Consider the following 70,319-nt stretch of genomic DNA (forward strand, 5'->3'; position numbering starts at 1 on the left):
TGGAGGTCTGCATTTGCATGGGCTCCTGGATGGGGTGACAAAGCTCACATACTCACAGGTCCTATCATAAACAGCAAAGAGTGTGACCTTTTGCCTACTTACTGCCAAGGGACTGGGTTTGGAATTTAAGGTTTAAACTTCTAGCTTCCTGCGGTCATTGGAGAGTTAGGCTGTATTTTTCCATCCTTACAGTAGCTAAACCTTCAATTATGAACATCCAAAATCTGAACAAATCCCAATATATGTCACTTTTTTTAATGAGACCTTAAAACACTTTCTGACAGGCTGCATTAATTTTTCCATACTCTTGGCTGGGGTTAGCCACGGCAGCAGCTCCTAAAGCAGCAGGCATCTAGGTCCCTTCTTCCCGCCTTTGCTCTTTAGGCCTGGGCTGGCCCACTGCAGCTCATCTGTGACTGCAGCTGTTTGAAAAGCAAGCAATCACCATTGTAGCAACTCTTGAGTTCTTGGCACCCACAGGTCCTGCTGACCTAGTGCATAAGTGGGGCCGCACCTTTGCTTCCCCAAGCCCTGGTGCAGCTCTGAGACAGCTATGGTGGCGACTTTTGGGAGGGCGCCTCTCCTTGGGCCATGCTCCAGGGTCCTTACAGAGGCCCTGTATTTCCCTGAAGATACAGTCTTTCTCTGATCTGCACAGGCACCTAGCAGCTTCTTGGATACCCTCTTGGGCTCATCTTCCTCATTTTCCAACTCAGAACATTTTAAAAAGCCTTTGAGAGTTTTTGTCTTTACTGCAGTTTCCTGTTCCTCTAGAAGTTCCTTTAATTGAAATTCTAATTCAACCTTTCCGGGTGAATTCTCCATCTCTCTTTTTTCTATTTATTTACCCCAATACATCTGGGCCAGCACAAGGGACGACCCCGTCCACTTACCTCACTTTCAGAATCTCTGCGGGAACCTCTAATTGCCGCACCTGCACGACAAGGGTGCCAAGCTTCTGTGGAGGGTGTTGGGATTAACAATACAGTACTCTTCCTTGATGTTAAGAAGGCTTTTTCTTTTTATTTTACTCCAGGGGCTGGCTTGTATACCCCAGCACCAGATGGAGGAGGGGGAAGCAGAGGGGGACAGTTAGTCATCTCAGGTTCCAAGGAGCGTTTTGCCTTAGAAAACATGTTTTTTGTTTTTCTGCGGTTACAGCTGCCTGCCCTGAGGGCAGCAGGGGGAAGTGAATTCTTAGCCAAGGTCTTAATTCCTACACTTATCTAAGCTCAGACTCTGTCTCAGCAATCTAACACTTGATGCTTCACTTCCTTGCTACAGGATAGAATTTGTAACAAGATTTAAAGATTATTAAGCAAATGGGCTGCTCTTGGGAGGACTCAGTTTCAGTTCCCAGCATGCACAAGAAGGCTCACATCAGATCTAGTTCCAGGGATCTGATATCCTATTCTGACCTCCATAGGCACCAAGTACACACATGGTGTACAGATGTACATACAGGCAAAACACTCATACACATTAAATCTTAGGGGGAAAAAATGATTGTGCTGAGTGTGGTGGCACACACTTTTGGTCTCAGCACTCAGGAGACGGAGGCAGGTGGATCTCTGAGTTTGAGGCCAGCCTGGTCTACAAAGTGAGTTCCAGGACATCCAGGGCTGTTGCACAGATAAACCCTGTTTCAAAAAAAAAAAAAAAAAAAAAAAAAAAAGGTTAACGGAAAGGAAGGGAAGGGAAAGGAAAAGAAGGATCTTCCTGGTGCTGAAAAGATCCTCAGCAGTTAATAGCAATGGCTGCTCTTCCAGAGGACCTGAGTTCAGTTCCCAGCAACCACATGATGGTTCTCAACCATCTGTAATGGGATCCGCTGCCCTCTTCTGGCATACAGGCATACATGCAAATAGAGCACTCATGCATAAAATAAATCTTTAAAAAAAAAAAAGATAAAAAACTTCTTTCTTTGGGAGTTTCATATCCTTCAACCCAATTCTGTTTACCTCCCGATACCCCATATTGTCCTCTCCCTTCATTCCCTGTTGCATGCTCCCCCATGAAAGAAAACAAAGCAATAACAACAAAAACCCAATAAACCCAAACAGAAGGAAAAAAAAAAGAAACAAAAATCGCCGCATCCCGTCCTCTCCTGCCTCCATCACCTCTTCATCCATCCTGCTGGCATTGGTGGCTTCGGTGTGTCATATAATACACCCCTTTGTCCCATCAGCTTGACTTACTACTGTATGGGCCCTAGTGATAACCTGTGACACAGAGTTCAATGCAGACCCCAGATGCAACTGGGCCATAGACCCAGACATGGTCTCAGGCAGCAGTTCAGCCTGTTGATGTCCTTGTTCTGAGTGGTAGCTCCAGGCACTCACATCAGGATGGCTCTGATGGCAGCATGGCCCCTGGACACCAACAAGGCCACGGGATGCAGCTCAGACTCCAGGTTTCATGTGGCTTTTGATGACATCATTGGGATATGGGCATCAACATAGACCTTAGCTGCAGTAGGAACATAGGCACAGACATGGTCCTCAACAACAGCTTAGACCTGGACATCACCATTGCCTCAGGAGATGGCAAAAAACACCCAGATCAGTCTGGCCCCAAGGCCGCACCACTCGTGAATGGGATCTCTGCCCCTGGAGGAGGCCCAACCCACTGGAATTGGCATGGCACTCAGCAATAGGAGGCATGGATGTAAATACAGACCCTGGCTACTGTAGGACCAGAGACTCACATGTAGCTCTTGGCAGCTGCCTGACCTGGACATCACCATGGACCCGGGTGTCAAGCTGGCCTCCCAACATTTGTCCAATCCTCTACGTCGTCTTTCTCCCTTTATGTGTCTTTCCAATGAACAATTCAGCTTCTCTAACTCTCCCAATTTTCTGCCCCTTATTTACTTAAAATGAGGTAGGCACTAGGCGGGGCTCTGGCTGTCTTCCCACCAGCCTGGTCCCGGGCAGACTTTCTTCTGCCTGCTGGGAAAGGCCTGGCTAGGTCCCATCTGCCTGGATCTGCATCAGGCTGGTGTTCAATAAATCTTTTTTAAAATGTGGGTTCTTTTGGTTTTTTTTGTTTGTTTGTTTGTTTTTTTTTTTTTTTTTTTTGAGACAGGGTTCTTTATGTAACAACTCTGGCTGTTCAGGAACTCGCTTTCTAGATCAGACTGGCCTTGAACTCACAGAGATCCATCTGCCACCACCACTCGGCTACTTAACTTTCTTTCAGATTTTCCTTTGTAAAACGTTGAAAGGTGGCCAGGCAGTGGTGTGGCATACCTTTGATCCCAGAACTTTGGAGGCAGAGGCAAGAAGATCTCTGAGTTTGAAGCTAGCCTAGTCTACAGAGTGAGTTCCAGGATAGTCAAGGCTACACAAAAAAAAAAGCCTGTCTTGAAAAGTTGTGAGGTGGTTTCTTAAGGTCTAACAGTTAGACTTAGGAATGAGGAGTGTTGATGTGGTAAACCTCAGGGTTACAAACACCCTTGTCCTAAGTAAACATGGACCATTTTGTTTTTCACATCCTTGTTTGGGATGTCTTTAGGAAAATACATTGTTGCCAGTTTTCACTTCATCAATCTGTTAATGTTTATTAATAAAGTAAGGGGCCAATAGGATGGTTCAGTGGGTAAAGAAGTTGCCATGCAATCCTGATAACCTGAGGGCTGGAGGCTGGAAAGGAAGTAGTTAAGAGCGTTCTCACCCTCTTGGAGACTTACAACCATCTGTAACTACAGAGCCAGGGAGTTTTTCACCCTCTTCTGGCCTCTATAGGCACCAGACATAAGCCTGGGTCTCTGACCACCCGGGGCGGGAGGTAGAGGACACTATCTCACTCCCGTGGGTGCTCCAGCCTTTGTGGTTGGACTTGTGTCCTCTCCTCCAATCCCCACTTCCTGGAGACACCCTGCTGCCAGCTCTTAGAAGGAGATAGCTGTACGTGCCTCTCCCCCTTCTCAGCACCCCAGTTACCAGACCAGACTTCTGGCAGACCCTACAGGCCTCACAGGAACAGTGCCCAGTCGTGCGCCTCACCTGGAATGCTGTTTGCTGTCGGTGGAAGCCAGCCCATTAGAGCTCAGATCTCTATATGCTTAGTTGCCCCTGGGTTGGACCATGGGCAGCTCAGTCACAGGGGATGTGAACGTTTGGGTGGCTTCTCCAGGGAAGATATTATCAAACAATTGTTCAGCCCTAAAAAGCCACAAAGGACAGCATAAAGAAGCCTCGTGAGCTGGGGGACTACCTGGAGTGACTTACGGGAGCTTAGGTGACAAGAGGACTGAGTCCTGGAGCTGCTCACCGGTGCACCTTGCTGCCTCCAGCTGCTGGCCTCTTTCCCCCAGCAGTTGGTGCTGTGCCTATAGCCTCATGGAGGCCTTGTGCCATGTAGGGTTTGAGTGTCCTGCACCTGTCAAGCTTCAAGAATGTCCTGAGTCTTATGATCTCCAACCTTCTTTGCAGAAGGGAATTTTAAGACATGGTCCTCATTAAGCCCAGACTGGCCTCAAAGTTGCTCTGAAGTTGAGGGTGACTATGAACTGTGGATCCTCCTGTCCTGCTATTTATTCCAAGTGCTATGATTACAGGAATGAACTCCCATGCACAGCTTCATTGTTTTGATGTTAGTATACAAGTTATAATTTTGTTTTTGTTTTTTTGAGACAGGGTTTCTCTGTGTAACAATCCTGACTGTCCTAGAACTTGCTTTGTAGACCACCAACACCCAGTTGCTTTTCCTTTTATTTAAACAGTTTTATTATTTTTAATTATGTGTAGGCAAATATGTCTGCATTGCACATGAGAACAGGAGTCTGTGGAGGCCACATATATCTGACCCCTGGAGCTGAAGTCATAGACCGCTGTGAGCCACCTGATGTGCGTGCTAGGAACTGAACTCGAGTCTTTTAGAAGAACAGCAAGTGCTCTAGATAACTGAATTGTCTCCCTAGCCCTTCTTTTTCTTTTAAAAAACTGTATTTTTGCCAGGCATTGATGGCACACACCTTTAATCCCAGCATTTGGGAGGCAGAGGCAGGGAATCTCTGAGTTGGAGGCCAGCCTGGTCTACAAAGCAAGTTCCAGGACAGCCAGGTCTGTTTCACAGAGAAACTCTGTCTCAAAAAAATTGTATTTTTATTATTTTTATCTTCCCTCCTCCCCTCTCCCATGCCCCCCCCCATGCTCCCATTTTACTGAGGAGATCTTGTATTTTTTCCCCTTTCTAGGCGGATCCAAGTATGTCTTTCTCAGGGTCCTCTTTGCTGCCTAGGTTTTCTGGGGTTGTGGGCTGTATGGTGGTAATCCTTTGCTCTATGTCTAATATCCACTTACGAGTGAGTACATATTATATTTGTCTTTCTGGGTCTGGGTTACCTCACCCAGGATTTTTTTTTCTAATTCTGTCCATTTGCCTACAAATTTCAAGATATCATTGTTTTTTACTGCTGCGTAGTACTCCAGTGTGCAAATGTATCACATTTTCTGTATTTGTATTATTATTTTATTATTTTTAAGAATTTTATTTACTTATGTATTTGATTGTTCTGCCTGCATGTATGCCTGCATGCCAGAAGAGGGCACCAGATCTCATTGTAGATGGTTGTGAGCCACCATGTGGACCATGTGGTTGCTGGGCATTGAACTCAGACCTCTGGAAAGAGCAGCCAGTGCTCTTAATCCCCATGACATTTTTATTATTGTTAATTATGTGTGTGTGTGGTGAGGTATGTTCCTGAGTTCACGTGGCTGTGAAGGCCAGAAGCATCTGTTCCCTGGAGCCACTGTCATAGACTGTTGTGAGATGCTCAGCATGGATACTGAACAGAAATCAGGCCCTTGATTGGAGCAGGAAGTACTCCTAATTGCTAATGCATCTCTCCAACCTACTGGGCTTGGGATTTAGTTGGGTTTAGAGTTTACTATCTGGTGAATCCTCTCTCTACTTTTGGGGGTTTGTTTGGTTTGGGTTTTTTTTTTTTTTTTTTTTTTTTTTTGAGACAGGGTTTCTTGGTGTAGCCCCAGCTGTCCTAGAACTGACTTTGTAGACCAGGCTGGCTCAGAGATCCATCTACCTCTGCCTCCTGAGTGCTAGAATTAAGAGTGTGTGCTAGCACCATCCAGCCCTCCCTCTGTTTTTTTTTTATAATTGTCTAAAGCAGCAGTTATCAACCTGTGGGTTGTGAGTCCCTTGGGGGTGGAATGGCCACATATCAGATAGCCTGCATATCAGATATTTATATTATGATTCATACCAGTCACGAAATTATAGTTATGAAAGCAACAAAATAATTTTATGTTTGGGGGTCACCACAACATGAAGAACTGTATTAAAGGGTTGCAGCATTAGGAAGTTGAAAGCCACTGGGAAGCTTCTATGAGCTCTTCTGTAGCAGGGATTGGGTCTCTGACTCTATATTTGTTGATTGACTGGAGTAAGAATGGGCACCCCAATCTCCTCCACCTGTGGTATGACAGGTACAGAGAGACCCATCACATCTGGGTTTCAGAGAGAGGGACAGAGTCATAAAGCAATGGACACCTGTTGCGTGGTGATAAGGGAGAAACCCAACAAAAGCACAAATGGATATTAGGTTCCCCTTCACCCATCCTAGGGGCCCACAACCTCATGGAGCCCAGAAAAGGGAAAGGTGGCTGGCAGGCCTTTGTCAGCCGCCAGTGGTGTCCTCTTGGGAGGCAAGTGTGTCTTGAGGGGCAGTAGGACTGGGGTTTTCCAGAGCTTCAAGACCTAAGCATGGTAGGGAGGAGCTGGTGATCAGGGCCCTGGTCCTCTTCCCTCAGCCTCATTTCCCCAGGGTCCCCTTACATCCCCTTACAGGGATTTGGAATTCTTGGAAGGGACCTGGATAGAGATGGGGCCCTGGTGACATTCCTCCAGATTAACATCCTCATAGATCATGTCAAGTATCTCACTGACTCTGGTGCTACCTGGAAAGGAAGGACTGGAAAGTGAGCTGGGCTGAGGACTCAGCTCTGCCAGTTGAGGTGGCAGCCGCAGGCCTGGTTATGGGACTCTACTGGCTTACTGGACTTTGGGTACATGCCGATGAGCAGTTCATCGGGAAAGGCTTGAAAATGTTGCATTTCCGCAGTCCCCTGTGCAGAGTGTTTGAGCATCAGGGATGCCCTTGGATACACTAGCTACACTGGCGGTGTGTGTGTGTGTGGGAGATCCTCCACCAGCTCCATGTTGCTGAAACAGCCAGCCCACTTCTGTTAGTAGCATATCACTACTACTTGAGGCATCTTTGCCTTGAGATAAAGAACAGGGGGTTTGGGGAGCCGAGAACTCTGCTGGAGCTCACAGAGCCAGCAAGAGGTAGGAAGGCAGGTCTGACTTCAAGGTAGCGATCACCACTCTGGCTGTATAGCTGCTCACCTGCAGAACATTCTCTGAGCTCAGTACCCCACTGGTAGCCAGATCATTAAAGAATTTTTGTGAGTAGAGCTCAGATGTAAAGTTTGGCAGCTTCCCAGGAGATGCCACACTGTACTGGAGAAGGTCTCCTGGCCCCTGCCCATGCTCACTGCTTGCAGCTGGCTTCGTTTCTCCAACTACCTCCTACTGCAGCTGTCAGTCTATAACCATGGCCTCTGTGGCCCCCACTATGGCCTGTCTTGAGCTTCTCAGGCCATCCACTTACGGCAGCCATTCAGAGTGCGCACTTCTTAAATCTCAGTCCATTTTCAACTCGGCACTAGGACAAATACCGTTAGTTGAGGCTCTGAGCTTGTTTGGGGGCCAGAGGCTTCTGTGTGCATGAGCAGACCTGCTGCTCAGCTGGAGTTGCCCCACTATGATGGGGTAAATATGGAGAAAGAGCACAGAAGAGGAAAGCCCAGGCAGGGGCCAGATAGGAGCTGCCCACACAACCAGAGCAAGCCTCCTGTAGAGCACGTTGGAGGGCAAAGGCCTTCTGGTCCCACCACCTCATGCAGGCACTCACCTGACTTAGGAGGATCTGGCCTGTGGCCTCCTGGGTACACAGCTGACTGTGTATGCAGCCTGGGGAGTGCAGGGCTCCTTGGACTGGGTGTTTTCGTAGGTTCCAGGTGGAGGGGCTTAGAGCCAGCCCTAAAACTACCTGCTTCCTCCAAAGGGTGGAGTAGGGGAAGCTTTATTTATATGCTAAGACTTCATGAAGGAAGTAGGGGTTGAAGATGGATGGGGTGCTCTGTTACCCTCTATAGAACCCCAGCTAGAATTAAGCTAATTGTATCTGCAAACCAAAACCTGGCTGGTCCTGAGCTACAAAATGAAGACAGCCAGAGGAGAATGCACCCATGGGTGGACTGTTTTGTTTTCCCAACAGTGATCTACTTTACACCTGGGTTGGCTCTGGAAATCCCACCCCTGCAAGATGACGGGTCTTTTTCTAATACACAGTGCAGCATGGGTGGGGCTAGTTTCCTTTCAGTTGCCCTCGGACCAGCAGTGGAGAAAACAAGAACAAAGAGATAGGGTGGACCCTGTGATAGGGTGTGTCCCACGGGGTGGGCAGGACAGGGGAGCTGTGCAAAGGGCAGGCACCTAAGGGTCCTAGAAGAAGCCTTGTTAGAATGGTGGTTAGTGGGGCAGCCTATGAAGGCTCTAAGAGGGACCCCACCTAATTCCTGGGGAAAGACCCAGAGAACAACGCGTGGGTGAACTCCAGGGCCCTGTGGAGAGCAGGCAGCCCTCTCCCACCATCTTAGTCTCACGGTTCATATGACTGGCCTGGCAGAAATGAAAACCTAAATAGATTCTTGTGTCTCTCAAACTGACTATCAGACTACTGAAAGAATGGACCCTAAAGAAATGGGAATTTCCTCCAGGAATATCATGCTGGGGATAAAAGCTAGAGGGGCAAGTTGCCTCCTTGAAAGAGATCTCACATAGTTCAACAACTTGACCAGCCACCTTGCGGAATGAGACGGAAGCCCAGATGGTGTCCGGTGGTGAGTGTGACCAAGCCTTGACAGGGACTGCTTAGAAGTGCACCTCCTTGGTGTAAGGAGTACGTTTTTTCTGCCCGCCACCTGGTCTTGTCCTGCCACCACGCCGTCAGCCCCAAATAATGCACTGAGACTCTGTATTTGATATTATACTGTTGGCCAGTTACTACTTTCTTATCGGCTAGCTCTGCCTTAATTATTAACCCATTTCTGCTGATCTATGTATTTCCACGTGGTCTCCTTACTGGGGAGTGAGGCAGGCATCTGGTCTCCCCGGTCTCTCCATGCTGACTCCTCCTTATTACTTCCTCTTTCCTCCTTGTTTCCTAGTCCCGCCTATCTTGTTTTCCTATTGGTCAACAGTGCTTTATTTATTAACCAGTATGAGAAACATTTATACATAATGGCACCTCCCATCATCTCCTCTTTTCTGTTTAAATAAAAAGAAGGGTTTTAACCTTAACATAGCAAAATATATAACACAACAGTTATCAAGAATCACAGTTAACAATATTTAGTCCATTAACATTTAGCAAGATTTGAAGAAAATATTTCATCATCTATTTTATCTTTGTGAGTTAAAGTCCTATATGTAATTTATCATTAAATCCTAACAAAGGAAAACTATAACCATAACTATCTGTCTTCAACTCCTTCAAAGACCACAGAAGGATAATATATAAGCTCTAGAAATGACAGAGATAACTCACTGCCTGGTCACCCGAAGTTTTTTTGTAATCTTGCATCTTCAGCCCATAGGCCATAGTGTGTCTGGCAGACTCTTCAGCAAAGCAGGAAACTTTAAACTGTCTTCTTGTATTGGCAGTTTGTCAGTCACTTTTCTCTGGGTCCTGCAGACTGTCTGGCAGACTCTTTCATGAAGCAAGAACTCTGTAGCAATGTCCATCTTGAATCAGCAATCACTTTTCTGTGGGTCCTGCATGTTCAGTTTATACAGCATAAAGTCAAACAGTCCAGACAAGAGCAGTATCTTGTCCAAATGGCTAGTCTTGCCATATTGGAAGCAAACTCCATAACGAGTTTCTTCAATGTCCATCTTCCTTTTTGACGCAGGTGGTGTTGCCAGGAACAATTATGTCTCACTGTCAAGAAAAACCCTAAGCCATTTTAAATGCCATATTCTGTAGGTCTTTGAAAGGTTTGAAGAATGCCTATCTATCTCAAATACATCTCTGTGTATGTGGCTAGCTCAGTGGGTAGAGCATGAGACTCTTAATCTCAGGGTCGTGGGTTCGTGCCCCACATTGAGCGCCATCTGTAAGGAGTACGGTTTTTCTGCCCGCCACCTGGTCTTGTCCTGCCACCACATCGTCAGCCCCAAATAATGCACTGAGACTCTGTATTTGATATTATACTGTTGGCCAGTTACTACTTTCTTATCGGCTAGCTCTGCCTTAATTATTAACCCATTTCTGCTGATCTATGTATTTCCACGTGGTCTCCTTACTGGGGAGTGAGGCAGGCATCTGGTCTCCCCGGTCTCTCCATGCTGACTCCTCCTTACTACTTCCTCTTTCCTCCTTGTTTCCTAGTCCCGCCTATCTTGTTTTCCTATTGGCCAACAGTGCTTTATTTATTAACCAGTATGAGAAACATTTATACATAATGGCATCTCCCATCTCCTTGGCCCTCTAGTTAAACTATGATCCCAGTGAAAGGGGTTTGCTGAACCTCTTTATCCCTATTCCCACATATGGCCACACAAAACAAGTTTCCTTTTTCTGCTTTCAACTTTTAATTTGGCTCTTTTAATTGGCTTATTGAAGATGGGTAGTCAGACTGACTGTGACAAGTTCAGAAATATCTAGATTGAGATCGAGCAGCAAGCTTGGTCCTGGAGGCCTGTGGGGCTCTGCAAACAGAGTGGGGTTGGCAGAGGAAGCTGAGTGAGGCAAGAAGGAAGTACGGTTCAGCATGACTCAGTAACCAGTGTTGGTTCAAACTTCTAGAGTCGGGCACCGCTTATTTTACACATATTTAAGAACAGTACAGTTTTGGAGAGAGTTTCCTAATGTAACATGATCCCATGTGCACAAGGAGACGTGATTACCTCGAAACTCTTCTTCCATGAAGGTGGGTTCTATGGATAGGCTACATGTGTTATCTTAAGGGCCTAGGGGAGGATCCGCGGTGGTCTTGTCATACAGATAGTATGGAGGTATTCTGGTCTATTAGCCACCTTTAGTCCTGGTTGTGGGAGCTTCAGGGGAGCCAGGTATGGAGTGGGCCTACAGATAGCACAGGGGTTAGTCACCTCCATTCATGCATCTTTTCCCGTGAAAAGACAACTTGGGTGTTTAACATTCCTGGTGTCTCTGGTGCTTATTTGTGAGCACAAGGACCTTTGTGCTCCCAACAGAGACACACAGACTCCAAGTTACAGGTGCTGGTCCCTGCGCTTTTAATTATTCTGTTTAGCTTCAGCTCTAGGCTTTACACAGCCAAGCCTCACCTGAGGGATTCTCACTGGGGGACTTCCACAGCCAGACTAGCCCATGGGCAAGTCTGTGGGGGCATTTCCTTGATGGTTGATTGATGTGAGAAGGCCCAGGTCACTGTGGACAGTGCCACCCTGGGCAGGTGGTCCTGGGTGCTGTAAGAGTGTCACTAAAGCACCACCAGAGAGACTGACCCAGCAAGCAGTCTCCTCCCCTGGTCTGTTGCAGGTGCCCACCCTGACATCCCTCACTGATGGGCCGTTACCTGGAAGTATAAGTTGAAAAAGCCCTTTCCTCCCTAGCGGCTGGTCCAGTGTTTCTCACAGCCACAGGAGAGCGAATGGAAGACAGTAACTCTTACCTCTGAAAAAGGCAAGGGGGTTGCAAGGCCACATGGTCAGGCCCAAGACCTCAGCTTCACTTCACTTTCTCTGGGAGAACACCAGAAGGTACCTGTAACTCAGCTATTTTGTTTGTTTGTTTTAAAGATTTATTTATTTACTGTGTATACAGTGTTCTGCCTGCATGCCAGAAGAGGGCACTAGACCTCATTACCATGTGGTTGCTGAGAATTGAACTCAGGTCCTCTGGAAGAGCAGCCAGTGCTCTTAACCGTTGAGCCATCTCTCCAGCCCTTAACTCAGTTTTTTTTATTGTGCTCAGGTAGAAGCTGCCAAGCACTGACGAGAGGGGCAGAAAAGGAACAGGGTTCAGTTGGGGACGCCTAAGATCAGGTCTCCAGCAAGTCTGTCCAGTGTTCCTGTAAGGACAAAAGGGTGGGTCAGAGGAAGTCTAGGACGGCTGGGGGAGAGCGGGGCCAGAGCTACTCTCACCTCTTCTAATTCCAAGTCCTCTTCCTCCTCAGCATCCACATGGCACTGTCGGATCAGACTTCCCCAAAGCAGAGACTTCTTACAGCTGCCAAAGGGAGCAGTTGGTGGAGATGGCAGAGTCAGGCATCCCCGGGCCCTGGTCAAGGTGAGGATCCCTAGCCAGGACTGAAACGGGAAGCCTTCTTTCCAGGCCTACACAGTCTGGGAAGAGGGCCCAAACTCACCTCGGACAATGGCCTTCCAGGGGCAGAAGCTGCCCAGGCTCTTCCCGCAGGAACTCTTCTGCCAGGCAGATAATGTGGGCTTTTAGAGGACAACCAGGGTGGGGACAGCACAGGGGGCCCTCTTCATCCTGTCAGAGGTGGCAGGTAAAGAGATAAGGACGGTAACCGAGAGTAACCCACAGCTTGTGGGACAAGAAAGAGACCGAAAAAACAGGAAGCACACAAAAGAGCTATGGTTTCAGGAGGCCAGGAAAGAACTACATGGTGGCTGGTTGCCCATTCAGAGGATCTAAGGGCCCTGGCAGGTACTGATAGGCCAGGTAACAGCTGAAAGTACCATCACCTTCATTAGACTGTGTCCGGGTGGGCAGTGCCTGGGGCCTCCACCCCTATGTGCCCCTACCTGTAGGATACGCGCACACAACATGCAGCTGGCCTTGGAACCTAGATCCAGCTGGCGCCTGCTGTCATTCTCACTTGCAGTGAGTTGCTTCGGGACCAAGGGCTGGGGTGGTGGCCCAAAGGCAATGGGCATGTGTGGTGGTGGTGCTGGAGAAAGTTCATGGCGAAAGTCAGGTCTCAGCCAGCGCAGTGTTAGAGGGAGGCGCACCCACGGAGGAACTCGGAGCATGTGTGCCAACACCCGCAGGTGGAAGGCAAAGGAAGCCTCACTGCGCAGGCGCGGCCCCACGTGAGTCAGGCGGCGTGAGGCTTGAGGATGCTGCCAGGCCCATTCAAACTATAGGAAGGAACACGGATGACAAGTTAGGGTGGTCCTGGGCGAGGTCTAGCCAAACTCTAGGCCTCAGGCTAGCCCGCCCTGAAGACACCTTCTTACCCGAAGGGCAGCCACAGCAGACGGAAAACCATGCAGGATCAGTACCATGTCCCTTGGGAGGAGAGGGCACAGCCAGTGAGTCCCCATCCCACCTCAACCCCACCAGAAGCTGAATCCCACCACCAGACCTATGTTTCAGTTCACACTGAGAGTCACACCACTTTACACCTGGCCATTAGGACTTGAACCTTTCGTGGAGATGGTCGAACCCTGTACCTGCCAACCTTAGGCTCCTTACCCGGTCCATAATTCCTCTCCTTTGTAAGTAGTATTCTAGCCCCAGCCTTGCTGACTGGGAGCCCTGTCTTCTGATCTGTCTTTAAGACAGTTTTCACTGGTGTATGTTAACTGTACAAAATAATAGTTGTATCGACATTCTCGCACTTATGTAATGTATGTTGACACTTATAACCACTTCCCTCATTCTTTTGGTCTTCTTCCTCAATCCAAATAGTTCCCCTCCTATATAACCTTTCTTTAAATTCTGACTGAGATATTTTTTATATGACTTAACATGATACTGTCTAGTTCCATCCACTTTCTCACAAGGGGTATACTTTCATTCATCGTTATGGCTGAATCAAATTGCATTTTGGGGCTGGAGAAGTGGTTCAGTTTGCTCTTGTAGAGGACCTGGGCTCAGAACTGTCTGTAACCCCCATTCCAGGGAGTCTGGCGCCCTCTTCTGACTTCTGCGGGCACTGCATGAACATGGTACATTTAAGATGAAGGCAAAACACTCATGTGAATTTTAAAAAACAAAAAACTGTTTTTAAAAACTACATCTTTAATCCCAGCACTCGAGAGATAGAGGCAGGTGGATCTCTGTGAGTTCGAGGCCAGCCTGGTTTACAGAGCTAGTTCCAGGACAGCTAGGGCTGTTACACAGAGAACCCTGTCTTGAAAAACCAAGTAAACAAAAACTCTATCTAGTATATATCATATTTTCTTCACCCACTCACCTGTTGATGAGCTCTGTGCTGAATAGTTTTATGTCAACTCGACATAAGGTATAGTCATCAGAGAAGAGGGAGCCTCAATTGAAAAAATTCCTCCGTTAGATCGGGCTGTATGGAAAAGCCTGTAGAGCATTTTCTTAATTAGTGACTGATGTGGGAGGGCCAGGCCTTTGTGGGTGCTGCAAACCCCCTGGGCTGGTGGTCATAGGTCCATGGCCTCTGCATCACCTCTCTCTTGCTTGATTTCCTGTCCTGATTTCCTCCAATAATGAACAGTGATGTGGAAGAGTAAGCCAAATAAATGCTTTCCTTCCCAATAAGCTTTTGGCCATGGTTTTTCATCACAATAACAGTAACTCTAAGGCGAGCCCTTAGGCTGATTCCATAATTTAGCTCTTGTATTTAATTCTTTCTTAGATTTATTATTTTATGTGTTTGAGTGTATTTTCCTGTATGTCTGTATTTATGTGTGTGCACCACGTTTGTGCTTGGTGGGCGAAGAGATCAGAAGAGGGCGTTCCATACCCTGATACTGGAGTTACAGACCAGCCCTTAGCTTGTGACCCTGTTCCCCAATTAACCATCCCAAATCTTAATCCAGCCTCCGCAGAGTCCACAGTCCGCTAAGCTCGCCTGGGTGACAGGCGACAGGCACCGCCCGCGATCACAGAATTGGCCCCGCCTCTGACTTTGGACTTCTGTCCTGGCACCCGCCTCCTAACCGAAGCCTTCCGGCAAGACACCGGCGCTCTCTTACCAGGGTCCTCGCCCGCTGGTCCGCCAGGCGCCACCTTTTTTGCGCCCGGCGTTGTGTTGCCGAGCCCGACGAGCAGGATTGACAGTGAATCCCACGTAAACGCGGCCCCGATGCCGGGGGTTCTGGCAGTAGAGCAGGTAGACACCGAAGAAGCGCTCCGGTCTCGCTGTAGGTCCCATCCGGACTTTCTGGGTTGGAGGCCCGAAATGAGGGGTGGTTTCTGGGACCTCTGTCCTCGGAAAGAGCTGAGTAGGCAGGACTGCAAAACGTTTATTTAGGAAAAGGCACGCGAGGATGATCGTGCAGAACCCTGGAAACCCCGCAGCTCGGCTTGGTGCGCCGCCTGCTGGCGGGAGGAGGGTAAGCAACCGCAGCCGCCCCGCCCGCTGCCCTCCAGTCCGGCTCGGATTGGCTAACTGCTAGGGCGGAACCTCCCAAGTGTTGCGAAGTCATCAGTGCCAGGAGCCGGAAGTGCCGCCTTAGAGACCGCCCCAGGGAGGGCGGAAGTAAGCTGCGTGAAGGAAGTGGCTGCAGTGAGGGCGGAAGGTGGGGTGGCAGGACCCGAGGCGAGGTTCTGGGCACGCCGGCCTGTGGCCCTTGTCAGGGTCTGGCCATGGAACTCAGCGCCGACTACCTCCGCGAGAAGCTGCGGCGGGACCTGGAGGCAGAGCATGTGGTGAGTGCTGGCTCGGGGCCTCGGGGGGCGGGAAAGGGCTTCCGGGCGAGCGCCCCATCGTCTGGGTCTTCTGCCGGCCAGGAGGTGGAAGACACGACTCACAACCGTTGCGCGACCAGCTTCCGAGTCCTGGTGGTGTCGGCTAAATTCGAGGGAAAGCCACTGCTCCAGAGACACCGGTGAGCCCCGGGAGCCCCTCGCCAGCGCGGCTTCGGGCTCGGGACTGCAGTCCACCCGGGTGGGGACTAACTTACTCCCAAAGCCCGGCGATGTGGCTCGTAACCCGTGGGTGCTCCAGCCTTTCTGTCCTCTCGAATCCCCACTTCCTGGAGACATCTCCGATCTCCCTGGTCACACTCACTCGGGAGCCCAATACCCCGGTCATTTTTCCAATCCCATCTCTCGCCCAGGCTGGTGAATGAGTGCTTAGCTGAAGAGCTCCCGCACATCCATGCCTTTGAGCAGAAAACTCTGACCCCAGAGCAGTGGACCCGAGAGCGGCGGAAATGAGGGACCCCCGGCCTGAACAGCCATTAAATTTTAAATCAGGTCCATCTGGTGTCAGTGTGCTGTTTGATGGCTCTGAAGCTGAGTCAAGGACTTGGCTTTCCCCTGCCTCTCCTCCAGCCATAGTTTTGGCATCGTTCTGCCCTTTAGTCTCTGCCAAGGGTACCTTGTAAGCCTTCTCTGCCTACCCCCGTGGTCTCTGTACATTCACCAAGGTCAGCCCTCAGAAAGCAAGGTGTTCCTGCTCTGCCAGCCCTCCAGGACCAGAAACCCTGAGCCTTTTCCTACCATATCCCTCTTTCCAGGCTCCTGGAGGTATCAGAGAGAGACAAGATGTACATGTTGTCAGTCTCTTCAGGCCTCAGGGGGCATGACATTCGATAACGTTCCTCCAAATCTGATCCCTCTCTTCTATGTGAATCTTTGGTTTTGTCTTGTGTTGTCTTTTAGACAGGGCTCTCAATGTGTTTTCCAGGCAATTCTTAAATTCATGAGCCATATTGTCAAAGCCTGTCTCTGACACTTGGCACTGATTTTCCTCTGCCTCCACCTTCTCATTCTTCCATAAAAGAGACTGTTCAAGCTGGTGTCATAGTAGTCACCAGTCAGGCCTTCTCCATCCCCAGGGTCATTTCCTGAACATTTTAGTTCCTGTGGAGAAATAGTGATTTAGTCTCCCAAAAGAGGATACAGGGAAGATGCAGAGGATAGCCTAGCCTGTCTCCAGAGGAGTAACCCCTTCATTCCTCAGTGATGACCCTCCAGTTTGTACAGGGGAGAAGGGAGTTGCCCAGGGTCACATGGCCTGTCAGTGTGAAGCACGACTGGGCTTGCTAAAGAGGAAAGGGCTGGGGATGGGGTCCCAGGTATTCTCTGAACTGTATGAACTCAACCCTGTGATAGCCATCATACCCTCCCGAGCTCCTTTTTATCATCCCAGCTCTGGAGTCTCCCACCAATTAGGCACCAAAAACTACTCCAAGGCTGAGAATGTAGCTAGTTGCAGAGAGCTTGCCTAGCTCACATGAAGCCCTAAGTTCAGTCCTCAGGACCACACAAACCAGGCATCTGAGACACTCCTAGAATAGTACTTGAGAGGTAGAGGCAGAAGTATTAGGAGTTCAAGACCAACCCTGGGTATGTGAGACAATCACAAAACACACAAATACAAACATTTTGCTCCTATAGACAGGGTTTAAGAGATCTGTTCTTTCCTGTCTTCCTCAGAAGTCAGGTCCTGTGAAACCCACAGGAAATGCTTTGAGGCAGCAGAATGCTAGGAATGAAAGGGGATTGCTTAAACCATACCTCCACAACTGCCCTGCCTTCTGCCAGCCATTGCCCTGCTGTGTGTTTCAGTCCAGAGTCAGGCTGTTGCCCTTATGGGACTTTGTCTTTGTTTTGTCAAGTTGTTTTTGTTTTTTGTTTGAGATGTGTCTCTCTATGTAGCCATGGCTGTTCTGGAACTTAAGGGATCTGCCTGCCCCTGCTTCCACAGTGCTAGGGCTAAAGGCGTGTGTCACCCCTGGCTTATTTGTATTTGTGGATTTGGATGTAGTTGCTTGCAGAGGGTGTCAAGTTTCCTGCAGCTGGACTTGCAAGTGGTTGTGAGCCGCCCGCCTGATGTGGGTGTTGGGATCCAAACTCTGGTCCTCTAAAAGGGGAGCGATTGCTCTTAACTGCTGAGCTGTCTCCAGCACAAGCTTTATTTTTACTTATTTGTATGTGTGAATGTATATGTATGCTGGTGTACATGAGTGTACATGTGTATCTGCCTGCACACATCAGTGGGGACCAGAAGAGGATGTCAGATGTCTTGTGTCACTTTCTACTTGTTCCTTTGAGGTAGGCTCCCTGAACCTGGTGCTTGTATCTTGTTAGGCTAGAAGCCAGCGAGCCCCACAGTCTCGTTTCTATCCACATCAGAACTGGGTTTACAGGTTTGCAAGCACACTAATCTTGTTAATGTGGGTGCTGGGATCTGACTTCCAGCACTCATGACTGCAGAGCAGACACTAAACCACTGAGTCATCTTTCCAGCCTCCTTTTTTTATTTTTTATTCATTTATTTTGTTGGTTTGTTTGTTATTGTTTACCTTATTACAGTTGTTTTGAGACAGGGTCTCTATCTTAGTCTGGCTTTGAACTTCTGATCCTCCTGCCATCACCTTTCAAGTGCTGAGATTACAGGTGTGCTGGGGATCAAACCGAGGACCCTGTGCATGCTGCCAACCAGGCTACATCCCAAAGCTGCATTTCTGGTTTGGTTTTGTTTGTTGAATCAGTATGTCACTTTATAACCACTCATTGAGTTTCTGGCTTGAAACTGCCAGCAATCATACTCAGTCTACCACATGCTTGGATTACAGGTATGAGCCATGTCTGACCAGAAGTCTTGTTATTTTTGTTCTTTGACTCTATGGTTTCAAAATGTCACCATGTGCTTGTTGGTTTCCCCATAAGCACCAGTGTCAATACAGTTGTATGCAGTCTGTGCTTGAGTTGACCAGGAAATGCTAATTTGGGGCCAGGGCTAAGGGTGTAGCTGGAGTGATAGAGAGCTTGCCTTGAATGTGAACGGTCCCCAGTGCTACCAAGGAAAGCACAAGAAAAGCCTTGGGCGAATATGGAAAATCTTGGGGCCCTAAGATAGGGATTTGGATGACTCAGACCCACTTCCAGATGGAGCTAGGAAACAGCAGTCTCTCAGATCCATCACTGGGCACCTACAGTCCCAGGCCCTATTCATTTGCTACAGTGCATCTAGCAATGGCCTGTGACAAGTGGCCCACAGCCTGAATGAGATAGTGCATTCAGCACCACCAAGAGAAAGCCTTGGGGCTGGTCAGCTCACCAGAGTCTGAGAGGTACAGAAAATAAAGCCATTTTATTATTTCCATCTTCTTCACCATATGGCCTGAGGATTAGGGTGGGAGCAGAGTTGAATGGCTTGGGGGTCCTCTACTTGTCCTGAACAGTCTCCTCCAGCCTGTCCATGCGCTTCTGTAGCTCTTGTACCGTGGCCTTCAGATTCTTCATCTCTTCCTCCAGCCGAGACACAGTGTCCTAAGGGAGCCAGCACTGCATTAGGCCAAGCTTTTGTGTAGCATCCCTTCCTCCCATAGAGCTCACCTTTCTGAGAACCTCAAGGCCTGGGCCCTTTGGTCCCAGCAGCTACTACTTGGATTACTGCACTGTAAGCTTTGTGGCCTGGTTTATAAGGCCTCAGGGTCACCTAGTCCTTGTCTTCCAAGAATGTCCCGCCATTAGGAGCTTGGAAATCTCTATAAATAACAGACTCTTTCCCTAAGACCCTGAGCACAGCCACACAGCCCTAGTCTGTCTTCCTGCCCTGACACCCCAGCTCCCCGCCAGCCTCACCGAGCTGCAAGTGCCACTGGCCTCTGGTGTGGCTCTCTTTCGTACACTATCCAGGCCCCTGTTGACTCTCAGCTCACGGCTCTTTGGGGACACATAGCCATCCTTGAGGGAGATGAGGAGGGGGCCAGCATCCCGACCACTCAGCCACTCCTCAGCTGTGAGGGCAGGGTCAGGTCCTGCAGTGGGTGGATACAGGTCCTCCTGGAACAGGTCCGACTGTGGGCAAGGGCAAGGCTGGTCATAAGAGTGTTTATGTTTCTGCCCCTCCCTACAAGCCCCCGTGGTCTCTTCCTGTCCTTGCGCCCAGGGAGGAGCATAGGAACATCACCTTTCTAGGCACCGTCATGGCAATGGGCTCACATTTCCGCTCATGAAGCTTATAGAATCTGTGGAAACAGGAAAACGAGTGGCACTAAACAGCATGAGTGGATGCTGAAGGTCTGATCAGAATTGGGGGGGGGGTGTCATTCACCTAGCGATCTCACACTTATTCACTTCCAGGCCACGTTTGGGCATGTAGCCCATACCACGCTGAGAGTCCTTGGAACTGAACATGGCAAGATAGTGCAGGAATGGAACCTCAGAAGTGATCTCAAAATACCGGATACAGCTGTCACCCTGTAGTTGGTATGGGCAAGAGTCAGTACCAGCACAGGTCACCAGCCTTTGTGCTCACCAAGCCACTTACACACTTTCCTGCCCCCAGCCCGCCTGAATCACCTTGCCACAGAGGTAGACAATGTTGGTATCAGGGTCAAAAAAAGGCAGCAGAACTCCGCTGCTGGTGTCCAGCTCCAGCAGGGACAGTGGCTCTTCCAGGTTCTTCTGTAGAGACAGGTGGGGGTAGCAATAGGTTGGGCCATGTCAAGTCTGAAGGACTTAGCCCTCAGACTAAGCAGTGGAAACTCCCCATCTCGGTGACAGGGCAGAGACTTAGCCTTCGGCCTTGATTCCCAGTCTGAAGGGTTCTGTTCCTCCGCACTCACTGTGTCCCACAGCGCCACCTGCCGCTCACTCATGCGGTTGAAACCCGTGGTTAGAATCTTTCCTTCTGATACAAACACAACGTGCACTGGCCGAGTTCCATCATGAGGACGGGACTTTGCCTGAGAGGAAGGAAATGTGGTGGGTCAGCTTCTCACAGCCTCACCAAGACACTAGACCCTAGGTGGGTGCAGAGAGAGCAACATCCAAGGGCCAAGGTTTAGGGTTCATGGCAACTTACAGCCACAATAGTGCCTTTTCGAGGCTCAATGATGCGAACAAACTTGTCACGGCAGGAAGTACAGATGAGACCACCATCCCGACTCCAGTCCACACTGTAGATTGTGTCCGGGTGCACAGTCGGGCCCAGTGTCAGCACAGCTGCCCCAGTGCCCACATCCCACACCAGGATCACATTGTCACAACCTGCACAATTGTCCAGCATTGAACTGTGAGCTTTTGCCCTCCTGTCAGGCCCCTAGCCCTCCCCGCCTCACCCTTACAGCACCTGCACTGAGCAGTACATTCTGGGCTGTGGGGTGCCAGGCCAGGATGCCCACCCTCTTGGTGTGGCCCTCCAGGGTGACGACAGGCTCCCGCATGGGCAGCACCAGGCCCCCATCAGGGATCTCCCACACCTGCAGAAAGGGACAAGTGAGTCTGGGTTTTCAAAAGCCAGGTTTTTCCTAGAGACCCCTCCTAACCACTTTGCTACCAAAACTCACCATCACTGTGCAGTCCTCAGAGCCACTGGCAATGACATTGTCATTGTGTGGGCACCAGGCGATGTCTAGCACAGGGGCAGTGTGGCCGCAAACCAGGGGCGCGTTTTTATCCACTCGTCCAGTCTGGAGGACACAGCAAGGGGTCTCATGGAGGTGCTTTTGACCTCCAAACCCAATCCAGCCTCCCCACACCCTTGCACAGGAACACTCAGGAAGGCTGTGGGGTCCCTGGAAGCACTGGGGTGGGGTCGGGGGTTGACCTTTATCCCAATTCCAGGAAGGCTAGCACCAAGCTGCATGAGACCCTGACCCACTCTATCTTGGTGTCATCTGTGGGTAACACAGGCTCTGGGCCCAGGGCAAGCATAGGATTGGGGTCCCCAAGAGGAGAGTGTGGGGTGAGGTGGGGGGGTCTATGGGATGCATAGACAGACAGATAGATAGGGCGGGCCCAGATGTCTGTGGACAGCAGCAGAGGTTTGGAAATGGCCTCTACTGAGAGCCAACTGCTTCCTGTGTAGAGAGCTGTGCAGGGTGAGGGCCCAGCTTCACCCCGACAACCACTTCCTCTTCTCTCTGCTTCCATCGGCCCTTTTAAGGTAACAACTCGGGCCTATCTCCCCTTCCTGTTTTACCCCCGAAGAGTACAAGAGTGTACTGGGGCCGAAGGGTAGCAGGCCTAGAGGGCAGGAAAAGGCATTTGCCTCGTCTCTACCTGTGAGCCATGGCTTACACTTGGTGAGTCCCCAGAGGCTCAATTCCTCACAAGCCAGATCTGGAGTCCTCACTGCTGAGAACCCTGGAACAGTTCTGCCCCCACCCCTGTTTTGTCCACAGAGAGCTTATGGAGCAAATGGCCCTATCCCATTTTACTGATAACAGCACTGACCCCCAGGAAGACTTGGAATCAGGCGCCTACTCAGGACCCCACAGTCTCAGTGGACAGCGGAAGCCTCCTCAGGAGAACTGCTGTACCAGAAACTCACCTTGCCTAGGGGTAGCACCAGGAAGGCCCCTCCCCCACTGGCCTCACAGATCAGAGCCATGAACTTGGGGTTGACAGCACAGAAGCCACTGTCCCAGGTGGTCTGTGAGACGCGCACATCCTCATAGCACTGGTCAGCTTTGGCTGGCTGTCCAAACACGTGTCGGAATTTGCTGGAGCGAACCACCTGCCGGCTCATCCTGAGGGACACAGATTGTAAACTTTTCTCTGAGTCAATTCTGGCCAAACATTGTCAGCTCTAGAGCAACCCTTGGCTTTGAAGGTTCCCGAGTCGTGTCTGAGGCACCCAGATTGATAGCCTGCTTACCCTCCCCAGTTTTTCTTCTGTCAAACTCACAGACACTTCAAGCCACACCCTCAATCCTGCACCATCAACCCCTACAACAGAGCCTGATATGGTATAAGCATATCAGGGTATGGTTCTTGGCTGAAACAGTGCCTCCTTTCCAGTGGCCCTGACGCCCTGCAGGTGAGTTCCCTCCTATTGACCTCTTCCAGATCCTACATCCCACACACCCACACAGAGCTTCCTACAGGGAGGACAGGACTGCTTCTCCCTAGCCTTCCACCTCAGGGATGGCACACGGGAACATGTGTGCCAGCTTGCCTAGGAGGGGATGAAGTAGCAGGATGGCTTCCCCAGGTTTCTGGCCACAAGAAGCAGCCATGGCTTGGGTCCCAGCATCTCCCCACACCTCTGTCTCTTAATCCCGCTCAGAAAAAGCAGATGTTCTTCTGTGCTATCTCTGCTTCCTTCAAGGATGGAGATGCCCACCATGACTTCCCTGAGGTCTGCTAAGATGGTTACTCACTGTGGCTGGGCAGCCAGCCAGGGAAGTCCTGGAGCAGTCTCTACCCTTGTGTTTTAGAGCCCCATCCCTCTGCCCAATCTGGCCACCTCCCTAGTGAAGGAGCCTCAGCTGCCCAATGAAAGGCATCCTGCCCAGAGCCTGTACCCATCTCCCCAGCCTCGCCCATCTGCTCTGCCTTAGGTGGGACCCCTTCTTGCTGGGACTTAAACCTTCACCCACACTGCTAACCCTAAGGAGGCTCCCAGGTCTACACAGAAAGCAGGTGAAATGCATGAGTGAAATTTCCAAGACAAGAGGGGGCCATAAGCCCCCTGGTGAGCAGTCTAGACTTGGGAGGAAACCCCCAATCTAGAGGTGGGAGCAGGAAGATGTGCCCCACCCGGCCTCCTCCCCCACCCAGGTACCAAGCCCGGAAACCACGGAAAGGGGAACTTGCTCTTTTCTTGTTTTGCACTCAACCCCTTCCTGTCTCAAAGCTTGGGGCAGCTACTTGGATCACCCCACCCTGGCCCCCACCCTCATCGCCCAGAAGCACCCTCCCAGGGACATAGGTCCCCGAGACCAGCTGTGGCCGCTCCCAGCGCGCCCACCTCCATCTTGGTCACGATGGTCCTTCGCCCTCACCTTGGAGCACTCTGGGACCTGCTTGCCGCTTCACACTCCTTGGTCCCGGGCCCTCCCGGTGAGGCTCATGGACAGGCTGACCGCAGCCTGGTGGCCCTGACAGCTCGCCCACCCCCACAGCCCTGCTCCCACGCCGGCCCCACAGGTGGCCCCTGGCTGCGTTGCTCGGCCCTTGTGACCAGCCTTCCCCCCAGTGCCCAGTCTCACCTGCTGCGGGGAGCAGAGCGTGACCCCCTCAAGTGGAGGAGGAAGGAGAGGAGGGTGGAGGAGTCGCAGGCTGGCCGCCGAGGATGCTCTGTCAAGACAATGAATGAGCAGCGGCCGTGCGCCGACCTCCTCCCGGTGGCAGCGCCCCTTTGGGCGGAGCTCCTGAAGGCCCGGCCCTTCTCTCCCAGCCGCGAAGCTGAGACCGCTCTGCACGTTGTCAGCTCCAACCCCCGAACAGATGCTGACGCGAATCAGCTCTTCTTTTAATGTCAAAACTCAAAAATATCCAGTTCCTTCATCCCTCCCCCGGCCGCCCGCAGCCTCCTGGAGGTCCTTTCCCTGGCACCGGAGGAAGCTTCCGAAGGACTGCGACCAGCTTGAGAGCCTTGTCTGCCACAGGCGGGACCGCTCTCGCTCTCGTTGCTGCCCCGAAACGGACGCCTTCGTGGCCTTGGGAGTCATTTCTCCTCTCGAGGCTCAGGGTTTCAACAGGGACACCCTTGCCCTCTGCTTCACAGGGTTGAGACCGGGAAGAAGTAAACTAATTGGTCAGTACGGAGTGCCTGTTTTGTGCTCCAGGCTGAGAGGACAAATGAGTCAGGCTCTCCCCTCTATAGAGCTCTCAGCCCCGGATGGGGTGGGGGCGGCCGCCACAGTTCCAAGGCCACTGAGTACAGACAGAAGTCTGATAGCACATACACCTGTCCCTCAGTTAGGAGGTGGTGGGTTGTCGCAGAAACAAGCGTAGAGCAAGAAGGGCCTTTGCTAGAATCACTGTGACTCTTGGCTGTTACTCCTCTGAGTGACCTTTGGCAGGTCATTTAATTTCATCTCAGCCCCAATTTTCCCTCTATGATGCTTACCTGCCTCGTGTGGAGAGCTGGACACACATGGAGAGATTGGCAGGTACTAAGTAAATTAGGGCTTACAGCCACACCTGCAAATCCTTCCCAGGGGAGGCAGAGGCAGAGGCAGAAGGATCACAGTGACTTCAAAGCCAGCCTGGTCCGCACATAGATTCCAGGCCAGGACTACATATGAGACCCTGTGGTTCTTTTCATAATTGTGACTTGCCAATGCTGTGGGCTGGCCTGAGGGTGAGGAAACACCAGGCATGGCTTTGGAGAGACAGAGGACAGTCTCAGCAAAGTTCAAGGAAGCAGGTGTGCTGAGCATACAGGAGCCTGAGGCAGGATGCCAGCCCGGCTACGTAACCAAACCCTGTCAGAAGAAACCATTCTTCAAGGCAGACGTTCAAAGGATCAAGACGGGCCTGGCTCCAGTTCTGCTGATTAGCTGTATGATCTTGGGCAAGAGGCGCAACCTCTCCAACCTCAGTTTCTACAGATGAGAAACAAGCAGTGTCCTGCCCACCTCATGGCTAACGGAACTCATATGGAGTGCTCAGTTACTCGGTGTAGGGCTGTGTTGTGCCTGAGGGTCTGTGACTGTGGGCAGGACTATATAGTCTCCAGCTAAAGTGCTAACAGTATTGGGGCTGAGAACGTAGCTCAGTTGGCAGAATGCTTGCATAGCATGCATAAAACCATGATCTCCAGCACCACACAAACTAGGTGTTGGGGCTGGAGAGATGGCTGAGTGGTTAAGAGCTCTGGCTGTTCTTGCAGAGAATCCGGGTTCAGTTCCCAGCATCCACATGGTGGCTCACAACCATCTGTAGGCATGCATGTTATGCACATACATACAGGCAAGCAAAACAATCATACACATTGCCTTGGTTACTGTTCTGTTGCTGTGAAGAAACATCATGACCAAGGCACCTCTTATAAAGCAAAACATTCAATCTTTGTTTTGTTTTTCAAGACAGTGTAGTTCTGGCTGTTCTGGAACTCATTCTATACACAAGGCTGGCCTTGGACTCAGAGATCCACTTACCTCTGCCTCCCAAGTGTTGGGATTAAAGACATCACTGCCCAGCTAAAAGGAAGCATTTGGTTGAGGACTTGCTTACAGTTTTAGAGAGTTAGTTCATAATCATCATGGTAGGAAACAGACAGGCATGATTCTGGAGCAATAGCTGAGAGCTTTTCATACTCGTCCACAGTCAGGCAGAAAGAGACACAGACTGGCTTACTGACTGATTGACTGAGCCCGGTGTGAGCTTTTGAAATCTCAAAGCCCACTCCCAATGACAAACTTCCTCCAATATGGCCACATCTATTTCAACAAGGTCACACCTCCTAACCCCAAACAGTTAACCAGCTGGGAACTGAGTATTCAAACATGAGGCTATGGGGGTCATACCACCACACATACAAAATTCAAAACTCTAAGCCAGGTGGTGGTGGTACACACCTTTAATCCCAGCACTCAGGAGGCAGGGGCAGGAGAATCTTATTTCAAAACCAGCCTGGTCTAAAGAGCAAGTTCCAGGACAGCTAGGGCTACACAGAAACCCTGTCTCAGAAAAAAAAAAAATTAAAAACCTAAAAACAAAATGAGGTATGATGGTGTGTGCCTATAATATCAACCCATGGGCGGAAGAGAGGTAGGAGGCTCAGGAATCCAGGATTATTCTCAACTACATTAGGAGTTCAAGGCCAGCTTGGGCTATAAGAGATACTGATTCAATCCTCCCTGCAAATACTAATAGCTAGTGTTTATTGTGCAGCTACTATACACTGTACTGTTCTAAACATTATAGATTTATATGTTCACTGGGCATGGAGGTATATAGCTACAATTCTAGTATTCTGGAGGCTGAGGCAGGATGGTAGCCTAGGCTGCACCTTAAGACAAAATCTCAAAAACAAACGAAAACCATCTCCCACCCTGAGAATAGTATCCTTCATTTCCCAGGAAGTATATGGGAATAAACCACCTTTACCCCTAAGAGCCTAATAATACTCACACTCATACAGTGAACAAGCACACTGATAAAACTCATGTCTTCCGGGCAGTGAGCCATTCTGGCTAGAGAAAGAAAGCTATGCAGCCACAGGCTGCTCTTAGATGCTAGGCAGAGTCTGCAGTGTGGGGAGAAGATGGCATGGGGCTGTTGTAGAGGACAGACACAGAAACCAGTGGGAGGGACTTCTCCAAAGCAGATGTCTGCAGAACACAAGAATGAATGTTAGCTCAGTGTCAGGTTGGCCCAGTATCTGTGTGTGAGTGCACACGTGCATGCATGTGTGTCTGGAGACCAAATCCAGGGCCTTGACTATGCCAGGCAAGCATTCTGCCACTAGGCTAATACCCCCAGCCCTCACCTGTGGCATCACCTTGATTTTCTTTTGGGGATGTAGCATTCCATCATAGACCATCTGGGATTCAGCATGTGACCATGCTCCTCTGTCCAGTGAAACCCCTTTTCACTGATTTACCTCCACTTATTTGATTCAAGTCTGTGCTGTGAGAAAGATTCATTTTGGATGTAGAAAAAACTAGCTGGGTAGTAGTGGCATACACCTTTAATCCCACCAGTCGGGAGGCAGAGGCAAGTGGACCTCTGTGAATTTGAAGCCAACCTGGTCTACAGAGTGAGTTCAGGAGAGCCAGGACTGTTTCACAGAGAAACCATGTCTTGAAAAAACAAAAAGAGAGAGAGAGAAAAAAGAAAGAAAGAAAGAAAGAAAGAAAGAAAGAAAGAGAGAGAGAGAGAGAAAGAAAGATCTCATCAGAATAGTCCATATAGAGAACTGCAGAGGCAGGATACAAAGACAGATCCTAAGCATCATTGGAGTGTCTGGATCAAGCTATATCAGAATCATTCGGCCTATGTAAACCAGTAAATCTGAGTGCCAACTGGTCTACCTGCCCTGGAGGAAGGCAGAATCAGAGACCCAAGGAGCCAGATATGCACAGTAAAGATGGACCAAAATATAGGAAACCCAAACTCCTGCAGGAAGTTCTTAAGCCTTCTCTAATCTGTCTGCCTCTTAAAGAAGTTATAGAACATGACAGGACCCAATGACCTGGAGACACCTCACTGCTATTTCCTTGTGGCTCCTCACCAAGTGATGTCAACTTGTCTAGAAAGTACATAACTTGATAATTTAATGGAGTAGGAAGACAAATACATGCCATGTATACTAAAGGTACCAGAGACATCTCACCTTCATGTGAAACAAGCCTACCTGAGGAGGAGAACCAATCCAGAGGACAGTAGAAGTACAAAAGAGAACAAGACAGAGTCCTGGGGACTATATTCCAGACCCACCCTGGACCCAGGTATACTTGAAGAAAGCACATTTCATTTCTGCGAAACAACAAATAGCCGCCTCTAAAAATGTTATTTTTCTACTGCTGTGATAAGACACCATGACCAAGGCAACTTACAAAAGAGTTTAATTGGACTTATGGTTCAAGAGGGTTAAAGTCCATGATGGTGGAGCAAAGGCATGGCGGCAGGACTAGCTGAGAGCTCACAGCTTGCTCCTTAAGCAGGAGGCAGATGGAACACCAGGAATGGCACAAGCTTTTTTGAAATGTCAAGCCTACCACCAGTCCCACACCTCCAACAAGGACATCTCCTAATCTTTCCCAAACAGTTCCACTAACCAGGGACCAACATGATCCTATGAATACCATTCCCATTCCAACCACCATCTCCCCACTTCCTCCCTCCCTTCTTCCCTCCCTTCCTCCCTCTTCTACATCTTGTGATTGCATCCTAGGCTGGCCTCACTCACCTGCTTTTCCAGCTCACCCATTACAGGTGCCTGGTTCATGTCAGTCCATCTCAATGTCTCCAAAAATCACACATCCAAACACTATGTTCATTCTGTAAATATTCAGCAACTCCTTGGGAGTATTATTGTTAAGAAAATAATAATAGGGCTGGAGAGATGGCTCAGAGGTTACAAGCACTGGCTGTTCTTCCAGAGGTGCTGAGTTCAATTCCCAGCAACCATGTGGTGGCTCACAACCATCTGTAATGAGATCTGGTGCCCTCTGCTTTTGTGCAGGCAGAATGCTTTTATATAGTAAATAAATAAATAATTTTTAAAAGAAAATAATAATAGCTATAATAATCTTGAATGCAGTCATGCCTCTAAATATAACTATTGGCTTATAGAAAATAAAAGAGATAGAAGAATAGAAAAGCCAGCCAGTGGTGGTGCATGCCTTTGGTTCCAGCACTTGGGAGCAGAGACAGGCGGATCTCTGTGAGTTCAAGGCCAGCCTGTCTACAAAGCGAGTGCCTGGATAGGCTCCAAAGCTACACAGAGAAACCCTGTCTAAAAAAAAAAAAAAAAACCAAAGAGAAGGAGGAGGAGACAAAATAATGCTATAAGGAGGCAATTTCATGAATCTTCAATGTGGGAAATTTCATAGGACACATGACCTGACTGACAAATGGCAGAAAAACAGAGTGGGGGAAGAATGGGATGTATTTGTAATCCCAGTGCTTGCGAGACTGAGGCAGGATGGAGAGTTTCAGGCCAGCCTGAGTTAAAGTTTGCCCCTGTGACCAAGGAGGCAGCCACTCCATTCTCCAAGCACAGCAATGCATATTCGTTATTTTTCTCATCACTGTGACCAGACACCTGGCAGAAATCAACTTAGTGGAGGAGGAGTTTAATCTAGCTCAGTTCAGAGAAATACAGATCCACCATGCTGGGTGTGGGGAAGCAGGGTGAAGGGGAACAGAGTGGCAGGAGCCAGTGGTTGCCGGCCACAGTGTGCTCTTAGCTAGGAAGGAGAAGAGGACTGAATTCTGCTACTCAGCTCACTTCTTCCCTTTCCCTTTTCTAGTGAGCCGGGCCCTCAGCCTATAGAACAGGGCCATCCACATTTAGGCAGGAGTCCTCCTCACTTAAACCTCTTTGGAAGCACAGACATAGTTGTGTTGGCAGTGAGGATGAGACATCACACAATGGCAGGTTGTCATGAACAAGTAGTCACTCCAGCACTGTTACTAACCAGGCTTACTGCATAGGGTACCAAGTGCTGAAACAACAGTTTTGCAGAAGAGGTTTTATTCCTGAGGCAGCTGTGTGTGGAGATGGGCATGCAAGTCTCCAACCCACCTTCCTGAATACAGCACTGTAGTGTGGAGAAAGTGATTCTAAGTTAATCAGGAGCAACTGGTGTAGGTTAGGGGTAAAGGATTTATTTCCATTACCTTTGGATTTATCTGTTCTGGAATAGTATTGTACAAAACAGTAGTTCTTTTAGACAAATTTGCCTGGAGAGACGCCATTTAACAAGCAGCAGTTTTTGTTTTGTTTGTGGGTGGTTTTGTTTGGTTTTGAGACAGCATTTTACTATATAGCCCTGACTGGTCAGGAACTTGCTATTGTAGACTAGGCTGGTCTTGAACACACAGGGATCTGCTTGTTTCTACCTTCCCAGTGCTGAGAGTGAAAGTGTGCAACACTACACCTGGCTACGAGCTCTTAAGGATGAAGGACGACTGCACCTGGGTGAACACATGAACAGCATGTCTGGCATCATTCTTACAGCACAACCTGACACATGATTAATCCCTGGGAGCAGACGGAGTACCACTCTTACACATTTATTGGGTGAGGGGCTGGAAAGGCTTAGCAGCTGAAAGGACTTGTTGCTCTTACAGATGACCCGGGTTCAGTTCCCAGCACCCACATGGAGGCTCACAACTGTCAGTAATTCTAGTTTCAGGGCATCTGACACCCTCTTCCAACCTCTGCAGACACTGGGCAAGCACATGGCACACACAGACACACACACACAAGACACTCACATACATGAGACAACATAATCTACATGTTTTAAATTATCGGGTGAATCTAGACTGTAGTGTGGAGGAACACGGGCCTAGTAACATAAGGGAAACCAGATCCAAGAACCTATCAGACACAGCAGTTGGAAGAAAAAGGTGTAACTCCCTTACTTGTCCCCCATGAAGTGGTTGCTGCAATCGTGATGGCCCACCAGTCTCTCATTTAACCATTTCGATGTGCATTTACTCAGTTGGTATCTGTCCTGTTTGTCCATCTGGGTCTGTCCGTCCGTCCATCCACCCACTCTTTCCTCCACCTGCACTCAGTCGTGCCCCTCTGTCTCTGCAGCTAGACTCAGCCCTACAGTTTCACTCCCAAACTGGTGCGTGGCTAGATGTTTTCTCATTCCACCCACCAGTTCCCGCAGCCACTTATCAAATAATCATTCAGAGGCTAATATTAAATATAATTGTTTGGCCAATGGCTCAGGCATATGCTGACTAGCTCTTTCTTATCCATTTCTATTAGTCTGTGCATCATCATGTGGCCATGGCTTACCAGTAATTTTCTGGCATCTTACCCTTTTGGCGGCTACATGGCATCTCGGTGACTCTGCCTTCTTTCTCTCTGTATCTTTGTTTGGATTTCCCACCTGGCTCTATTCTACTTGGCCATTGGTCAGAACACCTTTATTCATCAACAAATAAAAGCAACGTGTGTTCACAGCATACAAAGACATCCCATGTCATCGGTGATGCACAATAGCAGGGTCTTCCCTGGTACAGGGGCTTTTCCATTCCTATTTCTTTCCCAGATTTCACTTCCTGGGCCTTTTTGTTTGTTTGTTTGTTTTTGCCTTTGCCTCATCAACCCTTTGTAAGTACTCCACAACCTATCTACACACACACATAGATATGTTCACTGTGTGCAACCTACCTACAAACACATATGCGCTGCATGCTGCATAACGTGTGAACTGAGGGCGTCTTAGTTTCTTTTCCATCACTGTGATAAAACACCATGACCAAGGAAACTTACAAAGGAAGCATTGAATTCCTCTCATGGTATCGGAGGGTTGGAGTCCACGATGGAGGAGCAAAGGCATGACGGCAGTGATGAGAGCTATACACAACCATGAAGCATACGAAGGCCCTGGGAACTATGGGAGTGTTTTGAAACCTTAAAGGCTTTCCCTGGTGACACACTTCCTAATCGTTCCCAGATAGGCCCACTAACTAGAAACCAATTATTTAAAAATAAAAATGAGCCTGTGGGGTGCATTCTACAAAGAGTACAGCAATTAAAATTGAAGTAAATAAACCCACGTTCTGGACCAAAGAGATGGCTCAATGGTTAAGGGCAGTGGCTGCTCTTCCAGAGGACCCTGGGTTCATTCCCAGCACCCACATAGTGGCTCACAAGTGTCTATAACTCCATATATATGTATGTATGTATATAATTTTTTCTTATTTTACATGTCGATCCCAGTTCCCTCTCCCTCCATCCCATGCCCCCCCACCCCTTTCCCATCCCACCCCTCCCTACTCCACAGGGAGGGTGATGCCTTCCAGGAGGGATCATCAAAATCTGTCAAATCATTTGGAGTAGGGACTAGGCCTTCCCTCCTGCCTCTAGCTAAGGGAGTATCCCTCCATGGGGAATGTGCTCCCCAAGTCTTTTGTGCACCAGGGATACATCCTGGTTCCACTGTCAGAGGTCCCTTAGACTGCCCAGGCCTTCTGAGACCCATGTTCAGGGGGTCTGAGTCAGTCCACTGCTGGTTTCCCAGATATCGCTCTGGGGGGGCCCGTTAGCTCCTCCTTATTCAGGTCAGTTGTCTCTGTGGGTTTCTGTAGCCTGGTCTTGACCCCTTTTCTTATCACTCCTCCCTCTCTGCAACTGAGTTCCAGGAGTTTGGCTCAGTTATAACTCCAGTTTTAAGCCAGTCTTGGTAGAAAACTCCTTTAATCTCAGAATTTGGGAGACAGATACAGGAAGAACTCTATGAGTTCGAGGCCAACCTGGTCTACATATTGAGTTCCAGGACAACCAGGGTTACAGAAAGAGACCATGTTTCAAAACAAAACAAAACAAAAAAAGAGGAAGAAACTCCAGTTCCAGGGAATTCAACTCCCTCTTCTGGCTTCCATGGACAATGCACACATACTTCTTACAAATATAAATGCAGGCAAAATGCCATGCACATAAAATAAAAATAAATGAAAGTTAAAAAAGTAAAAGAGCCTGTTTGCTTCAGTTGGAGTTACCAAGGAAATGCAGGATTATCTAACACATTGCTGCTGTTGATACAACCCTTCTTTGTGAGCTTATTGTTATTCAATAAATTCTGACATTATGGAAGAACACAGACCTTCTCTTTCCCTCCCCACTCCCTCCCTCCCCCAGCCCCACCCTCCTTTTTTCTTTTTGAGACAGGATCTCACCATGTAATTCTAGCTTGTCTAGAACTCTCTCTATAAACCAGGCTGGACTCAAACTTACAGAGTTCCATCTGCCTCAGCTCCCAAATGCTGGGATTAAAGGTGTGCGCCACTGCCCCCAGCCTGCCTGCGTTTCTGACATAGTGTGCTCACTCCAAACAAAATATTTAAATAGGCCTGTGAGATGGCTCAGTGGGTAAAGACACTCACTTGCTGCCTAGCCTGACCAGAGTGTAGGCGAGTCCTGAAACCTACATGGTAGAAAGATAAAAGTGATTCATTCCTACAAATTGTCTTCTAACCTCTGTACACATGTGCTCTCTCTCTCTCTGTCTCTCTCTCACTCTCTCTCTCTCTCTCTCTCTCTCTCTCTCACACACACACACACACACACACACACGCAGGAGAGAGAGAGAGAGAGAGGAACCACCTAAAGGCTGGGGTGTAATTCAGTGGTGAATCAGTCACCTAACATATACAGGCCCTAGACTACATCCCTAGAACCACGGGGGGGGGGGGGGGGGTTAAGCAAACATGCTGGGTGCAGGGGTGTAAACCTATAACCCCAGCACTTGAGGGGCCAAGGCAAGAGAAGAATCCAGAGCCAGCCTGAGCTACATAGCAAGAACCTGTCAAAAGAAAGGAAGGAAGAAAAGAAGAAAAACATCGTAAGTGTCCCATGTCAGGAGGACCTGGGCCCCAAACCGCTTCCTGTCCCCACGGTTCACTCGGCTTTGTGACTGCTTTTCTTCTGCATTGTCTCCACTTCCTCATCTCCGCCTTCCCTACTCGAGGCTTCTGCTCTGCTGTGGCACATGGACTTCGCCTGGACAAGGCCGCCCACAATCCTGTGACCACCACATGAAAGAAACACTTCGTTTTCTCTGAGGTTTGGGGGACAAAACTGTGTGTGCTGGGCAGGTATTCCACTGAGCCCCCCTCCGACCCCTCCACTGACCTTCACTTGAGACCGTGTCTGGACCCTTGCGGAGACCACTGTCCTTCCTTGTGGTACCCAGCTCTGCACACCATTTCATCCACAGCCGTAGCCTCAGTTGTCACCTTCGGTTGGCCACCTCCAGCCCGTGTCTATGACTCAAAGCCCGCCCCAGCCCGGTGGCTCTAACTTGTATTTCCCAGTAGCACCTGAGGGTGCTTCCACCATGGGGGGAAGGAAGTCTTGACGCTGAGTCTCTCCCTGTCTCCCCACCTCCATCAAGGCTACCTGCGCCGAGTGGCTATTGTGTTGCACGAGGCCCTGGCCAGTCTCTTGGCCACCTTCCCTTCCTGGGCCTGAGATTCTTTTCCCACAGCGCTTAAGCACTATACAAACTGCAGTCAGCCATTGTACAAGGGTTCCCCTTTCCGTCATGTCTACAGAGGCCTGCCCTTTCTCCTGGGTTCTGCTTGTTTTCAACCTTAAGTAGGATGGCTGGGTGCTCACCACAAACGGCCTCCACTAATTTACACGCATTGGCTTGTCACAATTGGATGCAAGCACACAAGGCTGGGCCTGACACTTGTCTAAAGATTTGGCAGCTTCATGAATTCCCCCATGGTTGAGGGCCTTCTTCAACCATGGGAGGTAGTATTGATGCCCATTACACCTTCAGCAGCAATGCTTTCCACAGGCACTGCAGTGGGCTGTGGTGTGTTTTGGGTGAAGCTAAGTCTTCAGTTCACCCAAGTTTCTGCCTCCTCAACTCCATCATGTCAGGGGGAAGGTGAAAATAAAGTAAATTTTGGAGAAAATACAATAAATCTTTAAGGTTCTAAAGAAGTCCAGCTTGAACCGAACTAGACTCCCTTAATATGGGTGACAATGGTGCGGCTGGGACAATATATGAGGCCACTGGCAGTGGTCCCAGATCTAAGACTAATGCACAGACTGACTTAGTGGAGCCCATTCTAGGATGGGCTTGCCCAGCCTAGACACCGGGATGTGGGGGGTGGGGAGGTGCCTTGGTCCTGCCTCAGTGAGACTATGAGACAGACTTAGTAGACTTCCTAGGGGAGGCCTTACCCTCTCCATGGAGCAGATGGGAAGTGGGGAGTGAGAGGAGGGAGGGAGGGAGGGAAGGAGGGAAAACTGGGATTGGGATATAAAAACTAAATTAATTTAAAAATGTTAAAAAAGAAGAAGTCCAGCTTGTCTATTTGTCTCTTCTATTGTGTCTTTAGTGGCATATGAGAGAAGACCCCGAGGCTGTAAAGACTCCTCCCTAAGTTTTCTTTGAAGAGTTTTACCACTTTAGCTTTTACATTTGGAGTTTCATCTATTTAGTTAGATGGCATAAAGTCACAACACCAAATTTATTGTTTAATGTGTGTGTTTTGCCCATGAATATTCTAGCGCCATCTGTTCAAAGGCTGTTTGTTCTTCCATTGAATTATCTTGGTATCTTTGTCCAAAATTAATTGACTTTAGTTCTGTGGGCTCCTTCCTGAACTACTTATTCTATTCCATTGATCTACAAAGCTACTCTTTTTGTTTGTTTTGTTTTTCAGACAAGTTCTTACCATGTAGCCCTGGCAAGCCTGGAACTCTCTATGTTGACCAAGCCTTGACTCACAGAGATCTACCTACCCTCTGCTTCCTGAGGGTTGGGATCAAAGGTGCGTGGCCATGCCAAGCTTGTGAATCCATTCTCATCAGTGCCGCCAGGTATTGATTTCTGTGGCTAGGTGATTAAGTTCTAAAGATGAGCAGCATATGTCTAGCAACTCTATTCCTTTTCCAGATTAATTTGGTGGCCTGGACATTGCAGTTTACATCTGTAATCCCAGAACTCGGGAAGTGGAGGCATGGTCTTGAGGCCATCCTAGATTGCAGAGTAAAGCCATATCTCAAAAAAAAAAAAAAAAAAAAGGAGAAGGCGATGGGGCTGGAGAGATGGCTCAGTGGTTAAGAGCACTGGCTGCTCTTGGGGCTGGAGAGATGGCTCAGTGGTTAAGAGCACTGGCTGCTCTTGGGGCTGGAGAGATGGCTCAGTGGTTAAGAGCACTGGCTGCTCTTGGGGCTGGAGAGATGGCTCAGTGGTTAAGAGCACTGGCTGCTCTTGGGGCTGGAGAGATGGCTCAGTGGTTAAGAGCACTGGCTGCTCTTGCAGAGGACCTAGGTTTATTTCCCAGCACCCACATGGTAGTTCATAATTGCCAATAACCCCAGTTCCAGGGGATATGACACCCCCTTCTGGTCTCTTTCAGCATGGGGCAGACTTGAGTGCACATACATGCACACATGCACTCATGCACACATGCACTCATACACATAAGAAATAGATAGATACTTTTTTTTCTTAAGGAGAAAGAAGAGGAGAAAGGAATTGAGGGAAAGATCTACAGGGAAAGTGCTTACCAGGCAAATATGAGGCCTGAATTCAGATTCCTAGAACTTACAGAAAGTAGGAGGTGAGCATGGGCCCAGAGCTCAAACAGCAGGATGGGAGGCACAGGCAAGAGAATCCTGGCATATGCTGAGAGGAACAAGATACAATGAGGTGGAAAACAGAGACTCACAGGGTTTCACTGTAAGCACAAATCTAGAACTTCTTCATCTTTTGTGACTGAGCCTCTTTACCCATTGGACAGCAGCTCCTCAGACCCCTGGAAACCACCATTCTAGTTTCTGTTTCTAAGTGCAACTATTTTAGATGCTCATGTAAATAGAGCCTACGGTGTTTGTCATCCTGTGTCTGACCTACTTCATTTGATACAATGTTTTCAAGGCATGCCTATATGGTAGCATGTGATAAATTTTTATAACTGAATACTAATAATATTCCACATGTATGTAAACACCACAATTCCCTTTTGTTAGATTCTCTGTCTCTCTCTGTCACTGTGTGTGTGTGTGTGTATGTGTGTGTGTGTGTGTGTGTGTGTTATGTCTTGTTCACTGCCACTATGTCAGGCTAGTCCACGTGTGTCCAACAACTCTCCTATCCCTGCCTCTCCATCTTCTTGTAGGGGTACTGGCATTACAGACACACCCGCGGTGTCCAGTTTTATGTGGGTTCTGGGGATCTGAACCAGGTTTTCAGGCTTACCTGGCAAGCACTTAATCCACTGAGGTACCACGCTTTCTTTATTCGTCTGTCAGTAGGTAGCTAGGCTGCTCCCACCTTTGAACACTTACAAATAATAACCTTTTGAGAACCTGAGCTCAGTTCTTCTGAGTTCTTTTGAAGTGAGATTTCTGGAGCAGATGCTCTTCTATTTTTACTTTTTGGAGCAACTACTACACTGCCCTCGTAACAACTACACCTCTTCAATTTTTTTTTTTTTAACATTTTGGTGGGGGCTTCAAGATGGCTTAGAAGGTAAAGGTGCTTGTCACTAAGCCCAGTGACGGAGTTTGATCCTTGCATCCCACATGAAGGAAAAAAAGCATGGACTCTCACAAGTTGCCTTCTAACCTACAAGCACACCAAATAAATGGCTGTGTGTGCATGCTCATGTGTGAATGGACACATTTCGGCTCACTTGTAGAGGACAGTGGTCCCTACCTTTCATCTTATCTGCGACAGGGTCTCTTTGCTGCTGCCTGCTGCTCCATGAAGCAAACTAGCTGGTCTGTGTGCTTCAGAGAATTCTTCTCTCCCCACCCCAGTCTTGTGTAGGAGCACTGGGATTACTGAGGCACCACTGCAACTGAGTTTGCCTGGGTTCCAACTCAGGTCCTCTTCCTTCACAGCGTGTGCTTTAGTCACTGAGCCTTCTACCCAGCATGCAACTACACCGTACACTCCCAACATCAATACCTGAGTTAAAATAAATCATGATATTTGTTTAGTATCTGTGCTGGGGGCACCATGCCTGTGTAGAAGTTAAAAGACAACAAGTTTCAAGGGTCATTACCTCTCCTGTCACCAGTGTGGGCCATTTGGATTGAACTTGAATACACAGGTTTGGGATCAGGCACACCTGCCCACCGAGCCATCTCACTGGTCCCAAGGTTTATATTTCTTTACACTTTCTTTTGTTATTGTTGTTTTTCGAGACAGGGCTTCTCTGTGTAGCCCCAGCTGTCCTGGAACTTGCTCTGTAGACCAGGCTGACCTTGAACTCAGAGATCTACCTGCCTCTGCCTCTCAAGTGCTGGGATTAAAGACCTGTGCCACCACCATGCCCAGATTTCTTTACATTATTGCCAACAATTAGATTTTCTGATTTTGTCCATTTGCGTTTATCATAGTCATCGTAACAGCTGTGAGGCAATAATTAATCTTCAGTGAATTCCTAGGATTTTCTATGTGTGAAGTCAAGTCATTTGCAAACATAGTTTTAATTCTTCTTTTCCAATGTAGGTGCCTTATTTTCCTTCCTATGGGATCACACTCATCCTGCTAGTGGTCTACCATGAAGGCAAGCCTTTAATTCTTAAGCACTTTTTATGTCACTTTCTTTCTTAGTTTTCCTGGATACGGTTTATTTTTCAAACATTCTTTAAAGAATATTTTTATTTATTTGGGGGAAATGCAATACATGAATACAATGTATTCTCCCTCCTCCTCCCCTGGGCACCCCATGTACCCCTTCCCACTTTTGTGTCCCCTTCTATTTCCCTGGGACACGCTGAGTCCAACGCTGCTGGCTGCTTGTTGGCTGGCTCTTGTGCAGGTGAGCACAGCTGCTGTGAGTGCATGGCCATGTCATGTCCAGATGCCTCTTCCCATCTCCCAGCTCTTCTATCCTTTCTAGGCCTTCTTTCAGGATATTCCCTGAGTCCCATCTATAGCCAAGCAGTCAACAGTGGTTTATTCTCAGCACTTTAATTGCTTGTAAGACTCCACAGTTAGAACAGCATGGATTTGTGACTGTTACCTTAAACATATTCAAACGTCAGGAGTAGGTTCCTCCCACCTAGAGCCTATTAACTCCAGGGCCATGGGCTTTCACCCAGATTTTCAGTCAGGCAAGAAATGTCTCCTAGGGCTGGAGAAATTGTCCAGTGGTTGAGAGCACTTTCTGCTCTTGAGGACCCAGGTTTGGTTCGCAGCACTCATAAGTGGGTGCTAGTTTTTAACTCTGATTCCAGAGGATCTGACTCCCTCTTCTGGCCTCTGCAGGCACTTCATGAATATGGTGCGCATAAATACATGTAGGCAAAACTCTCATCTTAAAAAAAAAAAAATTCCCTTCTGTGAAGCAGGCTTCAAATGCGGCCAGAAAGCAGTTGGTTATCCCTTAATGTTCATGTCACTATTGTGCCAATAGGCATAGCTTGAATGGCAGGTCAGTGCTGTAGCATGCAGGATTCACCACCGGGTAAGGGCACCGATGACTTCTCTCCTCTAGCGGCCTGCCATAGCACTTAAAAATCTTTTATTCTCCAACTGAGACAGGGTTAAATCTTTAATCCTATCAACAGCAAAAACAGCATCTTCATTGAGAGCCACACTGGTAAAGATCGTCTCCTTTAAAGAAGACTGAAGGTCAGGTGTAGTGGTACATGTCTTTAATCCCAGCACTTGGGAGTCTGAGGCAGGAGGATGTCTGTGAGTTTCCAGACCAGCCTGGTCTACACAGGAGTTCCAAGCCAGCCAGGGCTACGTAGTGAGGCCTAGTAACAGGGGTGGGATTGGAGTGGGGTGGGGGTGAGGGGGTGAGGGTAGGGTTGGGAGGGGGTGTCAGAGAGGCAGCTCACTGGTTAAGGATACCTGCTGCTCTTGCTGAAGACTAGACTTTGTCTCCCAGTACTCATGTTGGGTGGCTCACAACTACTTGTATATCTGGCTCCAGGGAATCCAACACCCTCTGCTGGCCTCAGTGGGTACCTACACACATGTGCACATCACACATTCACAAAAATAAAATAGATATTTTAAAAGAGTGAGAAGTGTATGCTGCCTTAAAAATCTTACTTCAGCATGGCCCCAGAGGAAAGCCAACCACCTCTAATTTCAAAACAAAGCAAACCGCTCTCTTTTCCTTTGCTCAACTTGTACAACTTATTGGAGGAAGAGGTCCAGAGACTAAATAAAATTGTAAAGGGATCAGGGGCTGACAATATATGTCAGCTAATGGAGGCCCTGGCCCTGAAAACCAGGAGACCCTTGGCTGGATCCCCACAATCCAAACGATGAGGGGGTGGGGGAGAACCCGTTCCACACAGCTGTCTCCTAATACTCTCACCCTGGAATGCACACCAATGCACATGCATGGTGCACACACACAGTAATTATTTAAAGAAGGTCAGGATGGAGATCAGGTTCTTTTTCGTCCATGAATATTTACTCCCCCACCCTCTCTACTGCAGCCAGCAAGCAGACCCTCTCAGGCTTCTCCCACAAAGGGGCCTGAGGACTCCTTGAAAGATGGCCAAGGCCCACCAGGATCTTTGTAAACTATAAATCCAATTATTGTGGAACAGTAAGTAGCAACAGGCATGTAAATATTTTTTAAGGTTTATTTATGTGTTTTGTGAGTGCTCTACCTGCATGTGCACCTGTAGGTCAGAAGAGAGCATCAGATTCCATTATATATGGTTGTGAATCACTATATGGTTGCTAGGAATTGAACTCAGGACCTCTAGGACCCTCTAATGCAAAGGTAGATTAGAGAGGACCAGGTATTTGATTTCTTCTGGCTTTTGAGTAGTGGGTGCATTTTTTTCTTCCTTTTATTAAAAATAAAACCTTTCTCCCATAATATATTCTGGTCATACTTTCCCCTTTCTCTACTCCTCCCAGCTCCTCCCCACTTCCCATCCCATGCAGATCTACCCCTTCCCACCTCTCTTTAGAAAACAAACAGGGTGGTGATGACTCATACATTTAATCCCTGCACTCAGGAGGCAGAAGCAGGTTGATCTCTGTGAGTTCCAGGACAGCCAGTGCTGCACAGAGAAAACCTGACTCGAAAAACCAAAAAAGAAAAGAAAAGAAAGCAAATAGGCTTCTAAAAGATTAAAATATGATGATATAATATAATACATATTATGATATGATATAATAAAAGAAACACATAAGAATAGGACAGAGCAAGAGAAGGAAAGGCTTCCAAGAAAAGGCAAAAGGAACTGATGTAGGCGCAAAGACCTACTTGTTTGCACACTCAGGAACCCCATAAAAACACTGAACTAGAATCCATAATATACATGCAAGAGAGCTATAGGGTAAAAAGAGAGAAGAAAAATGTAAATAAAATTTAAAAATAAGATAATTTTTATATTAACATAATTTTTATTGATTCTTTGGGAATTTTACAACATGCACCCCAATCCCACTCATTTCCCAGTCCTTCCATCTCACCTTCCACCCTGGCAGCCTCCCTCCCCCATAAAATAAAACACGATACAAATAAAAATAATCCCCCCCCCCCCCCCGTCTCCCCATCACATACCCATCTGTCGGAGTGGCTCTGGAGCGTCTATGCGTCAGGCAGTACACCCATTTGCCCAAACAGCTTTACTTGCAAGTGTTTGTTGCAATGCGTTCTTGGTCTGGTTCAAGACCTCTGGCTTCTGGCACACCATCAGTACTGGACCCTCACTGAAAGTCCTCTCGGATGTCCTGTTGCCCCCATGGAGACCCTGCAGCTATGGTTCCACAGGAACGGCCCTTTCACAAGCTCTCACAGGTCATAGATGGGGTGGATGTTGGGGTGGGCCTGGGTGGTAGCTGAGTAGGTCAGTCTGGTCCTCCACCGGGACTGTCCCACTCAGGCTAGGGTCAGGGCCAGCTCTTTCTCACTCGTGCAGTGTGGACCTGCTCTCCCACACAGATGATGAGGGGTGGAGCCATCCCTTGGGCAGGCCAGCTCTCAGAAAGGATGAACAGGAGGAGAAATCTAGGTTTTTTTTTAATAAAAAACCCTGACAATATCTTATGAGACAAGGAACCTTCAAAGACTGTCATTGAGTTTATTGAGTTTATTGGCCATCTACTACTGAGCATGAGGCCTACCCTTAAGAGTGGTTTATTTCCCCAATGACACTCCCTTGGTGGGAACTAAATTTGCATATGCAAATGTTATGAATTGGAGACTGCTTCTGGGTGAGGGATGGGGCATGTGTCCACTTCTCCTTCAGCTCTAGAGGCCCTGTCTGGTGCAGACCCATGCAGGCCCTGTGCATGTTGCCTCAGCCTCTGTGAGTTCATATGAGCTTGGATCATGTTGATTTAGAAGCCTTGTTTTCTGGTGTCCTCCATCCCCTCTGGCTCTTACATTCTTTCTGTCTCCTCTTCTACAGGGTTCCCTGAGTCTTGAGGAGAGGGATTTGATAGAGTCATCCTATTTAAGGCTGAGTGAGCATTCCAAGGTCTCTCACTCTGCATCGTAATGTCTGGCTGTGGGTCTCTGTATTTGTTCCCATCTGCTGCAGGGGGAAGCTTCTCTTATGATGGCTAAGACCTAGTAATGTCATCAGGAGTCATTTTATTACTATTCTTTGGTTTTGTTTGTTTGTTTGGTTGGTTGGTTTTGGTTCTTTTGAGACAGGATTTCTCTGTATGGTCCTGGCTGTTCTGGAACTCAGAGATCCACCTGCCTCTGCCTCCTGGGTGCTGGGATTATTATTTAAAGAAAAAAGTAGTATTTGGTTTTACCCTAGATACCTGGGCTATCTAGTTTCAGGCTCTTCATCAACCAAGCAGTGTTGGGTACAGGTTCCAGCTCATGGAGTGAGCCCTAAGTGAAATCAGATACTGGTGGTTACTCCCACAAGGTTTGTGCTGCCATTGCCCTAGGATGCCTTGCAGGCAGAGCACCATTGCAAGTCAAACAGAGTGTTTGTTTCTGGGTTAATGTTTATTTCCCCTGTGGTAGTGTGCACTGTACTTTCTTGTGGCAAGAAACTAGCGTGTAGAGGTGAAGGCTCTTCGTAGGCACCAGCTTGACTTTTCATGTTCAATGAGTTGTAAATGTGTTGTCTTCTGCCATGGGGCCTTGTTGTCAGTTGTGGAGATCAACCTATAGTCTTGGCAAAGGCTTGACTTGTGTGAGAATTTCCATGGGGCCCCTTTGGCTAACAGCTCAACTAGATGTAACCAATCCCAGTACTGGAAGCTTCATTTGGTGACAGATGTGAGTTGGGGCTCTGTCTCCCCATTATGTGGTGATTTCATTTGGACCACCATCACATATGTATATATATTTTAGGAAGTTTCTACTGTGTTAGATTTCCATACTGCCCCTCAAATGGCCTTCATTTTAGCTGCCTCTCCCTACATTCCCTCCCTTGTTCCTCTCTTCCCTTCCCATCCCCATTTGCTCCTCCTGGTCTAGTCTCCCTCTCCTGTCCATCCATAGCTATCTGTTCTATCCCCCTTCCTAGGGAAATCTATCTGTGCTTTCTAGTCCCTTACTGTATAACTAACCTCTGCGGTTCTATGGATTACAGCTTGCTTATCATTGACTTAACAGCTAATATCCACAAATAAGCTTCTTTCTAGGTCGCTCAGGATGATTTTTTTTTCTAGTTCCTTCCATTTGCCTGTAAATTTCATTATTTCAATTTTTAATGGCTGAGTAATATTCCATTGCATAAATGTACCACAGTTTCTTATTCATTAATCTCTTGAGAGACATCTAGATTGCCCTATTATGAATAGGGCAGCAATGAGCAAGTGTCTCTGGACTTGAGGTAGATCTATTCCCCTTTAATCCCAGCACTCGGGAGGCAGAGGTAGGTGGATCTCTGTAAGTTCAAGACCAGCCTGGTCTATAAGAGGTAGATCTATTCCCATCTGCATGAGAAACTGCCACACTGATTTTCATAGTGGTTGTGCAAGTTTGCACTCACACTAGCAATGGATGATTGGTCCCCTTACTCCACTTCTTTGCCAGCGCGAGCTGTCATTTGCTTTATTGTTCTTAGCCATTTTGATGGGTGTAGGATGAAATCTCAGAGTAGTTTTGGTTTCCATTTCCTTGATGACTAAGGGTATTGAGCATTTCTTTGTTTCTTAGACATTTGAGTTTCCTCTACTGATAATTCTGTTTAAATCTGCATCCAATTTTTAAATTGTGATATTTGTTTTCTTAATATCCTGAGCCTTTGTTTTTAGTTATTCATATATTTTGGATATTAGCCCTATATTGGATATATAGTTAGTAATAATCTTTTCTTATCCTGTAGGCTGCTCCTTTGTCCCAATGATGGTGTCATTTGCTATGCAGAAACTTTTCGGTTTCATGAGGTCCCATATATTAATTGTTGATTTTAGTGCCTGTTCAGAAAGTCTCTTCCTGTGCCAGTGAGTTCAAGGCTGTTCCCCACTTTCTCTTTTATTGGCTTCAGTGTGTCTGGTTTTATGTTGAGGTCTTTGATCCACTTGGACTAGAATTTTGTTCAGGGTGATAGATACGGATCTATTTGCATTCTTGTACATGCTGACATCCAGTTGGACCAGCACCATTTGTTGAAGATGCTGTCTTTTTTCCAGTGTGCATTTCTGGTTTCTTTATCAAAAAATCAGGTGTCCATATGTGTGTGGATTTGTGTCTGGGTCTATAATTTGATTCCATTGGTTGACATGTCTGTTTTTGAGTTAATACCATGCTGTTTTTGTTACTATATCTGTGTAGTACAATCTAAGGCCAGAGGTGGTTGCTGTTGAACAATCTTTGTATGCTGTAAATATGTATTGTTCTCATTGTTAATAAAAAAGCTGATTGGCTGATGGCTAGGTGGGATTTTTGGGACAAAGGGAATGCTGAATGGGGTGAGAGGATTCAGAAAGGAAACAGGGGGTGCAAGATGAAAGAGGGGTAATGCCACGTGGCAGAATATAGATTAATATAAATGGATTATTTTAAGTTGTAAGAGTTAGCTAGTAACAAGCCTGAGCTATTGGCTGAGCACTTATAATTAATATTAAGCTTCGTTGTGGTCATTTGGGAGCAGCTGCTGGATCACAGGGAAATGGCCTACAGATGGTGATACCTACAGCAGTTCATTTGCTTTAGCTATCCTGGGACTTGTATATTTCCACACTAAGCTGAAAATTGCCCTTTCCAGATCTGCCCTTTCCAGAATTGTGTTGGAATTTTGATGAGGATTTTGTTGAATCTGTAGACTGCTTTTGGTAGGGTGGTCATTTTAATATGTTATATTAATAATCTCCGTGAACATGGGACCTTTCCATTGTCTTCAGTTTCTTTCTTCAATGTCTTAAGGTTTTTATCATACAAATCTTTTACTTCCTTGGTTATATTTACCCCAAAATATTCACAAGCTATTGGGAAGGGTATTGTTTCTCTGGTTTCTTTCTCAGTCTATTTGTTGTTTGTATGTGGGGAGGCTAGGCATTTTTGTGAGATAATTTTGTATCCAGATACTTTGCTAAAAGTGTTTATCAGCTGTAGGAGATTCCTAATAGAATTTTTCCATTTACCTATGTATTCTATCATATCACCTGCATATAAAGATACTTTGATTTCTTCCTTTCCAATTTATATCCTCTTGCTCTCCTTCAATTGTCTTATTGCTCTAGCCAAAACTTCTACTACTATATTGATTAGGCATGGAGAGAGTGAACAATTTTGTCTTCTTTCTGATTTTAGTGGAATTGCTCTGAGTTTCTCTCCATTTAAGTTGATCTTGGCTGTGGGCTTGCTGTAAACTGCCTTTATTACATTGAAGTAAGTATCTTGCTTATCTGATCTTAATTTAATTTAGGTAGGTAGCAAATATTGAAAAAATTATCCATTTCTTTTAGAGTTTTCAATTTGGTAGAGATTTTTAAGTATGTCCTTATGGCTCTCTGGATTTGTTCGGTGTCCATGGCTATGTCCCCACTTTCATCCCTAATTCTGTTACTTTGTGTCTTCTATCTCTGCCTTTTAGCCCATTTATATAAGGATGTGTCAATCTTATTGATTTTCTCAAAGAACCAACTCTTTGTTTCATTTATTCTTTGTAATTTTTTTGTTTATATGTGTTTCTATTTTATCAATTTCAGCTCTGAGTTTGATTATTTCTTGCCTTCTACTTTTGTTGGTGTGATTTTTTTTTCTGTCTGTTCTACAGATTTCAGGTGTTTTGTTGCTAGTCTGAGATCTCTCTGATGTTTTTGATGCAGGCACTTGGTACTATGAACTTGCCTCTTAGAACCATGTAATTGTGTCCCATAAGTTTGGGTATGTTGTGTATTCATTTTCTTCAATTCTAGAAAGTCCTTAATTTCTGTATTGACATCTTTTCATTCAGGAACAGAGTTGCTCACTTTCCATGAGTTTGTAAGCTTTCTGTAGTTTCTGTTGTTGATATCCAGCTTTAATACATGGCAGTTGGTTAGGAGACAAGGTTATTTCAATTTTCTTGTATTTCTTGAGACTTGCTTTGTGTCCGAGTATGTGGTAAATTTTGTAGAAAGTTCCATGAGGTGCTGAGAAGTAGGCATATTCTTTTGTGTCTGAGTGAAATGTTCTATAAATGTGTGTTAGGTCCATTTGGTTTATGACATCAGTCAGCTCCAGCATTTCTCTGTTTGTTTTTTGCCTAGATGACCTGTCTACTGGTTGGGTATTGAAGTCTCACTGTTAGTGTGTGAGGGTCATATGTGATTTAAAAGCTGTAGTAGTGAGGGCTTTTTTTATGAACTGAGGTGCCCTTGTATTTGGTACCTAGATGTTATGAATTGCAATGTCCTCTGGGTGGATTTTTTTCTTTGATGAGTATGTAAGTTTGAAGTCTATTTTGTCAGATATTAAAATGTCTACACCAGGGCTGGAGAGATAGCTCAGCCATTAAAGGCTAGGCTCACAACCAAAATGGCTACACCAGCTAGCTTGTCAGGTCCCTTTGCTTAGGATGTCTTTTCCCACATTTTCCCCCAGGTGATGTCCATCCTTGATATTAAGGTGTGTTTCTTGGATACAGCAGCGGGATGGATCCTGTTTTCAAATCCATCCTGTTAGTCTGTCCTTTTATTGGGAGTTCAAGACCATTGATGCAAAGATATATCAGTGAGCAGTATTTGTTGATTCCTGACCTTCTGTTGTAACTGTGGTGGTGGAGAGAGAGAGAGAGAGAGAGAGAGAGAGAGAGAGAGAGAGAGAGAGAGAGGAGAATATGTGTGTGTTCCCCCTTGATGTTCTGGTCTGGCGATTATTAATTCCTTGTGTTTTCTTGGGTGTGATTAATCTCTTTTAAATTGGAGTTTTTTTTTTTCTAGAGCCTTCTATAGGACTGGATTGGTAGATAGATATTGCTGAAATTTGGTTTTGTCAAGGAATGTCTTATTGTCTCCATCTTTTGTGGTTGAATGCTTTTCTGGGCTTTTAGAGTCTCCATTGAGAAGTCGGGTGTTCTAATAGATCTGTCTTAATATGTTATTTGGTCTTTTTCCCTTGCAGCTTTTAATATTCTTTCTTTGTTCTGTACATTTAGTGTTTTGATTTTTTTTTGCTGAGGGGAAATGGTAATCTTTCTCTTCTAGTCCAGTCTATTTAGTGTTCTGTCAGCTTTCTGGACCTTGATAGGCACCCTTTCTCTGTGTTAGGGAGACTGTCCGTGCCTTTGACCTGGGTTTCTTTTCCTCCCTTGTCCCTGCTGTTCTTAGAGTCAGTCTTTTCATAGTGCCCTAGATTTCCTAGGTGTTTTGTACCAGGAATTTTTAGGATTAACATTTCCTTTGACTGAGGTCTCCATTTCTTCTATCCAGTATTCAATGCCTGAGATTCTCTCTCCCGTCTCTCGTATCCTGTTAGGGAAACTTGCCTCTGAGGTTCCTGCCCAAGAGCCTAAAGTCTTCATTTCCAGGCTCCTCTGTTTGGGTTTTCCTTGTTGATTCTATTCCCACGTTCAGGTCTTCAACTGCTTTGTTCATTTCTTTCCAGAGTTTGTATTTCATAGATTCCTTTAAGGGATTTATTTATTTCCTCTTTAAGGAGCTCTATCATCTTCACACAGGCCATTTTAAGGTCTTTGCCTTGTGCTTCAGCTCTGTGGGAATATTCAGGGCCTGCTGTGGTAGGGCCTGCCAGGCTCTAGAGGAGACATATTGTCTGGCTGTTATTGATTGGGCTTTTACCCTGGCCTCTAGGCATCTGGGTTTGGGAAGATTGTATTTTAAGTGCTGGTAATTGGTCTTGTCTTTGTTGGGTGGGTGTTTTTTCTGTTTTCTTAGAAGGGTGTGGTAGCTGTGTGTTGCTGACAGGGAATTCTGGGTTTGAGCTAAGGTGCAGCCAGTAGAGGTTCTGGGTGAAATGTCTTTCTGGATATTGGGAGCTGACACTTAGGAATGGGGACGGACTAAGAGATGGGGGCTGAGTGGGTCCACTGGAAGAGGGAAAGCAGGATCTGTTTAGCCCCCTGGCAATGGGGATATAGAGTGAGGAAAGTCAGTCTGCTACAGAGCTGGGGCTGAGACTGGGGCATTGGACTTGGAGGAGAGGAGGAAGAGAAGATCTGAAGCTTGTCTACTGGCTAGGCTGCCAGGTTGCACAAGAATGCCTGCTAGAGTTGGGGGCTTGGGTAACAGGCTGAGTGGGAAGGAAGGCTGGAGGAAAAGATTAGCTGGAGACTATGGAGGGGAGGCTGCAGCTCCACCAAGGGCTCTTACCTCATACCCATACAGCTCACTCCCCGAGACAGTTATTGGAGACCTGGCTGCACAAAGCTCACCCTGTTTACATAGGGTACATAAGAGGGAAGCCAAAGGGCTCAAGTCTTTAAACCCAGCTCTCTGGAGGCAGAGGCAGGCAGATCTCCGTGAGCTCTAGTTTACATAGCAAGCTCAGGCCAGAGTCCCAAATGTCGTGTTTTTTCTTGTACACCAGTTCTGTTGCCATATGCTGTGGACCATGAGTCCCATCACGCTGTCCCTTTGGATAGGGCTACTACAGTCAGAGGCAAGGAGGGAGGCAGATTTCGTCCTGTCCAGAGGGTCTGACCTCTTCCTCATTGTTTTCAGCCATAGATCCTCTGCCTTAGAGTTACCTGCACTTTGTTTCCTGTTGGAGCGTGTGAAGGAGAAATAGTCAGTCTTCTGGCCCATTATCCCAGAGCCTAGAAAGGAATGCACCCCACCGGCACTGCCTGGAGCCAACCAGGCTTGTACACATTGCCCTGGTCAGCAACTGGGGACTAGGGCAGGCGTAGGTTGCAAACAAGAGGCCGAGGAGAGTCAGTGTGCATGTGAGGCATGTTGCCCTGATGCCCCTAAATAGAATCTCCAGTACAGTACAGAGTAGATTGTTCTTTTCTTGTCCCTGACTGTGGTGGTTTGAATGAGAATGGCCCCATAGGCTCGTACATTTGAATGTTTGGTCTGCAGTTGGTGAGCTGTTCAGAAAGGATAGGGAGGTGTGTCCTTGTCGGACGAGTGTCATGGGTGTGTGTGGTGGGGTGAGCTTCGAGCTTTCAAAAAATTCACTTCGTCCTGAATCTCTCATGCCGCATGGCTGCCTTGAAATCTGAGTCCTCAGCTGCTGCTCCAATGCCACACCTGCCTGCCTGTGGCCATCCCCCCGCCCTGGTGGTCATAGGCTAACCCTCTGAAACTATAAGCCCCAAATAAACCCTTCTGTGAGTTGCCTTGATTGTCATCTCTTATCACAGCAATAGAAAAGTATGACACTGCTCAGTAGTTTTCAACAGGTTATTGATTTTTTTTTTCTTTTTTTTTGGCTATGTAGCCCTGGCTGGCTGGGAATTCACAGAGATCCAGTTATCTCTGCCTCTGGAGTGACACCATGCCTAGTCTGGTTTTGTTTGTTTGGTTGGTTGGTTGGTTGGTTTTTCGAGACAGGGTTTCTCCTCTGTGGTTTTGGAGGCTGTCCTGGAACCAGCTCTTATAGACCAGGCTGGTTTTGAACTCACAGAGATCCACCTGCCTTGGCCTCCCAAATGCCGGGACTAAAGGTATGCACCACCAACACCCAGTTGCCTAGTCTGCTTTTAAATGTGTTGCTGTTATTATTAGTGTTACTGGAGGTGCATGCACTGTGAGGAGCGATCTTTGCAGGGCTGCAATTGGAGCCAGCCAAGCGACCCCAAGTCTGTACCTGAGTGGGGGAGTGTGGATGAGGGAAAGGCTAGCTATAGATAATAAAGAAAGACAGAGAGACTGTCGAGCGCTATCGCCTTGCCTGCAAGAACGACGCTCAACAACAGGATTCTTCTGCAGCTATGTTTATTGCGCGGCTCATTACAGCAAGTTGAGGGAAGACCCCGAGGAGGAAAAAGGGCTCTGCTTATATATGCTCAGAGGAGTCGTGTCCGTTACTGACAGGTGCAGCCCTCAACGCTCATAACGGTCACCCCATGACGTGGATCGCGCATCCGCGCCTTGCTGGCTTATGGACAGGAAACCGGCGCCATCTTCGGGAATGGCACCGGTGGCTCTCTACAAGAGACAGAATAAAGGTCAGGAGGGCAGATCAGTCAATACTGAAATGTCACGAGTTTATTTTTCAACACTCTTATATACCATAACCCAAAAGTGGAACAAAGTATCGTATATATGGAACAAACAGACTTCTTCCTCACTCATTCTAAGGGTTCAATAACCACACCTTAGCTCTAACTTCTTGTTCCCTAGCCTTGAGGTTAAAAAAAAATACCCCCAAACTCATATATACACACACATATACACAACATACATATACACACAACACACACATACACTGTACACACACACACACACACACACACACACACACACAGTGGGGCATGTGAGTCCACACATAAACACACACTCTAACACAAAAAACAATTGTTTGAAGAACAGTGAAACATTTTATGTTTTGTTTGTTTGTTTATTCATTTATTTATATTTTGGTTTTGGTTTGGTTTCTCTGTGTAGCCGTGGCTATCCTGGCTGGCCTCAAACTCAGATCTGCCTGCCTCTGCCTACTGAGTGCTGGGATTAAATGGTAAACCACTACCACTACCACCCAGTCTTAAAATTTTATTTTATTTGTGTGTGGGGGTTGTTCAGGGTCCAGAAGAGGGTGTTGGTCCCCTAGACTGGAATTACAGGCAATTTTAAGACACCCAGTGTGGATGTTGGTATCTGAACTCTGACTTTGGCAAGAGCAGCAAATGCTCTTAATGACAGCCGTCTCTCCAGCCCTGTGAAACATATTTTAATAACTATGAGGGCTGACTTAGCCCTGGTAAGAGCTAATGCTGCCTCATTCACTTGTCAGCTGAGCCTGACATACAAAGAAGTTTATGAGACTTCCACCCCAGTCTAACTTTCTCCTTTGTTCCTTTAAACTGTAAAAAGCCAAACAGCTTCTCTCTCTCCCTCCCTCCCTCCCTTCCCCCTCTCTCCCTCCCTCCCTTTCCCCTCTCTCTCTCTCTCCCTCCTTCTCTCTCTCTCCCTCTCTCTTTCCTCATGTAGCCCAGGCTGAACCTTGAACGTTTTTGATCCTCCTGTGTCAAGTGTTAGGATTACAGGAATAAGTCACCCACTGGATGCCAACATCATTTTCTCTATGACTTCTGCAGTAGTTAAAAAAAAAAAAGCAATGCTTCTAGAAGTTTCTATACCTCAGTATATCTTGGAAATGCCGTTATGTTCCACAGCACTGTCTTGAAATCTTTGTATTGGCCTTGCCAACATTCCTAGACCTGGTTTTCTCTTGAGATTTCTACTCCAAAGACAGAGCTGAGGGAGCAATCCATCCCTGCAGGTCTGACCTCAGCTCTTGGGAACCAGGACCAGCATCATGTGAACATTGCAGTCCCCTTCCTCATGGTGGTGCCTGCAGGCAAGACAGCCAGAGCTCCTTATTAATCTGTGATGAAGGCCAGACCACAAGTAACTGTGCATTGTCCTGACAACTTCAGCCTTCCAATAAATGGCATCCAGCTAAGCTCTGCCTCAAATCTGCTGTGTAGTCTGTTACTTCTTGTCTCTGTGAGAAATACTCGAGGCGGGGTGGGGGGGTGGGGAGGGTGGTGGTGGAGGTGGTGGTGGTGCAGTTATGGGAGGAAAGCTTCCTTCAGTCCACTGTCAACTGACACAATTGCTTTTAGAACTATGGAGAGACAGAAAGATCATGGCAGAAGTAAGCCGCTCACCTCACACAACCAGGTAACAGAGAGCAAAGGTATTCAAATGTGACCTCCTCCTCCAGGGCACCAGCTGGTAATCCACTTCCTCCAACTAGACCCCGCCTCCTTACAGCCCACTCAGCTATGCATTCACTGATGATTTCATTGGTAAATTTAGCCAACTGATGGTCCAAATGCTGCTCAATAGCCCATGGCTCAGGACCATGTCCCCATCACACAGTCCTTCAAGGGACACGAGGGACATTTTATATCCAAGCCATGACAGGTAGTAAGATTCTGTTGCTGTTGCCAGCATGGTTGATCCTGAGATAATAGTTTGCTTTTCCTTAAAATTCCCATCTGTTGTTCAGACATCAAGTGTAGTCGTCTGAGCATCACCTACATTTTTACCCACTGTGACTAGTGTGATCATATAACACCACCAACACCAGTGCAGGCTCTTATCAGAAAACGGCACAAATTACCACATTTTGTCTATATTTGTAAACGTCTTTGTCAACATTGCAATGTGTAAATGTTTCACTGTGACACCTAGAAGCTGATTAACGTCTAAACTGTTCCTGTTCCTACCAACAGAGGCCCTGACCTTCTCCTCCCAGCCCACGATGGCCTCCTTGCAGCTCATTGATCTTAATTCCTTCATTTCAGGACATTTCGTTGACCCAGGGGTAATCCTTTCAAACCAGGTATCTGACCAAGGTATGGTAAGTTATTTACTAGAACAGGAAGCAACATCCTGTGTGAAGTGGGGCCTGGGGAGGAGTGAACAGATTTTCTTTCTTTTTTTCAAGACAGCATTTCTCTGTGTGGCCCTGGCTGTCCTGAAACTCGATCCATAGACCAGGCTAGACTAGAACTCAGAGATGCACCTGCCTCTGCCTCTGCCTCCCGAGTGCTGGGATTAAAGGTGTGCGCTGACAGGCCCAGCTTGATTTTCTTTTCAAAAGAAATAAAATTGACCCCTTCAATCAAGGATGGCCTTCTTGGAAGAGATGTGAAGAACCTCCTGAGAAGAAAGCCAAGAGCTCCTGAAACTGCTGTCATGGTTACCCCTCAGCAAAGGATCCACTTGCTCTGCCTGCCGATGGGGAGTTTCTCTTCCTTTTTTTTTTTTTTTTTTTTTTTTGTCCCATGACTAAGAAACACCTACAGCGTCACTTGCCACTCTGACATCTTGGTTTTCCCTCTGTGCCTTTCTACTGTGAGGGGGCAGGTATGTGTGTGTATATGTTCATATGCTTGTGGGTGTTACGTGTATGCAGGTGCACATTATGTGGGTGCAACACTGGGTGTTGCTCCCCAGGTATTCTACTTTTTTTACTATATAGCATCTCACTTATAGACCAGGATGATCTGGAATTCACAGAGACCCACCTGCCTCTGATTCTCGAGTACTGGGATTAAAGGTGCATCAACACACTTGACTTCAACTTTTGTTTCTTTGTTTGTTTGTTTGAGACAGCATCTTGGGGCTGGAGAGGTGCCTTAGTGGTAATTTGCATTTGCTCTGTAATCCTGAGGACCAGAGTTGGGCTCCAGCACCCATATAAAAGTGAGGTGTCCTACAAATGCCTGAAACTTTAGCTTTGAGGGATCTAATGCTCTCTACTGATCTCTGCACACTCATACAACCAGAGATACAGAGAGAGAGAGAGATTTTTAAAAGATGTACTTATTTATTTTGTGTATAGTGTTGTATCTCCGTGTGTGCCTGATGGCTGTGAACCACCATGTGGGTGCTGGGAGTTGAACTCAGATCCTCTGGAAGAGCAGCCAGTGCCCTTAACCACTAAGCCATCTCTTCAGCCCCCTCCCCCCTTTTAAATTTTATTTATTTATTATTTCATGTATGAGTACTCCGCATATACACCTGCACGACTGCACACTGGAAGAGGGCATCAGATCCCATTACAGATGGTTGCTGGGAATTGAACTCAGGACCTCTGGAAAAACAGCTAATGTTCTTAACCACTGAGCCATCTCTCCAGCCCTACACACACATATGTTTTAAAATATTTCTTTTGGCTGGGTGGTGGTGGTACACATCTTTAATCCCAGCACTTGGGAGGCAGAGGCAGGTGGATCTCTGTGTGTTCAAGGCCAGCCTGGTCTACAGAGTGAGTTCCAGGACAGGCTCCAAAAGCTACAGAGAAACCCTGTCTTGAAAAACCATATATATGTATTATGTATGTATATGTACATATGTGTACATATATATATTTCTTTTTATTTATGTGTATGAGTATTTTTCTGCATTATATCTGCATACCGTGTGTGTGTGGTACCTGTAGAGACCAGAAAGGACATTGGACCTTAGAACTGGAATTATAGGCAGTTGTTAGCCACCAGGTAAGTCCTGGGAATTGAACCCAAGTCCCTGCAAGAGTAATTGATTCTAATGACTGACCCATCTCTCTGGCCCCAGACATAAATATAAAAATTATTTTCTTGATTCAATTAAAAAATAAAAAGCCCCTCAGTGGTTATACAATAGCAATTCATCAGCCCTGAAATCATACATACAAAACCTTCAACCAGCTTCCAGCAGTAGGGCAGACAGCCAAGTCACCAGTCACTAAAATTCATGTGTACAAATGAACGAAACCCCAGCCTCCCCTCTGGCCTCCCCAGAGGGGTAACATCTTTACCTGTCTTCTCTTTGGGTGGTTTATAAAGAACAGGGGTTCATTTAATTCACCATTCTGGAGTCTGGGAAGTCCACTATCATAGTGCAGCTATCAATTGAAGCCCATTTTCTGCATCGTATCAGGTTTTAGAAGAAAACTTCACACAGTGTCCCACACCTTTAATCCCAGCACTGAGTCAGATTTCTGGTACTTTCAGGCCAGCCTGGTCTGTCTCAAAGGGGGAAAAAAGAGGAGGAGGGGAAGGAAGGCTGTGACTGTCCATGTGACACCCCAGCTGTGCTGTGGTAGCTGAAAATGGACTTGGACTTCACTGCTCCTGAGAAGTGAAATTCAGACTGAGGCTTTCTTGCACGGTCCCCATACATTTCACACCCCATTCTATAATAAAAGAAAGCAGGAATAGACTCCAGACAGAATCAGACAGCTCAGTGAAACCGACCCAGAAAGAGATGAAGATTCTGTGGGAAGGGAAGACCCACAGGCCTCTAGAGAATATCAGAATCTAGAGTGAGAGCAGATCCCACTCCTGCCCCTGCCCTCCTCCCCCTTTTCCCACCGCCAGTGCGTGTGTGTGTGTGTGTGTGTGTGTGTGTGTGTGTGTGTGTGTGTGTGTGCAGGCAGATTTCTGTGAGCTCAAGGCCAGCCTGGTCTACATAGTAAGTGCATAGTAAGTACCAGGACAGCCAGGACTACATGAAGAGACCATGTCTCCAAAATAATAATAATAAACAAAAGACAGAGTTTCACATAGCCCAGGCTAGCCTCACTCAAAGTCATATATAGCCAAGGATGACACTGACTTTCTGATCTTCCTGCCTCCCTCTTCCAGATGCTGGGATTATAGGCAAAAGCCTCTGTCACCACGGCAGAAGTGTACACAGTACACTGTCAGAGGACCAGCCACCGTAGTCCACTTTCTACCATCCATCCAGTCTTCCTTTCTAGGTGAATGGTCTTCATGCTTTAGACTCCCAGGAACCACTCACAATAACTCAATTTGGCTTGTCATTTTCTCCCTAAGAACTCTGGTTTGGTGCAATTATTATGACATTGTTTCTGAGTGACCCAGACAGACCCCTTTGTCTGCTTTTATCTTTGGGGGGGTAGTTTTTTTGGGGGGGTGTTTGCTTGTTTGTTAGGTTTTGCTTTGTTTTGTTTTTTTGTCCCATCTTGATTCTTTTAGTACCTATAAACCCACAGAAGCCAGTCTGGCTGGACAGTGATGGCACACACCTTTAATTCCAGCACTTAGGAGGCAGAGGCACACAGATCTATGTGGGTTCAAGGCTAGCCTGGTCTACAGAGTGAATTCTAAGACAGCCAGAGCTACACAGAAAAGCTGTGTCTTAAAACCAAAAAAAGAAAAAAGCCAATCTGAGTTTCTGAGGTTAGCCTACCATGGGACTCAGCAAAGCCAGGAAAACCCTAGCCTACCCCTGAGGTCCCTGCTGAATTAAGCTGTTTCTTAACTCTCTGGTGAGCACAATCGTTGTGGTGGCTTGAATACCGAGTTCCCAGTTGGTGGCACTGTTTGGGAAGGTTTTGGAGGTGTGGCTTCACTGGAGGAGGTGTGATCTGTCTGAGGGAGGTGTGGCCTCACTAGAGGAGGTGTGACCTCAGTGAAGGAGCTGTGGCCTCACTGGAGGAGGTTTGTCACGGGGGGGGGGGGGGGGCCTTGAGAGCTTTTTTGCTTTGTTTTGTTTTTTGTCCCATCTTGATTTTTTAGTACCTATAAACCCACAGAAGCCAATCTGGCTGGGCAGTGGTGGCACACACCTTTAATTCCAGCACTCATGAGGCAGAGGCACACACTCTGCAGGTCTTACAGCTTGGTCTTAGGTTCTGGCAACAATCAAGATTGGGAAATATGGGGCCCATCATGGTGCTTCCCTCCTGAAAATGGTAAAGAAAATTGAAATAAGCCCACCAAATACACTTGTTCCTCTGTGGCAAGACCAAGATGAAGAGAGGAGACATTGGCATCTGGCTATGGCTTCTGCATAAAAACAGTGGCTGGCAGGGTCTGGACCTACACCACCAACTCTGCAGTCACAGTCGAATCTGCCATCAGCAGCCTTCAGGAACCGAAAGGCCAATAGAAACACTACCATTTGAGACATTCCTGGCTGGAGAGATGGCTCAGCAGCACAGAGTGGAGTTGGATTCCCTGTCCCGATGTCAGGCATCTTTAACTCTAGCTCTGGGAGTTTTGAAACCTCTGGCCTTCAGAGATGCCTGCATCCATAAAGACCTCCACAAAGACACATGAAGAAAAATAATTAATATTTTTAATCCAACTATCTGAAGTGCTGAGGATTTGTCACAATACTTGTTTAATATGTGCAAGGCCCCAATTTTAATTTTTTATTATTATATTTCATGGATATGGTTGTTTTACCTATATGCATGTATGTTTGTGTAATATATACATAGCTAGTCTGTGGAGCCCAGAAAATGGCATGTGGTTTCCTGGAACTGGAATTACAAATGGTTGTGAACCATCATGTGGGTGCCCGGAACCAAATCTGAGACCTCTGGGAGGGTACCAGTGCTCTGAACTGCTGAGCCGTCTCTCCAGACCTGATATTTCTCCCTCCCTTTTCTTCTTTTGGACAGAGTCTCATTAAATAGCCTCAAACTCACGCTGATTCTCCTGCCTCAGTCTCCCAGTTGCAGTCACTACAGTTGGGAGCCACCACACTCAGCTGACATTCCATGGCTTTCGGAAGTATGGCTTTCTCGCCTTCTCCTCTTATTTTCAAGGCAGGGATTCTCTGTGTAGCCCTGGCTGTGCTGGAACTCTCTCTGTAGACCAGGTTGGCCTTGAACTTGCAGAGATCCACCTATCTCTGCCTCTCGAGCTCTTTGTTTCTTTATAAAAAGAAATTTTCAACCAGATGCCCACTTTAATCCCAGCAATCAAGAAGCAGAGGCTGTTGGATCTCTGTGAGTTCAAGGCCAGCTTGATCTATACAGTGAGTTCCAGGACAGCTATATAGAGAGACCCTGTCTGAAAAATAACAACACAAACTATGTTTGGCAGGGCATGTGCCTATAGTTCTGGCACTTGAGAGTCTGAAGCAGGAAGACATCAAGTCTGAAGCCAGCCTGAGCCACATGGTCTTAATTGTCAAAAGAAGAACATGGTTGAAAAGAAAAATTCCTGACAAATAACTTGGAGGCATTCTGTGACTAATATTTCATCTTTATGACAAAATATTTGTAAAGCTGTGGCAATCAAAATAGAGTCATGATTTTTGTGAATTAAAGCAATAAATATTTTATTCAACTTTTAATTTAGTGGGTGGACTGGACAATTCTGGTCCGTATGTAAATCTTTTTGGCTCTCCTCCCCATCAAGAGGCCTACAGGGCATCCCTTGAATCTGAATTGGTTTACATTGTCCCTAAAGAGAATGTAGTGGAAAGGGCTAAGTATTAGTGCGTTCCCTTCTTGCCTCAGCCTCCCCACTGCCAGAATTCAGGCATGCACCAGCACACAGGCTTTACGGTGGGGCTTTGGACAGTAACAGATAACTGAACTAAATGCTATGGAGAAAGTGTGTAGCTGTGTATCAATGTGCTTAGAGTAAAGCAGAGAATGTCTGTGACTATTAGAATACTAAATCAGAGGCTGGAGAGATGGCTCAGTGGTTAGGAGCACTGGCTGCTCTTTCAGAGGACCTGGGTTCAGTTCTCAGTACCCACATGGCAGCTCATAACTGTCTATAACTCCAGTTCCAGGGGATCTGACAACCTCACACCAATAAACATAAAATGAATTTAACTAAACTATAAAAAAGAATACTAAGTTAACTTTGCAAATGCAAGGCATGCGCTAACCACTGACTTTGTTCCACTAATGAATATTTATATATATCCAATGAGAAAACAAAACATCTTTCTTTCCTTTTAGTCACTGATGAAGATGCCACAGGAAGAGGACTTAAAGGTATTAAAGGAGCAGACAGGAATCCTCTGATTAAAAAGACACTGAGTGAACCTGGGCGGTGGTGGCACACGCCTTTAATCCCAGCACTCAGAAGGCAGAGGCATGTGAATCTCTGTGAGTTCGAGGTCATCCTGGTTTACAGAGTGAGTTCCAGGACAGGCTCCAAAGCTACAGAGAAACCCTGTCTCAAAAAACAAAACACAACATCAACAACAAAAAGAGGTACCCACCTACAATCCCAGCATTATTGAAGAAGGAGGAGGGCCACCAGTTCAAGACCTTAAGGAGGAGGAGACCAGAGAGGCAGCTCAATAGGTAAATGCACTTGAGGACAAGCTTGATGACCCAGCTCAAGCTTGGAGAGAAGGAGAGAATTCTGTCTACAAGTTGTCCTCTGACCTCCACATGTGCAAGCAACACACACACACAGACACACACAGAGAAAGAAAGAAAGAGAGAGCGAGAAAGAAAAGACCAGAAGGCTACTATAACTCGTATGGACAATATTAGGATAGCTACAAGTAGACTGAGCTGAGATTACAAAACAGGTTACCACCAGCAAAAAGGTTACAGCTATATTTGGAAGAAGGAAGAAACTGACCCAGAGCTTGGGGTGGATGGTGTAACATCAACAGATGACCAAGAGGAAACAGAACTTTACAACTTTCATCTTGTTTGTCTTTTCAACCAGAAGAAGATAGTCAGGATTGAAATGATTTAAGATTGCAGGTAGGGACTGGAGTCACGCAGTGGCAAAGCAACTGTTGGCATGAGCAAGGTTCTGTTTGATCCCCAGAAGAAAGAGAAAAAGAAGAAGCAGAAAAACTAATGAGGGGGTGGGAAGGAAGGGAGAGAGAAACAGAAAGAATGGAAGGAAGGGAGAGAGAGGGGGGGGGAAGAAAGGTGTCAAGAGGAAATGTCGTCCTTACAGAAGGGGCTTGAGAGCATTAACTCCATCAGAACATTCTAGACCACAAACTTGGATCTGACCCTTCCTCAAGATCCCAACGGAAAAGCCGGGCATTGGTGGCACACGCCTTTAGTCCCAGCACTCAGGAGGCGGAGGCAGGCAGATCTCTGAGTCCAGCCTGGTCTACAGAGCTAGTTCCAGGCCAGGCTTCTTCAAAGCAATACAGAGAAACCCTATCTCAAAAAAAAAAAAAAAAAAAAAAAAAAAAAACCAACAGATTTGAAAAAAACGAAAAGGACTGAAGTGATGAGCGCTGTTCTAACTTGCACTTATAAACTGTCTTAAATGCTTCAGCCATGGATTTTTAGTGTCAGGATCCCTGGTGATCTCTTACAGTGCATAGCAGGAGCAGTAGGAAGTTGCATGAGCTAACCCACTTCACTTCCCCTTCTCCTACATTGCCGCAGCGTTACTCCATTGCTGACAGGAGAACTTTGAGAGCATATTTGCTTTCCATCTTGATTTTGGCAAGAAATAAAGTCTTCTGGAAAATGCAGATGACATTTGCAAACATGAGCACAGACACAGTTGGTTGTTGGGGTCTCCCCACAGTTTGAATATTAGTCAATGATGCACGACTGTAATTCCAGCAGCTGAGAGGCAATAGCAGAGGAGCTGCATGTTCAGGGCCAGCCTGGACTAAGGACCCAGTTTTAAAACCTTCCAAATCGTCTGGGCTTGCTGCCACAGGCCTGTACTTCCAGCTCCTCAGGAGGCCAAGGAAAGAGAACACAGCTTCAAGGCCAGCTTGGACTCAGGACTATTCAAGGGTGTCCTGGCTGACTTATCAAGGCCCAGTCCCTCTCTCCTCTCTCTCTCTCTCTCTCTCTCTCTCTCTCTCTCTCTCTCTCTCTCTAGATGACAGGTCCACTCAGCTCCAAAACAAAACAGTGAGAATCAGGAGTTCAAAGTCATCCTCAGTAGTATAGCTAGTTTAAGACTAGCCTGAGCCAGTGCCTAAAATAAATAAATAAATAAGCAAACAAAATTAAAGTAAAAAGTTGTAGCTAAGTAGCAGAGCATTGCCTAGCATCATGAATGAGGTTCAAATTTTCAGGACTAGAAAAACAGAAGTAGGAATAATTATCAGATAGGGCATGGTGGCCCATGCCTTTAATTCCAGCATTTGGAAGGCAGAGGCATGAAAATCTGAGTTTGAGTTTGAGCACCCCACCACCATCTACACAATGAGCTCAAGGCTACCCAGAGCTACATAGTGAGGCTCTGTCTCAAAAAAGAAAAATCATTATAAACTAAGCTTTACAGAGCCACCAAAAATGTCAGAGTAAACACCTATGGGAATGTATCACTTAATAAAAGTAAAAAAAAAAAAAAAAAAAAAAAAAAAAAACTCAAAGCCAGGTTATGGCAGCATGCACCTTTTAACCCCAGTACTCGGGAGGCAGAGACAGGCAAATCTGTTAGTTCCAGGCCAGCCTAGTCTACAGAATGGGTTCCAGGACAGGCTCCAAAGCTACACAGAGAAACCCTGTCTCAAAAAACAAAATAATAAATAAATAAAAGATAAAAAGAAAAAAAGAAAAGCTCAAAATCAATTTCCAAACTGAAAGTCAACCAATAGCTTGCAACAACTTGAGGAACATTTATTTAAGAAGGACAGCTGAGATGCTGGAGAGATGGCTCAGCCACTAAGAACACTGCTCCTCCAGGGACCCAGGTTCGATTCCCAGCACCCACATAGTGGATCAGAACCATCTGTGATACCAGTTCCAGAAGATTTGATGCCATCTTCTGGCCTCCTGGGGCACCAGGCATGCATGTGGTGCATAGACGTACATATAGGCAAGATAAATAAACTTTTTAATAAATAGCTGAATCTTGAATGTTGGTGAAGACCTTTGTGGCTTTTTTTTTTAATAGACAAGTTCTCCTTATGAAGCCTGGCTGACTTTCCAAGTGCTAGGATTAAAGGCTTGGGACACTCACCCAACTATTTTGAGGTATTTATGATTGCCCTAATCTAGTAGGATTGCAAACTTAAGACCAGCCTGTGCTATACAGCAAATCTCTGTTTCAACAACAACCAAAACAACCTGGGCCAGCAAGATGGCTCCATGACCAAAAGCATGTAATGCCAAGCCTGATAACACGAGTTTGATCCCTGGGACCTATATGATGGAAGAAGGGAACTAACTATGGAAAGTTGTTACCCTACCAAGATTTTGTTAACTTATCACAAACTAGAGTCATCTGAGAGGAGGAAATCTCAACTGAGGAAATGCCTTCACTATAGTGGCCTTTAGGATATTTTCTTATCAGTGATTGATAGGGGATGGCTCCATTGTAGATAGAGCCATCCCTGGGCAGGTGGTCCTGGATTCTTTAAGGAAGCAGTCTGAGCAATTCATGACGAGCAAGCCAGTAAGCAGCATCCTCCATGGCCTCTGCACCAGCTCCTGACCCCAGGTCCCTCCCAGTCTGAGTCCCTGCCTTGGCTTCCTTCAGTGGACAGTGATTCAGAATATGTAAGCCAAATCAACTCTTTCCTCCCCAAGTTGTTTGGGTAATGGTGTTTCCTCAGAGTAGTAGTAATCCTAACTTGTCCTCTGACTTCCACACGTGTGAATTAGTACACACACACCTCAGTTACTTAATAAATAAATATAATAAAGTCAGCATAATTGAAGAAGGAAAAGAAGAGAAAATCCATTTAAATCTCTTTATCCCATCTCCACCTGTCAGCCACTTGGGAACCTGTTTCAAAGTCACATTCCAAGGCAACTTCCTCACTGAAGCTGCACTGTAGTCCTCCGGAAGATGGACTACAGACTGTGCATAGATGGTCTTGCTTGGTGGTTCCAAAGGATCTGATGCCCTCTTCTGGCATTGTTCTCCTTATGCACTGACACATGTGGTGCACATTTATACAAGCAGGCAAAATACTCACATGTAAAAATAACAGAGGAGTAAGTATAAAATAAATTAATAAATCTTAACAAGAAATAGCTTAGTCAGGCCACAAACCCAATAAGGAAGCAAAATGACTCAGCAGGTAAGAGCACTGGCTGCTCTTGCAGAGAACCCAAGTTCAATTCCCAACACTCACATGGTGGCTATAACCATCTGTAACTCCAGTTCCTAGGGATCCAACACCCTCTTCCGACCTCCAGAGGCACGAGGCACCCACGTGCTGGGGTTAAAGAAACATGCCATTCTGCCTGGCCCTGTTGGCTAGGTTTCTTGGGGGTTTACTTGGGGGGATGTTGTTATTTTGTTGGTTTTTTTGAGGGGGCAGAGTTTCTCTGTGTAACAGCTCTGGCTGTCTTGGAATTTGCTCTACAGACCAGGCTGCCCTTGAACTCACAGAGATCCACCTGCCTCTGCCTTCTGAGTGCTAGGGTTAACGGTGTGTGCCACTACACCCAATGGTTAGTTTTAACTATCAGTTGACACAGCCTAGAGTCACCTGGGAAGGGAGCTTTAAGAAGGGATCGTCTAAGTAAAGTCAGCCTTGTGGGCATCTGTGAGGGATCGTCTTGATTGTAAATTGAGGACACACTGTGAATGTGGATGGCACCATTTCCAGGGCTGGACCCTGGGCTATGTAAGAGTGATGAGTGGTGCTGAGCATGAATTTGGGTTTTTCTTGACCGTGGGAATGTGATGGGACCAACTGCTCCAACCTCTTGCTACTGTGACTTCCCTGAAATAGCAGCTGGTGACCTGGAACTGTAAGACTGAAAATAGACCCTTTCCACCTTCCTGTTGCCTATTGTCAGGGTATTTATCCCTGCAACAGAGATGGAAGCAGAAAGCCTACCTTGTGCAGGGTTTCACCTTCCCTCTTTCCATCTCAAGCACTACAAAAGAAAACAAAGTAAATCTGTTCAATGACCTAAAGGAAGCCATGCTTAAAGAAGTAAAAGAGAGGGCTGGATAGATGGTTAAGAGCAAAGGCTGCTCTGTAGACCAGGGTACAGTCCCCAGCATCCACATGGCAGCTCACAGGGATCACCTGTAACTCCAGGGCAGTGCCTTGCACTACACACAGAGACCAAACTCCCACATACATAAAATCATAAGCTTCGGGAAAATAAAGAAGGAAAAGAAGAGCTGGAGCGATGTCTCAGTGGTTGAGAGCATTTGTTGCTTGTGGAGAGAACTGAGATTCGGTTCCCAGCACCCATTTGGCAGCTGACAACTGTAGTTCTAATTCCAGAGGATCAGACGCCCTCTTCTGGATTCTCCCTGCATTACCTGTATATAGTGCACAGACATACATTCAGACAAAACACCATCCACACAAAATAAAAATAAATCTGCTGGACGTGGTGGCTTCAATCCTAGCACTCTGGAGGAAGAAGCAGGCAGTTTTCAGCTTGATCTACACAGCAAGTACCAGGCCTGCCTGGCTGCATAGTAAGACACTGTCCCAAAACAGAACAAACAAAAAACCTGAATACTTCCCAAGTTTAGCGAAAAATTTTAATCTATACAGCTAAGAAATTCAATGATGTCCAAGCAGGGTAAAGAAACCCATATTCAGACACATCACAATAAACACACTAAAGGACAATGACAGGGAGGAAAAATTTTAGAACTAGCAAGAGAAAAACCCTTCATGATCTAGAAGGAAACTTAGCTGTCTTCTCATGAGCAACACCAGAGGCCAGGTGGCAGGAGGGGGCACATTCCAAGTACAGTCCACAAACCAGCAAGTCAGATAAGGTGGCACATCTCTATAATTTCAACACCTAGAAGGCTGATACTCTGCAATGAGTCTCAGGTCAGCTACATAGCAAGATCTTGTAAAACAAAACAAAACAAACAAACAAACAAAAAAAAACAAGCTGGATGCTGGTGACACATGCCTTTAATCCCAGCACTCAGGAGGCAGAGGCAGGTTGATCTCTGTGAGTTTGAGGCCAGCCTGGTCTACAAATCGAGTTCCAGGACAGCTGGGGTTATTACACAGAGAAACCCTGTCTCAAAAAAGCAAATAATAATAATAATACAAAAATTTAAAAACCTCAAATAAAATTATAAATTAATAAATAAAAGTGATGATTGATTGTTGGTATTCATAGCAGTTCTATTCTGTAAGCTCACTACAAACACTAAGTTGACAAATGCTGAACCAGACCTACAGCATCCAGCCAGTGGGGAGGCTCAAGCATGAGGCTCCAAAGTTCAAGGGCTGCTAGCTGCTGAGTTCTCAGGCAGCCTGGGCTACAGACAGAAAACCTGTCCGAAAACAAGAAGGGCTGGTAATACAGTGTGCATGAGGCTAGGTTAATTCCTAATCTCTCTCTCTCTCTCTCTCTCTCTCTCTCTCTCTCTCACACACACACACACACACACACACACACACACAGGACAGCCCAGAAAGCCTAGCGATCTGATTTTGTTCATCCCCAGACCCCAATCAACTTCTGAAAGTTGCCGTCTCACTTGGTGGCATGTGTACATGCACTCACACACTAAAAATATGAACATTTTTTTTTTAATTTAAAGCTGAACATTGGTTTTAGGGAAAATATACACTATTAAGGAAAAATATACATTAATATTGAACTCATAATTAACAATGACACAACTCATGTCTGAGTGTAACTTACAGAACTCATGGATTTTTCTCCACACACATCTAAGTCTCTGAGGTGCCAGGCAGCACCTCATCACCACATTTTAAGCAATGTTAGCGCCAGTGAAGAACAGAATGTGCATTAAACTAAAGTGCATGGGGCTGGAGAGATGGCTCAGGGGTTGAAAGTAGTGGCTGCTCTGCCAAAGGACCCAAGCTCAATTTTCAGTACCCACATGGCAGCTCACAACTGTCTGTAACTCCAGTTCCAGGGGGGTCTGACACCCTTAAACAGACATCCATGCAGGCAAAACACCAATCACTACTCATAAACTAAAATTAAATAAATTATTTTTTAAAGTCACCGATAAAGCAAAAAAGACACAGCCAAGTGGTGGTGCACACTTATAATCCCAGTACCCTGGAGGCAGAGGCCGGCAGATCTCTGAGTCTGAGGCCAGCATGGTCTATAGAGTAAGTTTCAGGACTGCCAGGGTTACACAACAAAGCAACAAAGCCCTGTCTTAAAAAAAAAAAAAAAAAAAAAAAAAAAAAACTTAAAAAGAAAGAAAATCCAGGCTTGATATTGAGCATATCCAATCCCAGGGCACAGGATTCAGAGGCTTGTGGATCTCTGTGAGTTTGAGGCCAGCCTATTCCACATAGTGAGCTCCAGGCCAGCCAAAGATACATAGTGATACCTTGTCTCAAAACAAAACAGAAAGGAGGAGCAGGAGGAGGGGAGACGCAAAGGAAACACTAAACCTGGTTCTTTAAGCTAAGAGACACAAATCTGAACCCACAAGAGCAGCAGCAAAGAGACACTATAATCTTTACAGGGTTTTCTCCCTGCCCTTGAGGTACTAGCACACCAGTTTATACCTGCATTCCAAGTACGCCGGAAGCTGAAGCAGAAGGATCATTGCTAGTTCCAGTCTGGGATACAGGGATAGACTCTGTCTCAGAACAATAACCCAAAATGTCAACCCCTCAGCATTGTAAGGATACAATCACTGTATCTAAACACAGGGTAGCAACATCTTGATCCCACAGAATAGAGGAAGAAATAGAGATGATTCAGTAGCAACAGTTAGAGACTTCAGTGCTGCAAGTGAACAAAAGACTTGAACACTGTGCACAAATCAAACCTAAAAGTCACCAGCAGGACACCCACTGGGGACAGCAGATGCACACAATACCACAGAGATGTTCTCCAGGACAAACCATAGGCCAGACCACAAAGCTAGCTAGCCTCCACAAGCTTTTAAGGACCGAAATCATACAAAGAGTATTCTTTAATCTCAAGAGCTAAAATTAAAAGATAACAACAGAAATTTAGGGGATTCAGAAATATGTGGAAATTAGGCAACACTATTCAGGAACTAAACTATCACAGAGAAAATCACAAAGGAAGTAGAAGACACTTCAGATGAATGAAGAGTATACAACCTCCCAAAGCCGACAGGCTGTGGAGCCGAGTGGGCAGCACAGAGCTGGCACTGGGAAGGCAGAGGCAGCAGTTTTACAACTGGAGGCCAGCCAGGACCACATCACAAAGACAATATGAATTTCACACAGCTATTGTAAAGTAAGATGGGGCATCATTTTCCTCTCCAATTTAGCCATGGCCTACCTGGCACAGAGATCCTCGGCGTGCTGTGGTTTGAGTGAGAATGGCCCCATAGGCTCATATATTTGAATGTTCGCTTCCCAGTGGCAGAAAGTTTAGGAGAGATGAGGGGGGCGTGGCCTTGTTGAAAAAGGTGTGCCACTGAGGGTGGGCTTTGGGTTTCAAAAGCCAATATCAAGCCCGTGTCTCTCTGTGGGCTTTGGGTTTGAGTGTCTCTCTGCCTGCAGATCAGGATGTAGCTCTCAGTTCAGTTACCTCTCCAGCACCGCATGCCTGCTTGACTGCTGCCACGCTCCCTGCCATGACGATAATGAACTGACTCTCTGAAACTTTAAGCAAGCCCCCAGTTAAGTGCTTTCTTTTATAAGGGTTGCCTTGGTCTCTTCACAATAATAAAACAGTGATTAAGCCACTTAGTAGTAAATATATGATTGTGTGTGTGTGTGTGTGTGTGTGTGTGTTTTCCTGACACAGAATCTTGTCTTATAGTTCAGATTAGCTTGGAACCCCAGGCTGGCTATGGATATGCCATCCTCTTGCCTTCGTTCCCTAAGGACCAGATGTATGGGTGTGCAGCACCATGCTTGGAATCAATGCATGCTAAAACAGTAGCTGCTTGCTTCTGCAGCTGACAGGAAGTGAACTGGAAGATGCAGATGAAGAAGAGATTTTGCAAGAGGTTCAGGAGCTGAAGGTTAACATCAGTTACATAATAAGCTCAAGAGCCTTTCTCTAAAAACCCCAAAAGAACAAAGGGAGCCCTCACATATGTAATCACTACACCAAGGAGCCTATAACAACAGATTATGATGAGCTTCCTGGAAGAAAACACCATAAGCAAGGCATTCAAGGAGCTGAGGAACAGGCATTTGTGGAAGAGAATAAAATATCAGCCAATACAAGGAAAGGGTACCCCTGCTATACCCCGACATCTGAAAAATGCTGTTTTAGCTATGTATGATGGCACATGTCTATAATCACAGAATTTAGGAGATGAAGGCAGGTGCATCATCCTTGGCTACATGTGAGCTAGCCTGGGTTATTTAAGACCTTTGCTCAGAAAACTAAAAACCTACAGTAGGGAGAGTCCTTTTCTTTCACGAAATAGTCACCGGTAGATAGAACACCTTTTACCCATGCTCCTGCAAGCAATTTTAATTAAAGCCAGCGGGCAACAAAACAAGTGAACCAAAGATGTGAAAACAGAAGAGGGTCTGGGAAAAAGAAGGCATTCAATGGGGTTAACTGGGGTGAAAATGATTAAAATACACGATATTCATGCCCTGAACTGTCAAAGAATAACAATCCTAAAAACAAAACTAAACTTAAAAAATCATAAAACATGGGCTTGAGAGATGGCTCAGTAGTTAAGACTCTGACTGCTCTTCCAGAGGACCCAGGTTCAGTTCCCAGCACCCATATGGCAGCTGACAACTGCCTGTAACTCCAGTATCTAATAACCTCACTCAGACATACATGAAGTCAAAACACCAATGCAAATGCAATATAAATAAATCAATAAATAAGCAAGCAAGCACTGGCTACCCTTCCAGAAGATCTGGGTTCAATTCCTATCACCCATATGGAGCTCTCAACCATCTGTAGCTCCAGCTCCAGGAGTTCCAACGCCTTCACATAGATATATATCCTGGTAAAACACCTACACACATGAAATATAGTAATAATAACAATGAAACAAACCAGTACTTTTATTCTTTCCTTCAGTTCTGGAAACAGAGCATAGACTTTGAATATACTAGGTAAGTTCTCTACCACTGAGCTATATCCCCAGTCTTATTTTGCTTGTTTGTTATTTGTTTGGGGTGTGTGTGTGCATGCACACACAGAGACATGCATGCTATGCCCCTGCACATTTGTGGAGTCAGAGGACAACTTTCAGGAGTCAGTTCTCTCTCCATCATGGGTTCTAGGATCAAGCTCAGGTGACTGGCAAGCACTTCTACACACAAAGCTCTATCTTATCTTCCATGCTGCATTTTAACAACCACACAGTCGAGGTTCCTATGTAATAATTATTTATAAGATGCAATACAGTGCTTGCTATCAGGCTGGAGAGATGGTTAAGAACATGTACACTGCTCTTGCAAAAGACCGAATTTGATTCCCAGAGGTAAACAGGGGGCACATCTGCCTATAACTCTAGCTCCAGGTGGAGCCAATACTTCTGGCCTACATGGCACTGCACATACCCAGACAAAGACACATACATATACAATTAAAAACAAAAGAAGAGGACCTGAATTTGATTCCCAGAACTCCTGTTGGGAGGCTCACAACTTCCTGTGACTTCAGCTTCAGGGGATCCAACGCCCTCTACTGGCCTCCTCATGTACCTGCACACATGTGACAGACACAATGTACATATATGCATAAATAATATAAAAAATAAAAATAAGCCAGGAGTTGGTGGCACACACCTCTGATCCCAGAACTAGAGAGGCAGAGGCAAGCAGATTTCTGTGAATTCAAGGTCAGCTTGGTCTACAGAGTTCCAGATTTTAAAGCTACAAAGAGAAACCCTGTCTCACAAAACAAAACTAAATAGATGATAGATAGATAGATAGATTAATAGATGATAGATAGATTAATTGATAGATTGATTGATTGATAGAAGATTGATAGATAGAGTAGTGATTCTGGAGTGATGGCTCAATGACTAAGCACTTGTTGCTCTTGCAGAGAGGACCCGTGTTTGGTCCCCAGGACCACATAGTTGCCACAAATACTTATAACTCCAGTTAGGTGGGTTCCAGTGCCTTCTTCTGACCTTGGGCACCATGCACCCACATGGAGCACATACATACATTGAAACAAAACACTCTATCCTAGTTACTATTGCTGCTATAGAACTCAATAACCAAAGCTATTTATAAAAGCAAGCCCTTAATTTGGGGGCTTACAGCTTCAGAGGGTTAGAGTTCATGGCCATAATGGCAGGGAGCATGGTAGCAAGCAGGCAGGCCTGGCACTGGAGCGGTAGATGAGTGCTCACTACTTCAAACACAACCAGCAGGCAGGAAGGGAGGGAGGAAGAGAGAGAGACTCAGAATGCAGGAGTCTTCTGAAACCTCAAAGCCCACCCCCCAGTGACACACCTCCTTCAACACCTCCTAATCCTCTCAAACAGTTCTACCACCTGGGAACCAATTATTAAGATATATGAGTCTATGAGTACCATTCTCTTTCAGACCACCACTCTTAGCCATGAGCAATTCCCAAGTCCTTTGGTTCTCTGTAGTTCAGTGTCTGCTTTTCCCTTGCTACACATCAGTGTTAGTTCCTTCATTTGGCCTATGTGAAGATTGTAGGAGATGATATACATGAAGGTGAGTAGTGGAGAATAGATGTTCGGTCTATCTTAGCTTAGCTTGTTTGTTTGTTTGTTTGTTTGTTTATGGCTATATAGTCCTGACTGTCCTGGAACTCTCTCTGTAGACCAAGCTGGCCTTGAATTCACAGAGATCCTCCTGTCTCTGCCTCTGTCTCTGCCTCCCAAGAGCTGGGATTAAAGATGTGTGTCACCTTGTCTTTCTTACTTCAGTTAAATATT

At 46.7% G+C, this 70,319-nt stretch overlaps 3 protein-coding genes across 4 annotated transcripts; 1 reads left to right on the forward strand and 2 right to left on the reverse strand.

Annotated features, from left to right (window-relative positions):
* Positions 1-11,871: 11,871 nt before the first annotated feature.
* On the reverse strand, positions 11,872-15,437 carry Slx1a (SLX1 homolog A, structure-specific endonuclease subunit). Its single transcript, XM_051192970.1, has 6 exons — positions 14,998-15,437; positions 13,282-13,333; positions 12,847-13,182; positions 12,444-12,571; positions 12,220-12,304; positions 11,872-12,146 (listed from the first exon to the last, which is right to left on the reverse strand). Exons 1-6 carry the CDS (start codon positions 15,174-15,176, stop codon positions 12,117-12,119), a joined length of 810 nt encoding a protein of 269 aa, XP_051048927.1. The 5' UTR covers positions 15,177-15,437; the 3' UTR covers positions 11,872-12,116.
* Positions 15,438-15,455: 18 nt separating this feature from the next.
* Bola2b (bolA family member 2B) lies at positions 15,456-16,223 on the forward strand. The gene is made up of 3 exons (XM_051192972.1): positions 15,456-15,673; positions 15,755-15,852; positions 16,084-16,223. The coding sequence occupies exons 1-3, from the start codon at positions 15,611-15,613 to the stop codon at positions 16,181-16,183; spliced, it is 261 nt and encodes an 86-aa protein (XP_051048929.1). The 5' UTR covers positions 15,456-15,610; the 3' UTR covers positions 16,184-16,223.
* Positions 16,224-19,048: 2,825 nt separating this feature from the next.
* Coro1a (coronin 1A) lies at positions 19,049-24,053 on the reverse strand. Of its 2 annotated transcripts, none has more exons than XM_051192973.1 (11): positions 23,920-24,053; positions 22,257-22,455; positions 21,271-21,393; positions 21,054-21,183; positions 20,787-20,971; positions 20,548-20,667; positions 20,282-20,386; positions 20,034-20,179; positions 19,890-19,947; positions 19,562-19,777; positions 19,049-19,246 (listed from the first exon to the last, which is right to left on the reverse strand). In XM_051192973.1, exons 2-11 carry the CDS (start codon positions 22,452-22,454, stop codon positions 19,142-19,144), a joined length of 1,386 nt encoding a protein of 461 aa, XP_051048930.1. In that variant the 5' UTR covers position 22,455; positions 23,920-24,053; the 3' UTR covers positions 19,049-19,141. The 2 variants fall into 2 exon arrangements, with proteins under 2 accessions (XP_051048930.1, XP_051048931.1); XM_051192974.1 differs by lacking the exon at positions 23,920-24,053 and adding an exon at positions 23,713-23,850.
* Positions 24,054-70,319: the final 46,266 nt, after the last annotated feature.

Source organism: Phodopus roborovskii, unplaced genomic scaffold, assembly GCF_943737965.1.
Source record: "Phodopus roborovskii unplaced genomic scaffold, PHOROB, whole genome shotgun sequence".
Lineage (NCBI taxonomy): Eukaryota > Metazoa > Chordata > Mammalia > Rodentia > Cricetidae > Phodopus > Phodopus roborovskii.

Coding starts and splice junctions, on each gene's coding strand:
- Slx1a (XM_051192970.1), bottom strand. CDS start 15,176: ATGGGACCTACAGCGAGACCGGAGCGCTTCTTCGGTGTCTACCTGCTC. Junction 12,572..12,846: donor TGTGTGCGCGTATCCTACAG/GTAGGGGCACAT, acceptor CACCTCTGACAG/GATGAAGAGGGCCCCCTGTG. Junction 12,147..12,219: donor AGGACTTGGAATTAGAAGAG/GTGAGAGTAGCT, acceptor TTGTCCTTACAG/GAACACTGGACAGACTTGCT.
- Bola2b (XM_051192972.1), top strand. CDS start 15,611: ATGGAACTCAGCGCCGACTACCTCCGCGAGAAGCTGCGGCGGGACCTG. Junction 15,674..15,754: donor ACCTGGAGGCAGAGCATGTG/GTGAGTGCTGGC, acceptor TCTGCCGGCCAG/GAGGTGGAAGACACGACTCA. Junction 15,853..16,083: donor CCACTGCTCCAGAGACACCG/GTGAGCCCCGGG, acceptor TCTCTCGCCCAG/GCTGGTGAATGAGTGCTTAG.
- Coro1a (XM_051192973.1), bottom strand. CDS start 22,454: ATGAGCCGGCAGGTGGTTCGCTCCAGCAAATTCCGACACGTGTTTGGA. Junction 21,394..22,256: donor TGGTGCTACCCCTAGGCAAG/GTGAGTTTCTGG, acceptor TGTGTCCTCCAG/ACTGGACGAGTGGATAAAAA. Junction 20,387..20,547: donor AGGTGGCGCTGTGGGACACA/GTGAGTGCGGAG, acceptor CTGTCTCTACAG/AAGAACCTGGAAGAGCCACT.